General features: G+C 45.6%; 3 protein-coding genes across 3 annotated transcripts; 1 reads left to right on the forward strand and 2 right to left on the reverse strand.

The window, feature by feature from the left end:
• Positions 1-35,097: 35,097 nt before the first annotated feature.
• Positions 35,098-37,250, forward strand: LOC109743719 (BTB/POZ and MATH domain-containing protein 3-like). The gene has a single exon (XM_020302804.2). The coding sequence runs from the start codon at positions 35,098-35,100 to the stop codon at positions 36,175-36,177; it is 1,080 nt and encodes a 359-aa protein (XP_020158393.2). The 3' UTR covers positions 36,178-37,250.
• Positions 37,251-46,931: 9,681 nt separating this feature from the next.
• Positions 46,932-47,607, reverse strand: LOC109743718 (auxin-responsive protein SAUR71). The gene has a single exon (XM_020302803.3). The coding sequence runs from the start codon at positions 47,384-47,386 to the stop codon at positions 47,102-47,104; it is 285 nt and encodes a 94-aa protein (XP_020158392.1). The 5' UTR covers positions 47,387-47,607; the 3' UTR covers positions 46,932-47,101.
• A 9,777-nt stretch (positions 47,608-57,384) lies between these two features.
• LOC109743716 (auxin-responsive protein SAUR71) lies at positions 57,385-58,346 on the reverse strand. The gene has a single exon (XM_040394838.3). The coding sequence runs from the start codon at positions 58,214-58,216 to the stop codon at positions 57,932-57,934; it is 285 nt and encodes a 94-aa protein (XP_040250772.1). The 5' UTR covers positions 58,217-58,346; the 3' UTR covers positions 57,385-57,931.
• Positions 58,347-64,526: the final 6,180 nt, after the last annotated feature.

Here is a 64,526-nt window from a genome sequence, read left to right on the forward strand (position 1 = left end):
CCTCCGACCGCTGCAACAGCCGGCGAGCGCAGCCGCGACGCGCCCACCCCGCCAGCCCCTGCCGTCCTCCGCCCCGGTCTCCAGCAACAGCCGGCGAACCAACGGCAGACGCTGTCGTGACCCTCGCCGCCACCTCCGTCGTCTCTTCCTGCGCGTGGCCGGCCGCTGCTCTCCTTCGACGCGCTGCTCGTGGTGAGCCCCTCTTCAATCGTCCCTTATTTATTGATATGTAAGAACGCCAACTTGCAACTGAATATTTCGCTTGTATGTGCTACTATCTCATTGAAGTTGAGATTACGAGCTAGCTAATGTAGTTGGCAAGACCCTTTTACATGGTATAGTTATGCAAAATTAATCGTCCTCTGCAGTATTGGAAGTATCACAACTTTAAAACTGACTTCAGATCATTCTTCCAATAAATTTCATCAACGCAATCTAGGTAATGGATAGTTTATGCTCAACTTCTATCTCCTGATTTGGCCCGTACCGCTGAGACGCACATATCTTCATATACCCTGATTTGTATCAGCACGAAGATTGATACATTCGGTATGTTTTGTTGCAAATTCATACCAAATTGTTTTTCTTTTAATGGAAGACACAAATCTATTTCTGATTACAGATGCATCTCCATTTTCTTAAAAAACAAACGATTATATATTTTGTTTTCTGGCACATTCAGAATTTTTTTAGTTAAGTTGTGTAGACCGTTTTGGTGCTGGTAGTACTAAACATCTTGGATGTTAGGAGGACATTCTCTAAAATGGGGCTTATTAACATAGTACTAGTATGTTCTGAAGTTTGAACCATGGAGAATTTATTTATGTACACTGGTGTTCTCGGTTCTCCTGATTAATTTGCTTTCATATATTTTCATGGACCTGGCTTGGATGAATTACCAAGAAATACAGTTATTATTCAAAGTGGTAAATCTGCATGTTTCACCTTAACACCAGTGGAAGCAATCTTACTTCCAGTACCGAAACAACTTAATCCTTTTCATCGATCCCTGCCATCCAAGTATATGACTGGGAATATGTTCTATTAGAATGACATCAGTTATGTTCTAATAAGTTTCAGTATAATCAAAAAAATTGGTCTCTTGAATTCTAGACAAGATAATGTGAGCTAGCCTGAAGGTGATGCACTGATGCCCAACCAATAAAAGAAAGAAAATAACCCCGTGAACGCTTTTATCTTTTATTTAGGCAGAAAAGTGACACAAATCAAGGATAAGATTGCTGGAGTGGCCTCTCTTTCCTTGTTATTTGATTATGTGTCAATATTTTGAAAATATTATGGGGGAACAATGGCTGGTCTAACTAGTTTATCTTTGTTGCAACCTGCATTTATTGACCGATGCCATTCTTTTGGTATGCATTGATTATGGCATCTACTAAATCTTGAACTGGATAGTATTATCATGTTATATATTTCACCGTTTTGAAAAACGTTATATATATTCATCTTACACATGCATCCGCAGGAGTTATTCAGTGGATTGATTTGTCTGAGTTGTTTGTGCTCCCTGCATCTTTCAGCTCTCATTTTCAGTGGAGTTGTTGAATTATATGCTCTTATTAGACATGTTTTACGTGTTGATCCATCAATTGATCACATTGAGAAAGACTTGTAAAGATGATGATCATCTTTTACAGAAAATAATTTCTGTAAACATGTCAGTAACTTTGCTAGTTTGCTGGGTTTTGTCTCCAACCATCGTGTCGTGATGATTTTGTAGGTAACCTGAGAGGCCCTTGAGTTTGCCAGAATGTCGATTAACTTCCGTTCCAACAAATTCGGGTACTCCATATGTCCTATTTTCAGCAAAGGTCATGCTGAAATTTTTCGTGAATTTTAGCATGACTTTGCTAAAAATAGGACATATGGGGTACTTGCGACTAATGCATGGGCCGGGGTATCTTAGTACTTAATTAAGTAGGATCAACTGCCTCTTGTGTTATTGATCCTTACCATGGTTACATTCCGACAGTATGTAGTTCAACATCTAACGATGTAAACTTGGGTGTATTTTGGGTCTACTTTGCACTGCACTTCTGGATTCTGTACTTGAGCTCTTAAGCTACCGCAGCTTCGTTAGGTGAAGAAGATAGTTTTGCAGTTCTTTTTTCTGATGTGATTATGCAAACTAGCCATCATTTACCGTACTATTTGAGGTCGCGCATAGGACGTGGAAATGGATCATGGGTGCAATATTGTTCAGGTGTTTTACTGCAGTTAATGGTGCTGTTCACTATTCAGGGTTCGAGTTAAATATGTTCTGCCTACTGCTTACCTGAGGATGCATGCTCAAATTTTCATTGTGATGTTTACATGTATATTAAAATTAATTTAGGAAATTTATAGTTCTATCATAAATTTAGAGTACTAAGACAGTAGACTATTTCAGAGATGCACAATCAGGCTGTTGACTAATTTTAGTCTAAACCTAGGTTTAAGTATTGTTCAGGATATAGTCGAACACTATCTTTTATGTAATGCCAGATCATCAGGTCTGTGGAACTATGATTCTGGATTCCCCAAAAGAAATCAACTGGCTAGTTGTTGAAATGGTTCAAGCAAACAAAATTTATTCCTTAATGGAGCTCATGACCGCCACTTGTTTTTATTTAGTAGCACTTCGTCACCTGTCCCAGCAATATGAGCTAGGCATTAGTTTTGAGCATATCTGAGATCTCAATAGAAAACTGGCAATGATAAACCCTAAATATATCCATATAGAATATACCCATATATATGAGTCAACCTAGGGTGCCTCGGCATCGATAAACCCTAAATGATGAAAACATAACTTAGCATTTAGGGTGCCTCAGCGTTGACTAACCCTAAATGATAAACAACTTTTTGACCAAACTTTTTTCCTATTTAGAGCGAAACATGGCCCACAAGAATGAGGCCGGCGGTTCGGGCAAGGCATTCTAGGAGTTGTCCTAGGAGATGGAGGAAGAACCTCACCGCTATGAGGACACCACGGAAGACACCGATCCTGACTACACAACCCCTAGTGGCGTCGGGGATGACACCATTGATGGTGCCGCCGAGGATGCCACCACTGATGATGGCAGCGTACGCACAGATGGCAGCCAACCGAAGAGGCAATGGAAGGACCGGCGCCCGAACGTGCTCCGCACCGTCAAGGAGGAATTTACTGAAGTGTCCTCCAAGGGGCATCCAACGGTGCCCAAAGAATTAGTCAAGGGCATGATTATGAAGATGAAGATGCAGGAGCAGACGACGATGGACCATCGATGGGCTCGGTGTAGGACCCTCATATTCAAGAGCTGCTTCTCAAGCAGACGGATAACGCAAGAGCTGCCGCCTGAGAGAAAGCCAAGCTGGATCAACTGGAGATAGATGCGGTTACAACATTGTATGAACGAGACGGAGATAAGATGTCACTCGATACAAGAAGAGGAATAAAGCTCCTCTAAAAGTGGTGTGGTACTTTCCGATCACTCCTCGTCTGCAGCGGTATTTCGCGGACCCTAAGCTAGCAAAGCTCCTGCGTTGGCACGCGGATAGGGAGGAGAAGAAGCGAGAAGATGACGGAAATGATCCGGAGATAAATAAAAAAGACAAGATGCTGAGTCACCCTAAGGATGTGAGCTAGTGGCAAGCGTTGAACTTCGAACACCCAGAATTTGGGGACGATCCAAGGAACATCGTGCTGGGCGCGAGCACCGATGGAGTCAATCCGTTTGGCCGCCAGAGAAGCACACATAGCACCTAGCCTGTGTTTGTGTGGATGTACAACCTTCCCCCCTGGTTGTGCATGAAGAGGAAGTACATTCACATGAGTATGCTAATTGAAGGGACGAAACAACCAGGGAACGACATCAATCTGTATCTGGGGCTGCTGAAAGAGGAGCTAGACACGCTGTGGAAAACGCCAGCCAATACGTGGGACGCCGCAGAGAAAGAATATTTCCCTATGAGAGCCGCACTGCTAACTCATGAATATTTTCAGATAATATTGTTAATATTTTTAACTCACAAAAAGTATTGAATTTGTTAATATTTTTTGAACGCCAGCCAATTTGTTAATATTTTAACGCCAGCCAATTTCTAACTCACAAAAAGTATTGAATTTGTTAATATTTTTTGAACTCATGAATATTTTTAAATTTCATGGGCACGTTTTGAATTCATGAATATTTTTTCGAATGTGATGATATTTTTTCATATTCATAAATGTTTTACCAATTCACAAATGAATGCAATTAAAAATCCAAAAAAACAAATTTGAGTATATTTTTTTAAATATTTTCAAATAACAAATTTGATGATATTTTCAAATAACAAATTTGATGATATTTTTTCATATTCATAAATATTTTCAAATAAAAAATTTGATGATATTTTTCACATTCATAAATGTTTTCAAATTTGATCATCATTTTCTACAAAATTATTAGACGCAACTAAAAATAATTAAAAAAAGTTACTTATGGCGCACCCCTCGGTGGTGCGCCATTGCTATGGATGTACTTATGGCGCACCCCTAGGAGGTGCGCCATTGCTAACCTTCCCCCTCTATCCCTTTCCTCCTAGCCCCCCACGCCAGAGTCCCCCCTCGATCGCTATCCCCCCTCGCCAGATCCCCCTCGTTGCCACCGACCCCCCGCACCCTCCCCCGCTCCACCGCCGCCGACGACCCCCGCACCCTCCCCCGCTCCACCGCCGCCGACGACCCCCCGCACCCTCCCCTGTCTCCTCGCTCGGTTCCCCCGAACAGAATCGGCCGAGCGCGCTAGGGTTCCTCACCCCGCCGCCCGGTCCTCCACCTCCGACGAGCGAGGGCCTCCTCCGACCGCTGCAACAGCCGGCGAGCGCAGCCGCGACGCGCCCACGCCGCCAGCCCCTGCCGTCCTCCGCCCCGGTCTCCAGCAACAGCCGGCGAACCAACGGCAGACACTGTCGTGACCCTCGCCGCCACCTCCGTCGTCTCTTCCTGCGCGTGGCCGGCCGCTGCTCTCCTTCGACGCGCTGCTCGTGGTGAGCCCCTCTTCAATCGTCCCTTATTTATTGATATGTAAGAACGCCAACTTGCAACTGAATATTTCGCTTGTATGTGCTACTATCTCATTGAAGTTGAGATTACGAGCTAGCTAATGTAGTTGGCAAGACCCTTTTACATGGTATAGTTATGCAAAATTAATCGTCCTCTGCAGTATTGGAAGTATCACAACTTTAAAACTGACTTCAGATCATTCTTCCAATAAATTTCATCAACGCAATCTAGGTAATGGATAGTTTATGCTCAACTTCTATCTCCTGATTTGGCCCGTACCGCTGAGACGCACATATCTTCATATACCCTGATTTGTATCAGCACGAAGATTGATACATTCGGTATGTTTTGTTGCAAATTCATACCAAATTGTTTTTCTTTTAATGGAAGACACAAATCTATTTCTGATTACAGATGCATCTCCATTTTCTTAAAAAACAAACGATTATATATTTTGTTTTCTGGCACATTCAGAATTTTTTTAGTTAAGTTGTGTAGACCGTTTTGGTGCTGGTAGTACTAAACATCTTGGATGTTAGGAGGACATTCTCTAAAATGGGGCTTATTAACATAGTACTAGTATGTTCTGAAGTTTGAACCATGGAGAATTTATTTATGTACACTGGTGTTCTCGGTTCTCCTGATTAATTTGCTTTCATATATTTTCATGGACCTGGCTTGGATGAATTACCAAGAAATACAGTTATTATTCAAAGTGGTAAATCTGCATGTTTCACCTTAACACCAGTGGAAGCAATCTTACTTCCAGTACCGAAACAACTTAATCCTTTTCATCGATCCCTGCCATCCAAGTATATGACTGGGAATATGTTCTATTAGAATGACATCAGTTATGTTCTAAAAAGTTTCAGTATAATCAAAACAATTGGTCTCTTGAATTCTAGACAAGATAATGTGAGCTAGCCTGAAGGTGATGCACTGATGCCCAACCAATAAAAGAAAGAAAATAACCCCGTGAACGCTTTTATCTTTTATTTAGGCAGAAAAGTGACACAAATCAAGGATAAGATTGCTGGAGTGGCCTCTCTTTCCTTGTTATTTGATTATGTGTCAATATTTTGAAAATATTATGGGGGAACAATGGCTGGTCTAACTAGTTTATCTTTGTTGCAACCTGCATTTATTGACCGATGCCATTCTTTTGGTATGCATTGATTATGGCATCTACTAAATCTTGAACTGGATAGTATTATCATGTTATATATTTCACCGTTTTGAAAAACGTTATATATATTCATCTTACACATGCATCCGCAGGAGTTATTCAGTGGATTGATTTGTCTGAGTTGTTTGTGCTCCCTGCATCTTTCAGCTCTCATTTTCAGTGGAGTTGTTGAATTATATGCTCTTATTAGACATGTTTTACGTGTTGATCCATCAATTGATCACATTGAGAAAGACTTGTAAAGATGATGATCATCTTTTACAGAAAATAATTTCTGTAAACATGTCAGTAACTTTGCTAGTTTGCTGGGTTTTGTCTCCAACCATCGTGTCGTGATGATTTTGTAGGTAACCTGAGAGGCCCTTGAGTTTGCCAGAATGTCGATTAACTTCCGTTCCAACAAATTCGGGTACTCCATATGTCCTATTTTCAGCAAAGGTCATGCTGAAATTTTTCGTGAATTTTAGCATGACTTTGCTAAAAATAGGACATATGGGGTACTTGCGACTAATGCATGGGCCGGGGTATCTTAGTACTTAATTAAGTAGGATCAACTGCCTCTTGTGTTATTGATCCTTACCATGGTTACATTCCGACAGTATGTAGTTCATCATCTAACGATGTAAACTTGGGTGTATTTTGGGTCTACTTTGCACTGCACTTCTGGATTCTGTACTTGAGCTCTTAAGCTACCGCAGCTTCGTTAGGTGAAGAAGATAGTTTTGCAGTTCTTTTTTCTGATGTGATTATGCAAACTAGCCATCATTTACCGTACTATTTGAGGTCGCGCATAGGACGTGGAAATGGATCATGGGTGCAATATTGTTCAGGTGTTTTACTGCAGTTAATGGTGCTGTTCACTATTCAGGGTTCGAGTTAAATATGTTCTGCCTACTGCTTACCTGAGGATGCATGCTCAAATTTTCATTGTGATGTTTACATGTATATTAAAATTAATTTAGGAAATTTATAGTTCTATCATAAATTTAGAGTACTAAGACAGTAGACTATTTCAGAGATGCACAATCAGGCTGTTGACTAATTTTAGTCTAAACCTAGGTTTAAGTATTGTTCAGGATATAGTCGAACACTATCTTTTATGTAATGCCAGATCATCAGGTCTGTGGAACTATGATTCTGGATTCCCCAAAAGAAATCAACTGGCTAGTTGTTGAAATGGTTCAAGCAAACAAAATTTATTCCTTAATGGAGCTCATGACCGCCACTTGTTTTTATTTAGTAGCACTTCGTCACCTGTCCCAGCAATATGAGCTAGGCATTAGTTTTGAGCATATCTGAGATCTCAATAGAAAACTGGCAATGATAAACCCTAAATATATCCATATAGAATATACCCATATATATGAGTCAACCTAGGGTGCCTCGGCATCGATAAACCCTAAATGATGAAAACATAACTTAGCATTTAGGGTGCCTCAGCGTTGACTAACCCTAAATGATAAACAACTTTTTGACCAAACTTTTTTCCTATTTAGAGCGAAACATGGCCCACAAGAATGAGGCCGGCGGTTCGGGCAAGGCATTCTAGGAGTTGTCCTAGGAGATGGAGGAAGAACCTCACCGCTATGAGGACACCACGGAAGACACCGATCCTGACTACACAACCCCTAGTGGCGTCGGGGATGACACCATTGATGGTGCCGCCGAGGATGCCACCACTGATGATGGCAGCGTACGCACAGATGGCAGCCAACCGAAGAGGCAATGGAAGGACCGGCGCCCGAACGTGCTCCGCACCGTCAAGGAGGAATTTACTGAAGTGTCCTCCAAGGGGCATCCAACGGTGCCCAAAGAATTAGTCAAGGGCATGATTATGAAGATGAAGATGCAGGAGCAGACGACGATGGACCATCGATGGGCTCGGTGTAGGACCCTCATATTCAAGAGCTGCTTCTCAAGCAGACGGATAACGCAAGAGCTGCCGCCTGAGAGAAAGCCAAGCTGGATCAACTGGAGATAGATGCGGTTACAACATTGTATGAACGAGACGGAGATAAGATGTCACTCGATACAAGAAGAGGAATAAAGCTCCTCTAAAAGTGGTGTGGTACTTTCCGATCACTCCTCGTCTGCAGCGGTATTTCGCGGACCCTAAGCTAGCAAAGCTCCTGCGTTGGCACGCGGATAGGGAGGAGAAGAAGCGAGAAGATGACGGAAATGATCCGGAGATAAATAAAAAAGACAAGATGCTGAGTCACCCTAAGGATGTGAGCTAGTGGCAAGCGTTGAACTTCGAACACCCAGAATTTGGGGACGATCCAAGGAACATCGTGCTGGGCGCGAGCACCGATGGAGTCAATCCGTTTGGCCGCCAGAGAAGCACACATAGCACCTAGCCTGTGTTTGTGTGGATGTACAACCTTCCCCCCTGGTTGTGCATGAAGAGGAAGTACATTCACATGAGTATGCTAATTGAAGGGACGAAACAACCAGGGAACGACATCAATCTGTATCTGGGGCTGCTGAAAGAGGAGCTAGACACGCTGTGGAAAACGCCAGCCAATACGTGGGACGCCGCAGAGAAAGAATATTTCCCTATGAGAGCCGCACTGCTAACTCATGAATATTTTCAGATAATATTGTTAATATTTTTAACTCACAAAAAGTATTGAATTTGTTAATATTTTTTGAACGCCAGCCAATTTTTTAATATTTTAACGCCAGCCAATTTCTAACTCACAAAAAGTATTGAATTTGTTAATATTTTTTGAACTCATGAATATTTTTAAATTTCATGGGCACGTTTTGAATTCATGAATATTTTTTCGAATGTGATGATATTTTTTCATATTCATAAATGTTTTACCAATTCACAAATGAATGCAATTAAAAATCCAAAAAATCAAATTTGAGTATATTTTTTTAAATATTTTCAAATAACAAATTTGATGATATTTTCAAATAACAAATTTGATGATATTTTTTCATATTCATAAATATTTTCAAATAAAAAATTTGATGATATTTTTCACATTCATAAATGTTTTCAAATTTGATCATCATTTTCTACAAAATTATTAGACGCAACTAAAAATAATTAAAAAAAGTTACTTATGGCGCACCCCTCGGTGGTGCGCCATTGCTATGGATGTACTTATGGCGCACCCCTAGGAGGTGCGCCATTGCTAACCTTCCCCCTCTATCCCTTTCCTCCTAGCCCCCCACGCCAGAGTCCCCCCTCGATCGCTATCCCCCCTCGCCAGATCCCCCTCGTTGCCACCGACCCCCCGCACCCTCCCCCGCTCCACCGCCGCCGACGACCCCCGCACCCTCCCCCGCTCCACCGCCGCCGACGACCCCCCGCACCCTCTCCTGTCTCCTCGCTCGGTTCCCCCGAACAGAATCGGCCGAGCGCGCTAGGGTTCCTCACCCCGCCGCCCGGTCCTCCACCTCCGACGAGCGAGGGCCTCCTCCGACCGCTGCAACAGCCGGCGAGCGCAGCCGCGACGCGCCCACGCCGCCAGCCCCTGCCGTCCTCCGCCCCGGTCTCCAGCAACAGCCGGCGAACCAACGGCAGACACTGTCGTGACCCTCGCCGCCACCTCCGTCGTCTCTTCCTGCGCGTGGCCGGCCGCTGCTCTCCTTCGACGCGCTGCTCGTGGTGAGCCCCTCTTCAATCGTCCCTTATTTATTGATATGTAAGAACGCCAACTTGCAACTGAATATTTCGCTTGTATGTGCTACTATCTCATTGAAGTTGAGATTACGAGCTAGCTAATGTAGTTGGCAAGACCCTTTTACATGGTATAGTTATGCAAAATTAATCGTCCTCTGCAGTATTGGAAGTATCACAACTTTAAAACTGACTTCAGATCATTCTTCCAATAAATTTCATCAACGCAATCTAGGTAATGTATAGTTAATGCTCAACTTCTATCTCCTGATTTGGCCCGTACCGCTGAGACGCACATATCTTCATATACCCTGATTTGTATCAGCACGAAGATTGATACATTCGGTATGTTTTGTTGCAAATTCATACCAAATTGTTTTTCTTTTAATGGAAGACACAAATCTATTTCTGATTACAGATGCATCTCCATTTTCTTAAAAAACAAATGATTATATATTTTGTTTTCTGGCACATTCAGAATTTTTTTAGTTAAGTTGTGTAGACCGTTTTGGTGCTGGTAGTACTAAACATCTTGGATGTTAGGAGGACATTCTCTAAAATGGGGCTTATTAACATAGTACTAGTATGTTCTGAAGTTTGAACCATGGAGAATTTATTTATGTACACTGGTGTTCTCGGTTCTCCTGATTAATTTTCTTTCATATATTTTCATGGACCTGGCTTGGATGAATTACCAAGAAATATAGTTATTATTCAAAGTGGTAAATCTGCATGTTTCACCTTAACACCAGTGGAAGCAATCTTACTTCCAGTACCGAAACAACTTAATCCTTTTCATCGATCCCTGCCATCCAAGTATATGACTGGGAATATGTTCTATTAGAATGACATCAGTTATGTTCTAAAAAGTTTCAGTATAATCAAAAAATTTGGTCTCTTGAATTCTAGACAAGATAATGTGAGCTAGCCTCAAGGTGATGCACTGATGCCCAACCAATAAAAGAAAGAAAATAACCCCGTGAACGCTTTTATCTTTTATTTAGGCAGAAAAGTGACACAAATCAAGGATAAGATTGCTGGAGTGGCCTCTCTTTCCTTGTTATTTGATTATGTGTCAATATTTTGAAAATATTATGGGGGAACAATGGCTGGTCTAACTAGTTTATCTTTGTTGCAACCTGCATTTATTGACCGATGCCATTCTTTTGGTATGCATTGATTATGGCATCTACTAAATCTTGAACTGGATAGTATTATCATGTTATATATTTCACCGTTTTGAAAAACGTTATATATATTCATCTTACACATGCATCCGCAGGAGTTATTCAGTGGATTGATTTGTCTGAGTTGTTTGTGCTCCCTGCATCTTTCAGCTCTCATTTTCAGTGGAGTTGTTGAATTATATGCTCTTATTAGACATGTTTTACGTGTTGATCCATCAATTGATCACATTGAGAAAGACTTGTAAAGATGATGATCATCTTTTACAGAAAATAATTTCTGTAAACATGTCAGTAACTTTGCTAGTTTGCTGGGTTTTGTCTCCAACCATCGTGTCGTGATGATTTTGTAGGTAACCTGAGAGGCCCTTGAGTTTGCCAGAATGTCGATTAACTTCCGTTCCAACAAATTCGGGTACTCCATATGTCCTATTTTCAGCAAAGGTCATGCTGAAATTTTCGTGAATTTTAGCATGACTTTGCTAAAAATAGGACATATGGGGTACTTGCGACTAATGCATGGGCCGGGGTATCTTAGTACTTAATTAAGTAGGATCAACTGCCTCTTGTGTTATTGATCCTTACCATGGTTACATTCCGACAGTATGTAGTTCAACATCTAACGATGTAAACTTGGGTGTATTTTGGGTCTACTTTGCACTGCACTTCTGGATTCTGTACTTGAGCTCTTAAGCTACCGCAGCTTCGTTAGGTGAAGAAGATAGTTTTGCAGTTCTTTTTTCTAATGTGATTATGCAAACTAGCCATCATTTACCGTACTATTTGAGGTCGCGCATAGGACGTGGAAATGGATCATGGGTGCAATATTGTTCAGGTGTTTTACTGCAGTTAATGGTGCTGTTCACTATTCAGGGTTCGAGTTAAATATGTTCTGCCTACTGCTTACCTGAGGATGCATGCTCGAATTTTCATTGTGATGTTTACATGTATATTAAAATTAATTTAGGAAATTTATAGTTCTATCATAAATTTAGAGTACTAAGACAGTAGACTATTTCAGAGATGCACAATCAGGCTGTTGACTAATTTTAGTCTAAACCTAGGTTTAAGTATTGTTCAGGATATAGTCGAACACTATCTTTTATGTAATGCCAGATCATCAGGTCTGTGGAACTATGATTCTGGATTCCCCAAAAGAAATCAACTGGCTAGTTGTTGAAATGGTTCAAGCAAACAAAATTTATTCCTTAATGGAGCTCATGACCGCCACTTGTTTTTATTTAGTAGCACTTCGTCACCTGTCCCAGCAATATGAGCTAGGCATTAGTTTTGAGCATATCTGAGATCTCAATAGAAAACTGGCAATGATAAACCCTAAATATATCCATATAGAATATACCCATATATATGAGTCAACCTAGGGTGCCTCGGCATCGATAAACCCTAAATGATGAAAACATAACTTAGCATTTAGGGTGCCTCAGCATTGACTAACCCTAAATGATAAACAACTTTTTGACCAAACTTTTTTCCTATTTAGAGCGAAACATGGCCCACAAGAATGAGGCCGGCGGTTCGGGCAAGGCATTCTAGGAGTTGTCCTAGGAGATGGAGGAAGAACCTCACCGCTATGAGGACGCCGCGGAAGACACCGATCCTGACTACACAACCCCTAGTGGCGTCGGGGATGACACCACTAATGGTGCCGCCGAGGATGCCACCACTGATGATGGCAGCGTACGCACAGATGGTAGCCAACCGAAGAGGCAACGGAAGAACCGGCGCCCGAACGTGCTCCGCACCGTCAAGGAGGAATTTACTGAAGTGTCCTCCAAGGGGCATCCAACGGCGCCCAAAGAATTAGTCAAGGGGTACGCGGGACAGCTCGGGTGCATTCTCCGGAGCACCGTCTCGATCAACACCGAGGACCTAAGGCATCGTGACCGAGGGAATTTGCGCAACCTCCTCTTCACAAAGCTGCACGAACGATACAAGTTCCCCGGTGACTTTGCAAACACACGCCTCTCAGGGAATAAAGTGAACAGTGCCGCCCTCACGAAGATGAGCACGACCCTGGCTACTTGGAGAGCCGCGGTGAAGAAAATTATTCTAAGAGGTGATAGTTATGAGAAGATCAAGGAGAAAAATTATTCGATCAGCGAAGCTGACTACCTGGAGTTCAAGATCAAGTGCGAGAGCAACGCAGTCGTGGAATCAAGTCAGTGGGGGAATGATATGCGGGACGTGAACTTAGGGGTCCACAAACTCGGTCCCGACGGTTACAGATTGGCGGAACCTATATGGGACAAGAAGGACGCGGAGCATGCCGAGCAAGGCCTACCGCCCCTCTTCGAGAAATACCGTGACAAGCAGACCAGGAACTATGTCAGGGCCCGGTACAAGATTGACCCGGTAACCAAGGAGCTTACCACGGATCCGAAGACCAAGGCGCTTGAGCTTGTTCTAGTAAGGAATACACCCCCGCGTAATTAGCTCCATATGGTTGCATTCTAATTAATGAAGCCAAATTTCTAAATGGTTCACGTTCCTTTCGCAAGACACTGAAAGCAGTAGCGCGAGGTCGTCTCAGAGCTCCCCTTTCGACACCCCTTTAAATAGGGCGTTGAACGTAATGAAAAATAAGGATAAGATCAGTAAGCCATCGTCAGCTGGTCGTGTGGCCGGCAAAGGCTTGTCCACGAATTGGTCGGAATACTATACCGCTGGGCGAAAGGAGAGAAAGACCAGCTCATAAAGCTAGGAGCGCGAGGTTCAACAACTCAAGGCACAAGTGGCGCGGAGATGGTCAAAGAGCAAGTGCGAGACCAACTGGGAGCGACAATCACCGCCATTATACCTACCTTGGTTTCTGGGCTGCAGGCGTGGATTGCGGGCGGCCAACAGGGGCCGCCCCCGATTCCCAGCTTCACGGGCAGCAACTCGCGCAATGCGCCGGCGGCGCCATTGGTGTCTCCCGCGGCGGCGGCGGCATTGCATCTTAATGCACCCGGGTGTGGGAAGAATACGCCGGCCGACACCTCAGCAGCAAGCGGCCCCTCCGTCACTTGCACGCCCGCTGTTGGCGGTGCCTTGACATTAGCCGAGCTCGACGCCATCACGGTAACTAATTAAGCCTCTCGGCCGATGACTTCATCTCCTTGCCTTTGACTGGGCATCCCTGATGCCCTACATGTTTTCGCAGGGCGCCTCCGACGTTCCATGCACTCTCCTGCACTTCGTGGATGGCGAGTTGATCGATGTCGCCAAGGCCAGAATCGTTCAACCGGGCAACCGCCTGTTCCACGGTAATCCGATGCCACCCAACGTGTATAGGGTTCAACTGGTTCGGGTGCTTCGGGGCTGCGACGACTTGTTACCTCCGTTTCGACCCCTTGGGCCGATGAAGATGATGTGATGACCCTCAGCGCCTGCTTAAGCTGGCCCCTGCTTTGGCCGAAGGGCCAGATTCGTTTGGGGGCGGGGGACACCACTCCACAGACAACACCACCAGTCGTGTCGGCGCCAAGCCATGGCAAGACCGCCGCAACGCTACCGGACATGTCGGACATGCATATGGCACAGGATCTGGACATGCATATGGCACATGATCCGGACGACGACGACGGTACATTTACCAACGTGGATAAGTACTTCAACGAACATGGGTATGGTGACGAATTCTTGGGGCCTCCTTCTCAAGAACCCAACCCTGCAAAAGACGATCACGATCTAGCTGGTACCGCGGAGAAACCCAATTGCAACAGGCGTCGTCTGACGTTCAGTTCTCAGGAGACTCCTCCAGCTGCCGCCTTCACCGAGCCTCAGATAGCCGAGGTGCGAAATATTATCAGCCCCAACACACTCAAGAAGGCTGTCTCTGAGCAGAACTCGATCCCATTACAGCAGAAGAAGAAGGAACGGAAAAGAAAGAGTAACAAGGGTGCAAGCCAGCCGACACCGAATACGATCCGTGCTCAGGATGGGCCACCTTCACCTAAGGATATCTCGAGGAGGGTGCATGTGGCGGGTAGGTCGATGCTACCGAGTAATCTGCTCAATGTTGCAACCGGTGCTATGCGGAGTCTGCATGACAATGTTCTTTCTTTGGAGAAGCGGCGTCTCTCCGAGAATGATGTGGCATACCCGGTTTTCGTGGCCAAGGTGCCAGAGGGAAAGGGCTTTGTGGATAGCTCCATCGGGGGTATGATCGTCCCGCGGTTTGATGACATCTTCGCTATGTTTAACCTTCATCCGCTGCACTACACCTTCGTTCGGCTATTTTCGCTGAGTATGGAGATGCGGATCATTAGAGACAAGACCCCGGACATCGTGATAGTCGACCCCTTCTACATGCGTGCCAAGATCTTGGGCAGCGTTGGGGACCGGCAAGTCGCGAGTTCGTACCTCGTAGGCGTCATTCTGGCAAACCCAGATAAGGATAACTTCCTCGTGCCTTACTTTCCCGAGTAAGTCATCCCCTCACCGCCCCGTAACATATGATTTCTTAGATTTCGATCGTTCTTTTTTTTCTAACATTCCGTGTTTTGTGCAGTGACACACATTGCACACTCATCCTCTTAAGCCCGATACATTCCATGGCCACGTATTTCGACTCGGACCGTCAGTCGAAGAAAGACTACACAAATATCAAGAAAGTTCTTGATGATGTTCTCCCCGGCTACGCCAGATCTGGAGGCACCTTCAGCAGGCCAATTCGTAGGTACGGCAAGCACGTGTTCACCCACAATACGACGTTCCCCTGCGTCAAGCAGCCGCCTGGCGGTCCGAAGGATGCCTACTACGCCCCCATCACATGCGGGCGATCGTACGGGGCCATAATCACCTTCTGCTACCAAATAATCTCAAAGATTGGGACGCACGCTTGTCGGCAATCCAGGACGCGGACATCAGACAAGAATTCTTTTGCAGCCAGTCGGAGTTTGCGGAAATCATCCATCAAGATGTCCTTCGTACCTCGGGGCAGTTCTACCTCAGATATCACCCGTCCAACAGTGAGATAGAAACAATGCTAAAAATGCAGGCTGACAACGCCCGCGATTTCATGACCATCACGACAGACGGCGGCTTCATCCATGCTCCGGTCCCTGAGTCGAGTCGAAAGTAGTGATGCTATGTAGTTCTGAAATATCGATTAGCTCATGTTGTAATTAAACTTTAATGAACTTGTATGTCTCTTTGGTTTGGACAGTCGTTTAACTTATATGTAATCGATGCTATTTATTAGTAGGACCATGAATCGTGCTATTAATGTCTTGCTTTTCTCTTCCGATCCTTTTGTTGCATACTTATATATTGCTTATGTATTGTCTGTGAATTGCTACTAACGTTTTGTTTGTCTAGTGCATAGAGATGCCGTCGTATGTCGTGTACAAGGGTAAGGTTCCCGGAGTCTACAACGACTGGGAGGAGTGTCGGAGACAGGTTCACCGTTTCAGCGGTAATAGTTACAAAGGGTACATCACTAGGGCGGAGGCGGAAGCTAGATACACGCGCTATCTAGCGGGAGAGAGGAGGGAGCAGAGGAGGAACCGGATGAAGACTAGTTTCATCGCGATGATGCTAATCGTGATGACCGCAACTCTCTTTTATGTGATGGTAGTTTAGATGATCGATATCGACTTGTAATGTGAAGACAAACTCGCTACTCGCGGTCTCGAGACTTGTAATGTTCTTACTTTGTTCGGTCTTTTGAATTCGGAGACTAATATGATGAATTGTATTCAGAGACTAATCTTCTATTGTATTTGATAAATCTGTTGTTTATATGTTGTGCTCTCTATATTTTGTGCAGTAATATATTTTGTAACCTGTGCAAATATCAGAAAAGAAAAAAATCCTAATATTCATACTAGTGGCGCACCACCCTGCACTTTAGTGGCGCACTGCAATAAACACACTAGTGGCGAATTATCTAGAAGTGCGCCATTAGTAACCCAGAGCACAAGGTAAATATGGCCCCCTGGAAGGCATAGTAATGGCGCACCGTTTGACATACTAATGGCGCACTCCCTGGTGCGCCAATATTGTCTGGTATACTAATGGCGCACCGGGGGTGCGCCATTAGTATTAGTTACTAGTGGCGTGATGATAGTGGCGCACCTGTAGTGTGCCATTAATGGCCAAAATAGGTGCGCCACTAATTAGCCTTTTCCTAGTAGTGTGGAAGGAAGAATCTAAGACCTGGTTGAGGATTGCGAGAATTTGCGACATATAGAATCAAGGGACTCGCAATGATAATGACGAAGGAAACTATGAATATTGCTAATCATATGGAACGCATCCATAATGCAAGCAGACAAGTATTTGCAGAACAATAGCGGGTAGAGGATTAACGGAAGATCGGATAGTATTTCAATGTATCTTGTGAATCATATGAACAATGGGGGAAGAACGGATACTCGGTAAGTGCGAGGAATTATCCGTAGGGGTATTCATTAGGCAAGAACTGCAGGACAGTAAGCTCAAAGGATTCTCGGAACAACGGAGAGCAGTTCGGGGCATCTTGAAATAACAAGATCAATGGGATTCAAGGTAGGCAAGTGTATGCAGTTATCCATACGGATATAATAGTGGTAGGGAATTTGCAAAGGCGGTCGGCACAAGCGTCTCGGGAAAACAACGAATAGCATCTTCGGAACCTTCTGGTGCAGCAGGCGGTCATTTGTAATAAGGGGCTCTCTGGGAGGAAGTAGTTACGAGAACCTAGAGTCAGATTTAGTAAAATCATTTAACCCGAATAGAAGAGAGATCAGAGTCCCAGAGTATAGACGAGGAGTAAAAGATTCTAATACCACCCAATGGCGACGTGGGCCCGTAAGGCACACAACCATGTTAGTAAAAGTTTTGCAATGTCTAGACTCCACTTCGGCCAAGGAGTGTGAAAGATTTATTCCTACAGGCAGTCGGCTCTGATACCAACTTGTGACGCCCCCGATTTGACTGTACACTAATCATACACGCAAACGTGTACGATCAAGATCAGGGACTCACGGGAAGATATCACAACACAACTCTAAAAATAAAATAAGTCATACAAGCATCATAATACAAGCCAGGGGCCTCGAGGGCTCGAATACAAGTGCTCGATCATAGACGAGTCAGCGGAAGCAACAATATCTGAGTACAGAAATAAGTTAAACAAGTTTGCCTTAAGAAGGCTAGCACAAATTGGGGTACAGATCGAAAGAGGCGCAGGCCTCCTGCCTGGGATCCTCCTAAACTACTCCTGGTCGTCGTCAGCGGCCTGCACGTAGTAGTAGGCACCTCCGGTGTAGTAGGAGTCGTCGTCGACGGTGGCGTCTGGGTCCTGGGCTCCAGCATCTGGTTGCGACAATCAGGAAGAAAGGAAAGGGGGGAAAGGGGGAGAAAAGCAACTGTGAGTAATCATCCAAAGTACTCGCAAGCAAGGATCTACACTACTTATGCATGGGTATCCGTGTAAAGGGGCAATATCGGTGGACTGAACTGCAGAATGCCAGAATAAGAGGGGGATAGCTAATCTTGTCGAAAACTACGCTTCTGGCAGCCTCTATCTTGCAGCATGTAGAAGAGAGTAGAAGGTAAGTTCACCAAGTATAATCGCATAGCATAATCCTACCCGGCGATCCTCTCCTCGTCGCCCTGTTAGAGAGTGATCACCGGGTTGTATCTGGCACTTGGAAGAGTGTGTTTTATTAAGTATCCAGTTCTAGTTGTCATAAGGTCAAGGTACAACTCCAAGTCGTCATGTTACCGAAGATCACGGCTATTCGAATAAATAAACTTCCCTGCAGGGGTGCACCACATTACCCGACACGCTCGATCCCCTTTTGCCGGACACACTTTCCTGGGTCATGCCCGGCCTTGGAGGATCAACACGTCGCAGCCCTACCTAGGCACAACAAAGAGGTCAGCACGTCGGTCTAAATCCTATGGCGCAGGGGTCTGGGCCCATCGCCCATTGCACACCTGCACGTTGTGAGGGCGGCCGGAATCAGACCTAGCCCCCTTAATACAAGCGCAGGCTTACGGTCCAATCCGGCGCGCGCCGCTCAGTCGCTGACGTCACGAAGGCTTCGGCTGATACCACGACGCTGGTTGCCCATATCTTGTCCCACGTGGCGGTTAGTGTGTATAAGGTCAACGACCCAACTCAGATCAAATACCAAGATCTCGTTAAGCGTGTTATTATGAAGTAACCGTGGACGCCGACCAGGGCCAGGCCCACCTCTCTCCTAGGTGGTCTCAACCTGCCCTGTCGCTCCGCCACAAAGTAACAGTCGGGGGCCTTTGGGAACCCAGGCCCACCTCTACCGGAATAGAGCCACCTGTCCTTCCATCCCCCCACATCGGAATCACTTGCGGGGACTCTATGAGCCGACCCGACTTTAGTCACCACATGTATCATATAATATGTATGTAAGTATATACCCATGATCACCTCCCGAGTGATCACGGTCCAGTAGTATAGCATGGCAGACGGAAAAGAATGTAGGGCCACTGATGAAATACTAGCATCCTATACTAAGCATTTAGGATTGCAGGTAAGGGTAACAACTGTAGCAACAATGACAGGCTATGCAGCAGAATAGGATCAACCGAAAGCAGTAACATGCTACACTACTCTAATGCAAGCAGTAGAGAGAAGGAATAGGCGATATCTGGTGATCAGGGGGGCTTTCCTGGAAGCTTTGTTGTATAGGAAGAAGGGTCGTCGGTGACGTAGTCGTACTCGGTGGCATCAGCGTCGGTCTCGGGGTCTACCGGAGAAGAAGAGGGGGGAAGAAACAGTAAATACGGAGCAAACAAAGCATCACAAAACATAACAAGGCAATACGAGGTGCTAGGTATGCCCTAACGCGGTAGTAGGTAATACCGGCAAAGGGGGGAAACATCCGGGAAAGTATCCCTGGTGTTTCGTGTTTTCGGACAGATGGACTGGAGGGGGAAAGTTGCGTGTTCGCTATGCTAGGGATGTGTGGCGGACGAACGTGCTGCGTATCCAGATTCGTCTCGTCGTTCTGAGCAACTTTCATGTATAAAACATTTTCATCCGAGTTACGGATTATTTTATATGATTTTCTAAAGTTTTAATTATTTTTAGAACTTATTTAATTATTTTAAATCAACATTATCCAGAATGGTGTAAGCTGATGTCATCATGATGTCAGCATGACGTCAGCAGTCAACAGGGCATTGACTAGGTCAAACTAACGTGTGGGTCCCGTTCGTCATTGACTAGACTAACTAATCATGATTAATTAGTTTAATTAGTGATTAGGTTAATCGGGTCGCTCTTTTTTTTAACTTTACTTTAGTGGAATTTAACCGGACCTGTTCGTTTTGGCATTTGAGTGTTTTTCATGGTCGATAAAAAAAATCTTTTGAGTTCAATGTTTTGACAGAAGCGCGCAGTGTAATTCCATTGATTTTTGGATTTCGATCGTATCTAAGATCCTTTTTTTATCTGGGTTGCTAACTCAATGGTAGAGTAAGGATTAGTTAAGTTAATTAATTCCTTAATTAAATAAATAAATTTTTTATTTAATTCTTTTATTATTTACATATTTCTTGTTATTCCCCCTTTTTTAAAAAATCGTTCCAGGGGTGGGCCCCTACTGCCAGTGGCACAGGGCCATAGCGGGCGTGGGCTACGGGTACAGCGCGAACGGGCGAGGGGGATACGGGCGACGGGCGGGCGCCCTTTAACGACGAACGTGGGTGGTGGCTGCGGCGGCCGGCGACAGCGCGTAGCGAGCGAGGCGACGACGGGCACTGGTGGCTGCGGGGCGGAACAGGGCGATGGCGCGGGGAGCCGGGTCGGCCTGCGGGCGGCGGAGCAAGGCGGTTGTGGGGCGCAACATGGCGCGGGCATGCGTGTGCACGGTGGCCGTGGCTGCGGTCAGAGCAGCAGCGCCGCGGGGCAGCGCGGTGGAGCGGGACGAGCACCGGCGCCCAGCGGCGCGCGGGGCAAGGCGAGCTTGCAGGGGCGGTGAAGCGGAAGACAACGGGGTGAGGGCGCGGCCGGCATGCAGGTGACGCGGAGCGGGGCACGGCCTGGACGCAGCCGACGAGCAGAGGCGTGCGGGCCTGCGCGAGCGCGCTCGTGGAGGGGCAGCAGCAGAGAGCAGCGGCAGCGCGACCAGGGGCTCGTGCCGGGGCGCGTGAAGCGGATGGTGTGGTGGCGCGGGCGAGCGCCGGCGTGAGTGCACGGGGAGGAGGACCGGGGTCCTCACCGGAGTTCGTAGGGACGGGGCAGTGGGGCGCGGGGAGGAGGACGGAGACGACGGGCGACGTCGGGGAGGCAGGCCAGCGAGGGAGGCGTGGTCGAGGCGGCCTCCGTCGGCGTTAGGGGCGACGGGCGACGGCGTCGAGCCGCGGGCGGGGAGGACGGCGCGGTGGGATCGTGCCCCCGATCTCGATCCAGATCGGGGGGAAGGGAGAGAGCGAGTGGGGGGAGTGGGTGTCGATGGGGGTTAGGGTTTGGGGTAGTGGGGTGATAAGGGGAGTGGGGGTGGCCGGTTGGGCCTTTTGGGCTGGCCGGCCGGCAGCTGGGCCAATTGGCCCAGGGGTTAGGGGGTTTCTTCTTTTTCTTTTCTTTTTCTTTTTGTTAGTTTTGTTTTCTGTTTTTGTATTTTATTTTATTTTTATTTTTTTTCTTTCTGTTTTATTTATTTTAGTTAGCAAGCCATTTTACCAAAGTATAACCCCAGCTCCTAAATTAGCAAATTAACATAGGCCACTTCCTCAACAAACTTGGTGAACAAATGAATTAGTTCAATATATTTTAGTATTTAAAAGCATTTAATTAATTGTTTGGCCGCGGTTTTATCTACTATCGTGCATTTAAATATTTTATTTAAATATGGGTTCTTCATCATAACTACCTACGCAATATTAGTCACAACCCGAACATTTTAGTTTTAGTATTTGAAAACTTTTATTGTTTGCCTTGATTTTGAATTTGAATTTGAACCAGTTTCGAATCAACGCGAGTTTAACAATAGTAACTGAGGTGACGTGGCATCGTTAACGTGGGATTACTGTAGCTTAATTATCCGGGCGTCACAATAGCACCATCATGTTGTGGTAAAAAATTAGTCCAATTTGGGACAAGTTTTGGTACAAACTTCTTGCCTCGATTTATTTTACAGAGGCAACATGCAACTATAGTAGGGTCGTCCTAAAAATATGAAATTATTCACAGTTTGTTTTGCCTTTTAATACATTATTTGAGTTTTCTAGGCATTTTGGAACATATTTTGGTGTATGCAAAGGTCATGTGTGTACTAGCCACATATGTAATTGGATGTTCAATCTATGTATGAAATCAAGTCCTTATAAGTTATAAGTACATATGTCATTGTTCTGTGTGCAATGACATCGCACACGAAGCATACCGGGGAACCCGTCGGTGATGATTTCATCAATCGCTGATAATTGTATACCACCAAGCGTTTGCCCACAACACACATGACTTATTAGCAGCAATCGTCTGTGTTATTATCAGTCTTCGCACATATTTCTGATTACAGACCACTTTGCCGCGTATAACACACATCTTGTTATATTGAACCGTTTCTCTTCTCTTGGCTTAAAGCAAACAGTTTATCCGAATGAACCACATGCCGTATATTGCACACACCTTAATCTGGCTGACCGTTTCTTTTGTGTTGCCTAATAACAAACAGTTCATCAGAGTGAACCGTGTGCTATATATCGCACACACCTTCATCTGGCTGCCCGTTTCTTTTGTTGCTCATCATCGCAAATAGTTAATTGAACTGAACCATATACCCTGCATCGCACACGCAACCAAAATCTGAACCGTGTTTGATGCATTCTACATCGCAAACGTTTTGCACATTTTTTAACGTTTTTTTTACACCACCGTTTACGATTATTACATCGCACACAGTTTCGTCGAAGGGTCTTTGATTGTAGTGTTGCGTTAGCAACATCCTGCAATAGTGTCATGTTCTTCTACCAAACTGACCTGCTATTAACTCCGGCGAGCATGGGGCCGTGCAAAACAACTTCGAGCATCGACTATGCATACTGTATGGGGCCGCGCAACTTCGTGGACGGCACGGGATGGGTTGTGCGACCGCTGCAGCTGGCTCCCACGTGAATATTGCCTTGTGGTCATGTACGCACAATTTTTACAGACGAGATAGGGTGTCATGTCACGCTGGCAAGACAGGCATATCAACGACCTGTAGAACAACTCAACGATGCAGCGGGGCCAAACTTCCGCATGCCTGTGTCTTCGGAGGAATTAATCAACAAATAAATCAGCTATATAGCGTGGATAGCTTTGTACGTCCTTTGTACAGGAGGGATCAATCATCTTTGTTGTCTGCTATGTAAGTGCATGTTGAGCCCATTTCAATCCGTCGACCATGGCGCTGCAGGACTAGCAGGAAAGAAAGATGCTTGCCGGAGTTAATGGCACAGTTGTTAGTTTGGTAGAAGAGAAGATGATGAGAGGGTGAAAGGAAGAAGACAAGAGTATTTGTGTCTCAAATTAAACATAATGGCATATAGTGGAGAATGGAAGAGTTGTAATGGCATTTTTCCAATGTGCGGAATTGTAATGACATTTTTCCAACTCGTGAAAGTTGTGGTGGCATATATCCAATTAACCCTAAAAAACCGAAAAACACAATCAAACCAAAATGCTTCTACAATTGAGCATTGTGGAAGAAGCGCACCAGCAAGTAGGTAGAGAGAGCAGGAGCGAGAGGCATCTGTGGTGGTTCAGCTGGTCTTGGGGTGTCTAGCGCAATCCGTTCCTCAAGGTCCACATCCGCTCCCTGCACCACGCTTCCCTCTCCCGTTGCCTTCGCTGTCAGTTCCTTTAGGCAACGTTCTCCAACTTCTACAACGGAGCCAAGGACGGGAGACCCACGGACGATGCCGACACACCCTGTGTGGCGGCGGTGGCGACAGACGGGCTGCATGACACCTAGGGCGTCGGATGGGGGCCGGCGGCGGCGATGGGGAGCAAGGGTGCCCGACGGCAAGGGCTTGGACGCGGGAATTGGTGGAGGAAGGCGGGAGGAGGGCGATGAGTTTGGTGGATTCATGTGAGTGGGGTCGGACTGTCTAATCCGACGTGGCGGACGCACGCTCGGGCCTCCCGCTCCAGATTTGGGCTGGATATGGGGGGTGCCGGTCAGCCCGTGCGTTTAGGGCCGGTATGATCGAGGAGCCCATCTGAGTCGTCTTTCTTACCTGTCGGTGACCATGATCTTCCACCCACACGTTTGAGGGCGGTTTGAGACACCCGACCTTAGATGCTCTAAGGTTTGTTTATTTTTTAGTTGAAGGATACCCGTTTTTATACTTTTAAAGGAGTCAAGGCAAGGAAAATATACTTTTCCAAAGAACTAACAAAGTGGCCTGCTCGATGCGCGGGCTAGAACTTTAGACAATTTAGTAATGACATCATATTATTCAATTTTGTGTAAATAATTGCGGCATTTTTAAAGGATAGATGGCATAATACACTTTTGCATTATTTTTTATTGTATATTTTGATTCCAACAAAGCAATTGAATAAGGTCTGTAAGTCCCATAGATGAAAAATATAAACTTGAAATAAATATGCAATTTGGTGGCTGGTCGCAAGAGAATTATTTTATTTTCCCATGTTTGTATGAAATTTAATAATACATATGGGTGGTAAGTTGAGTAACAACACATATGTCAATTTGTAATTCTACGTGTCATGGGAAAGTGGATAGTCCCCATGTACTATTACTATCTACCTCTCCATTAGCACACCCTATCATTTATTTAACATTTCCACTGTCTGTCGTTCGAAGTATCCTGTTGTGCATGGCCACATCTTTGATTTATCTGGCAATGTAGCTGTACACATGCATAATCAGTGCATAATTCACCACGAACTTCTTTTTAGTCACTTGCACAATGTCACAACCCATCTAGAAATCGCCTGAAGGATGGAACCCGTAATTGGAAGCAAATGTCGAATTGTATACCAATGTTTGGGAGAGAAAAATAAACCAATTTTGTCTACGAAGGCATCCCTCTGTGTGATCATCGAGTAAATAAATTGGTCGTCTAAAAATATATACCATTTGGATCTTGTGAATTTCACTGTGCCGATTGTTTCCTCCTTATGCTAACATCATATCCTGTTATAATGAAGCACCGTAGCGTTCTTACTTATCATTTAGATAGTTATATGAATATGTGAGACAAATACATTTATAAGATAGCATGTAGTTCTACATGTACGTTTGGCTTAGAATGCTATGATTTGATTTATCTTGAGAATTATATATAACGTATATGTGCCATAGAGTGGGTTCCACTATTTAGCAGTAATGAAGGAACACATTTTTTTATTCGTGTCAAACTATTTTCATTCTTGTACTACATCACAAACTCATATACATACTTGAATGGTCTTAAGTTATCAGTGAAGAGAAGAAATATGATCAGAACCTTAACTTAAGTCATGCCACATTTGGTCTTCCAAGCATACATAAATGGAAAATTTAGTCTGAAATTTTAATCTATTATTGGCCTATCATATTTATGACACAAATAGATCATAGAACACATTTTTTCTCTAAATATCTAATGCAGGATTCAAATTTTCTATTCAACCAAAATGTCATATTTGTTTCTCCATACACTAACTGGTAATTAAGCGGCAAAAACAGAAAAACCTGAATCATCTTAGTGATAATATCACTTTGTAGAAAGCATATGGTGTGCATTTTCTAGATCAACACTAAGCCTCAATTTGGAAAATCAGGTTAATACTATTTTTCCAGTGGAAATATATTATTAAGGTACTTTTTCAAACAAATGCAAACATAGTTTCCATGTGATGCACAGGACTGAAAATCTGTTAGTTCTATGAGATTTTTACTTCACAGATGTTAATAAGGGCCACCTCATGGAGGAGGCGTGACTATAGTGATTATATAGACGGTGATGCTAATTACAAAAGGAGATATATGTTGTACACAGATATAACCCACAGGCAGAACGTTATAAAAACTTACATGCGGTAAACTAACATTGTCGTTCATCTTATGTTGCTTGTCTAGTCTCATGTGTGCAGTACCTGAAAAAAGAAGAGCTTCGATCCAGCGTGAACGTTGGCAGTCTGGACACACGACACATCATGTGACATCTCTTATCAACTGTACGGCTCGTCGAGACTTCATATAGCTCACTGTCCGATCAACCTCAAGCCCCCATATCGTCCAGCAAGATCCTCATCCACTGTACATGCTGCAGATTTTACAAAAAAGGAAAAGATTAATCATACAAGAAAATCTAGATATATGTTGTTATGTACAAAAGTAGATGATGCAGCCAGCCCTCTATCCAATGCGTTGTCCTACCAAACGGCTGGTGACATGATTCGCGGGAAGGTCTTCATCCACCGTAAGACTATAGATTTTCCTAAGAAGGATTAATTGAAAGACCTACATATCTTGATATTATATGGAAAAATAGATGGTGCAGCCAAAAGCAGATATGTGTTAGTTGTAATATGTATGTATGGATGCTTAGGTCGATCAGCTGGGATGTATACATGTACCTCGGCATGAGGCAAGTTGTCTTGCCTGATATTGTGGTGGATGTGCATGGATGAATAACAGGTATGATGCGTACATCTGTTTACACACCGATCAGCATCAGCCAATCTACACATATTAAGTTAATATGCGTGATGTAGCTAGTTACATCCATGCTCTCATTCATCCAGCTGAGTATAAAAGGAAGTTAAGGATGTGTGGGTGGGTGGAATCACGGGAACCTTGCCCTGACGCCGGCAAACCATACTTTTTGTATACACAGTCAATCTCACGTGGTGCCATGGGTCTTCACATCCTCTATGACGCTACATGCAGAACATCATGTAACCTGTTAATGTGGAGACATACGTCAGAGAATTGCCAGCGGGTTGTACATGTACAGGCAGAGTTGAGGTCGGAGCCCCTGATCCTCACCTAGACAACGTCAACATCATGGAATTTCTAGGGAATTCATTCAGCAAAGCACTTCTGATCGATCTCCTATTGGATGGAAGGAAAGGAGAAGTCGAGACGGGCAGAGCTTTCCATCTATTTCCTTTGCTGGATGGTCTAGATAGGTAGCTGCATGAGGTCAATTGCTTGGGAACTTATCCAACAAAGCACCTCAGATCGATCTTTCCTGCAAGATGGGAGGAAAAGAGAAGGCGAGAAGAGGAGAGCTTTCGATCTATGTTCTTCCCTGGATGCATACGTTAGGTCAAGAAAGGTACCGGCGTGAGGGGGATTGGTTTTTTTTTTTTTTTTTTTTGCGTGGAGGGGATTCTGTTATTTTCTATTTCCTTGATTCCTCGATGGATGTCAGGCCTATGTATTTCTTCCCTGGGTGGATACGTGAGGGGTCCAGCAGATTATGAAGATCTAACGGCCATGATTTGTTAACTAAAGCATGTCTTTTAAATTAATGGGTAGATGTTTCTACTTATTGTGATATTTTGATACGTGAAGGGTCCATCAGGTTACGAAGATCTAACGGGCATGATTTGTTAATTAAAGCTGGTCCATCAAATTAATGGTTAGATGTATTTCTAATTAGTGTGGGATTTTTTAGACAAATTTCTTTTTTCTGGTTAGCCCGTAAAGCACTTTTTATATAAAATAGATTTATCCATTTTTGAAAACTACTTTCTGAGAAGTCCATATGTCTAATAATGAATTTAGCCGTGATAGCATAGTTTTAAAAACCGGAGCAACCAGGCAGTCTGGACAAGAAACCGGGAACCAACGTCCTCCTTGGTTTTTGATGGTGTATTCGTCTTTTTTGTAAAAAAAAACTGAAATATTCAAAAAAATGGTGCGTAAAGTAGGGATTGAACACCTAAGTTGGGGCAAAGACCCATGCTAGAGGCTCAATAACCAATTGTGCTAACAGCAATTTGTAATTTATTAATGGTTTACATCAAATATTATGAGTATTCATTTGATGTGAGGTCAAGTTTTAAAAAATTACATTAAATATTCCGGTTTTTTGTCACAATTGAACCGGCTCCTGACCACTAAATCAAGAGTCACTAGTAGAAAACAGGGCATTGGTCCGGCCCTCGTAATACCATTAATCCCAGTTCGCTCACGAACCAGGACCAAAGGAGGCAACTGTCCCGGTTCGTGAGCCCAGGGGCCGGCCGGGCCATGTGGGCCATTGGTCCCGGTTCGTCTGGACCTTTTGGTCCCGGTTCCACGCACGAACCGAGACCAATGCGCCTCGCCCCTGGCCCATGACCATTAGTCCCGGTTTGTGCCACAAACCGGGACTAAAAGGTTGGTCCTCGTTGCGGTCAGAGTTTAGTCCCACCTCGCCAACCGAAGGGCGCTCACACCGGTTTATAAACCCGTCCCTCTCTGCCTTGTTGAGCTCCTCTCAAAGTGAAAATAGATGCCCTTATACAGGGAATTTGACCTAAATTCAGAGTAAATTTCTTTGAAATTCATAGAAATTTATTATGAATTTAGGTTGAATTCTCTCTATAGGCGCATCTATGCTCATTTTTTTATGTTGGGGTTGGCGATCTTTACAGACTTTTTGTGTGTTGAATATGCACCATTCAAAATCAAGACAAGAAAATGAAATCCCTTTGTAACACATGAGTTTTCGTCCGAAACCATGATACTTCGAAAGAGATTGTCCATTTTGTTCATGAAATGCATCCAGCTTTTCCCGTAACCCTCTCAACTTTTTAGCACATGCTATGTGGGTGAAATGATGATACCATGCCAACTTTCAACCTTTTCAGAGCTCATTTGCAGGGCTTTTCAATTTCAGGGTCATTTAGCTCAAAACAATCCGTCACTGCATGAAAAATAACAAATGAAGTCAGAAAGGGTTGAAAATTGATGATGTGGCTTTGAATGGTGCATTTTGAACACACAAAAAGTCTGGAGTTCAAATAAGTTCAAAAAAATGAAATCCCCTTGTAACAGATGAGTTTTTCTCCGAAACCCTGATACTTCGAAAGAGATTGTCCATTTTGTTCACGAAGTGCATCCAGCTTTTGCCGGGACCCTCTCAACTTTTTAGCACATGCTATGTGGGTGAAATGATGATACCATGTCAACTTTCAACCTTTTCAGAGTTCATTTGTAGGGTTTTTCAATTTCAGGTTCATTTGAAATGCTTTTCAATTTTAGGGTCTTATAGCTCAAAATAATTAGTAAATGCATGAAAAATAACAAATGAAGTCAGAAAGGATTGAAAAATGATGATGTGGCTTTGAATGGTGCATTTTGAACACACAAAAAGTCAGGAGTTCAAATAAGTTTTAAAAAATGAAATCCCTTTGTAACAGACGAGTTTCCGTATGAAATCATGATACTTTGAAAGAGATTGTCCGTTTTGTACACGAAGTGCATCCAGTTTTTGCCGTAACCCTCTCAACTTTCTTGCACACGCTATGTGGATGAAATGATGATACCATGCCAACTTTCAACCTTTTCAGAGTTTATTTGAAATGCTTTTCAATTTTAGGGTCTTAAAGCTCAAAATAATCAGTAAATGCATGAAAAATGGTGCATGAAAAATAACAAATAAAATAAATACGTAATTAGAAACAAAATAATATAAACTTTATTAAAATATATAAGTAGAGACAAAATAAAATAAACTTTAATAAAATTTATGAAACTAAAATTAACAAAGTATTTTCTGTTCAAAACATTATAAGAAACCTCTAGTATTATTGAAACTAAAATTATATAAAATTGATGCAACTAAAATTATCGAAGTATTTTCTGCTCAAAATCATTAAAAGCAAAAAGAATTTTCATAAAAAACTTTTTTTGTTAGAAACTTTAATAGCAAAAAGAATTATCATAAAGTAAAATAAATAAGTAATTAGAAACAAAATAAAATAAAATAAATAAGTTTTTTGTTGTAAGTAGAAACAAAGCAAAATAAATAAAGCAAAAAATAAAATAAAAAAAGGCAAAAAATAAAAAATATGCCACCTACTGGGCCACCACGGCCTGAATACGACTAGAAACCCATCGATGGGCCAGGATTCAGGCCCGCAAAAGGCCCAGTAAGCCCATCAGGCATAGCAGTGACAATTAGGCCCGTAAGCCTGCAATGGAGAGGGGCTCGAGAGGGGTGCGGCAGTGGGGCTTATAAACCACTGCGCGCCCCTCTCAACTAGCGAGGTGGGACTAAATTTTCGACGCGGGCGCAGCAGCACAAGGCCTTTGGTCCCGGTTGGTGGCACCAACCGAGACTAAAGGTGTGCATTGGTACCGGTTCGTGGCACTAACCGGTACCAATGCCCCCCCTTTAGTCCCGGTTGGTGCCACCAACCGGGACCAAAGGCCGCCGCTTCCCGCCCTTTGGTCTGCTGAAAAGAGGCCTTTGGTCCCGGTTGGTGGCACCAACCGGGACTAAAGGTCGCATTCGTCCCGGTTGCTGTCACGAACCGGGACCAATGCTTCGTCTATATAACTAGCACTTGTGAAATTTTTCATTCAGTTCGTCTTCCCCGCCCCGACGACGCCGCCAGGCTGCCCCTCTGCGCCTTGCCGTCGCCGTCGTCACCCTTGCCTCCGACGCCGTCCCGCGCCGCCCAGACACCGTCGCCGCCCCGCGCCCCCCTGCCTCCTCATCGCCCGTCGCCGCGCCCCTCACCTCTGCCCCCTGCCTCCTCGTCGCCCGTCGCCGCGCCCCTCACCGTCGCCGTCGCCGCCCCCTGCCTCCTCGTCGCCCGTGGTCGCGCCCCTCACCGTCGCCCCCGTGCCCTGCCTCCTCGTCGATCGGCGCCCCCTTAGTGAGCTCATATGAATTTTCCTAATTTAGATGTGTAGTTTAGATGTGTAGTTAATTGAGTTGTTGTAATTTGTTCATAAATGAATATGCAAAAGTTAGAATTTTTTTCTGTTCATAGATTTTTTTGTGATATTATTGTTGAATATGCAAATGTTTGTCTGTTCATATATATGCAAAGAATATGTCATTTTTTTCATAGAATTTTTATAATTTTTTTCTGTTGTAATTCTGTTCATAGAATTTTTATCTTGTTCATAGAATTTTTATGATTTTTTTCTGTTGTAATTTTGTTCATAGAATAAGAAGAGAAAGTGTTTAATAGAATTAGTTAGAAAAATAATAGAACTAGTTAAACTAGTTTATTTTTAGTAAGTACTACTTTATTCTATTTATAGTAAGTGCTTAGTAATTGAACTAGTTAATTTAATAAAACTAGTTTATTTTACTATAGAAGTAGTTTATTTTTAGCAAGAAAATTAATAGAACTAGTTTATTTTTTAGTTAAAGCAATTATTCCCGCATCGACGTCGACGATGCCAATCCCGCATCCTCGTCGTCGACTCGGCGGAGGAGGCCGGCTTGATCAGAGGGGCCATGTCCGGGACTGGGCTCCGCCGGGCTGGTTTTGGGAGGTGCTACCTTCCGGGGGGCGTAGGTTGGTGAGGAGCCAGCCCGTCATTGACCCGATCCTTGTTTGGTGGCGGTCGCGTGGGCCAGTGATGGTGCCGAGGCTTCCGGACACCGCGGAGGTGGTACGTCACCGTGTCAGCGAGGAGGACGAGCACGTCCGTCGCTACATGGTTGCGTTGGAGTGCAGGTTCGACAATACCTGGCAGGTTCTTCAGGGATCTCACTGGAGCTATGATCCTGTGATGGTTCCTTCTCTTTGGGTGTCCACCGCCCGCGCCGATACCCGTCGGGCGCTACGGTTCTAGCTGTACTAGCGATGCTATATGTATGGTAGTATTCGAGGTGTATAAGTGATAATATTCGATGATGTACGAACGCATGGAGATGATGTAGTTTTGCTTATAATTGAATGCATCCTAATTTAAATACTACTTTATTTTGTGAATTGATTTTTCTTATTGAATGCTCAAATTGGAAAACTACTCCTACTTTGAATGCTAAAATTGAAGAGCACTATGCAAGGCGTATGCATATGATTAGTTGATAGCTTATAGGGTTTTTGTTTTCGCAGAAATCTAGGGGCCCCCCTCCATCATCCCCGCCGTCGTCCCCGTCACCGACCCCCTCCGATCTCGAGGTGAGACCAGCCATGAACCGGTTTTAGAAAGATAATTAAATGATATTTCGGGTTGACTTTAAGTTTATTGAGTCTCCACCATATATGAGAGGACGAAGAATCCTGACTGTTGTCGTGGGGGTAGCTTCTCCTTCGTTCCCGTGTGCTAGCCAATTTGGTGTAATGCACTCGGGAACGAAAGGAAGGAGCTACCATCACCGACGGTCGCAAATGTCTGAGAGGAATTAGTGAGGGAGAGTTCCACCATATATATATGAGAGGACGAAGAATCCCGACTGTTGTCATGGGGGTCGCTTCTCCTTCATTCCCGTGTGCTAGACATTTTGGTGTAATGCACTCGGGGATGAAAGGAGGAGCGACCATCACCAACGGTCGAATGTATACACCACGTGAGCTGAGAGTTTTCAAGAAAAGACTCGACAAACCGATAGTCAACCCGTGATGAATAATAATGATCTAACTTAGGTAATTAGTACATATATTTAATTATAGACGTTTAATATTTGAATTATGAACATAGGAAATGTCGTACTCGGACGACGAAAGTCTCCCGTGGGAGTGCGACTGGTGCCACGACAACCGAGGTCTGTGCGACAGGCCTCACCTGGACGAAGATCGACGCTTCGGTATTAAGCTGGAGGAGACCTTCGATGTTGAAACGGTACGCAACGACGACAAGTGTTATTTTTTCGTAATTAAGCACGACTTCAACTATTTTAACGTGTACTTTTATCTTTTACAATTCGACTAGCTTATCTCATGCCATGCAAGACGCTACGTCTTGGAGAGGATGGGTTTTGAAGACCATGACAATATGGAAACAAAGAAAATTCACCTAAGGACCCATCATGATATAGATTTTGAAGTAAATCTGTATAATTCTGAGAGCGTAACCCATTTTGGTTGCAAAAATTGGGAAGCATTTTGCAAGATGTATGGTTTTAATGATGGTATGCTTGTCACCATGGATCTTGGTAATCCTGACATCGAGCAAGACAATATGGACATTTGGGTCCTTGTTGATACGCCTCCAATTCTACCGCTATGTGAGTTTCTCAAACATAGTTATTAGCTAATTTATATTGTTCATTTTAAAATAGTTGACAGCTTATTTTCATTGACAGCTTATTTTGATTGTTCAAACAATGTGCGGAACATGGTAGACAGAACCTACTACACCGATGGCTCTGAGTTAACTTATAAGGGGAAAACTCATCTGGTTGGATTTTGTACTGATCTTGAGAATTACAATATCTATTGTAAAAATCCTCCATATTATGGTCAATACGTGCCACTAGTGCACGTGTTGAACTACGGTAACTACTATGGAGATACCCTGGTAAGATTTCTTACTATTACGACATCCGTGCATCTTTTGCATACTTCTAAAACTAGTACATCATTGCTAACTATGAAGTTATTACTATGTTTTTCAACAGATAATCTCAGAGGATTGTGTGCCTCATTTGATGTATCAGAATGGTAGCCTTGATTTTTTTGAACATACAACCATGTCATCCTACGAATCTCAACTGTTCATACCGGATTTCTAAAAGAAGTGGAGACATGAAAATCAAAGAATGGAAAAATGTATGGACAGTCGCAAGGAGGTTCTTGGAAGCAAAAGGAAGCGAAGCGCAAAAATTGGAGACAGGATGATCTCCATTCTCCATAATGGAGAGTCGGGGTCTATATTGTTTTATGCTATTTTACCTTAAAGAGGGTATTTAGGTCCTACCCAATACTGATGATCATGTGCTAAAAACAATTAAGTAGGATTCGTTCGATGACTATGAGGATGATGATCGTATGACTTGTTATTAATAACGAGTAGAAGTTGTATGATGATGATTAGTAGGACTTGTTATTATGATGATGCATGATGCGGGCAGGAAGAGTTATTATATATCAGTTATTATATATCTTTGTTAGCTAGCTTACACCCCCTAAACCCTCCCCTTTTAAAAAAAAACCCCAGCCACTGAAATGCTGACGCGTGGATGCCTTTTGGTCCCGGTTGGTGTCACCAACCGTGACCAAAGGCCCTCCTGACTGGGCTGGCCGCAGCGGCCACGTGAAGGCCCATCTGTCCCGGTTCGTGTAAGAACCAGGACTAAAGGGCTAGGGCATTAGTAACGACCCTTTAGTCCCGGTTCAACAACCGGAACAAAAGGCCCTTACCAACCGGGACAGGTGACCCTTTTTCTACTAGTAAGTATCTATCACCCGCAAAATTATGTGTGATAGTCTTTCCCTACAAAAATGACCGAGACTGAATTGTAGCCCAAGTCAAGACTATCTATCACCTGCAAAAAAAAAAGACTATGTATATTCGGCCTGTGCATGTATCATGAAAGCTGAGATATTAGAACCTGAAGATCTGGTGCGTATCAATCAATTCCCAATTCAACACAATCCGTGTCTCTGCAAATACGGGCATCATCGTTGACACAGCTATATTCGTGGACGCGGATTTTTAGAGCTCGGGTTTCTGGACATCCATTATCCTTACCCTCCAACATTGCTTTGAGATCCGTGCTAGACAACTAACTTTGTACATCAGATTTTCTCTTTTTTGTTTTTTCAAAATAAAACAACATATGAACTTCAAACTTTGCAAGACACCAAAACGTTCTAACTAGAATGTGAGAAAAAACTTTCAGATTTTTTTGTCAAACATAAATATACGAAATTAGATTTTTTATTAAAAAATGTACTGTTTAGTATTTATATTGCACGAAAAATTCTGAAACTTTTTTCCCACATTCTAGTAAGAATGTTTTGTTGAGCCGCCAAGTTTGAAGTTCGTATGTTTTTTATATGGGAGAAACAAAAAAGACAAATATACTCGCACGAATCGTGATGCAAAAATGAGTGGCTAGATAAGGGGGTGTCCCGAAGCCTATGCTCTACCGAATATTTTCCCTATATTCGTATACCAGCTGCATTTTGCAAGACTGCTAGCCGCTGCCATCTTCTTCCCCAAGCCGCGCCGATCACGTCATGTCAATGTCGGCGCTCGTGTCCACACTGCGCGGCCCGGGTAGGCAGCAGCTCTTCTTTTCAACCACCGCCATGACCGTGAGGCAGGCGACGGGCTCCCACCTTCTCCGTATCCCTGAGTTCACGAAAGTCCGGAACATGGTGGCCATGGGGATGAAGATGAGATCAAGCAGGTTCGCCGTCTGCGGCCACAACTGGCGTATCAAGTGCTTTCCAAACGGCTTCACAGAGGAGCACGAGGCCTCCCACATCTCCCTGTCCATCGACAGTGCCAGCAGCAGCTCATGGACCAGCAGTCTATGGGCAAAGGCCCAGATGAGTGTACTTGACCACGCCGGAACGCCATGCTACACTCAAAGCTCGCAGCGTGACTTCTCCTTCACTTGGAGCTTGCTAGAGTTTGTCCGCCACGAGGATCTCGACAAGGAGAAGCATCTCAAAGACGACTGCCTGACCATCCTGTGCGACCTCACCGTCACCGTCAAGGTTGCGCCGATGCCGCCGTTCGCCTTGCGCGGTCAGCTCGCCGAAGCCATCTGGAGCAAGGAAAGACCGAACGTGAAGATCGAGGTCGGCCATCAGACCTTCGCCGCGCACCGGTGGATACTGGAGGCCCGATCCCCCGTCTTCAAGGCGGATCTCTCGATCGCCTCGAGAATCAACGACCACGAGGACACCGACCGAGTACTACGCGTGGACGACATGGACCCGCAGGTGTTCAAGGCTCTGCTCCAGTTCGTCTACACCGACTCGCCCCCCGAGACGAGCCTGCTCGAGGAGGCGTGGATGGCGGAGGGGCTGCTCGTCGCGGCAGACAGGTATGAGCTGGAGAAGCTGAAGCGCATCTGCGAGGAGGCACTGTGCCGGCGCATCAGCATGGGATCTGTGGCTGACACTCTGGAGTTGGCGGACCGACACCGTTTCCCCGTGCTGTGGGACGCGTGCATGCGGCTCCTCTCTTCTCCTGGCAATCTTGAAGCATTCATGGCGGCACATGGGTTTCGACACTACTACAAAACAGGGCTTTCGTCACAGAGCAGTTTTCACATTAGTCCCGGTTCAGTCACGAACCGGGACTAATATGAGCATTGGTCCCGGTTCGTGCGGCTAAAGCATTAGTCCCGGTTCACCTGCGAACCGGGACTAAAGGGTGCAATGCCCATTAGTACCGGTTCGTGGCACCAACCGGTACTAAAGGTTAGACCTTTAGTCCCGGTTCGAGCCACCAGCCGTTACTAATGGGGTTTGAGGCATTAGTACCGGTTCATGGCACGAACCGGTACTAAAGGTCTCATTTTCAAACTCTACCCCCCTGGTGGATCGCCTTTTCAGTTTTAGAAAAAACAAAAGAAAATGATGGAAATGTCAAAAAAATAAAATAAAATAAGTTTCCCATGTGATATGTGGTCTAGTTGTTGGGAAAATTAACAAATATGAATTTCGACTTTATTTGCAAAATCTCTCTGGAATTTCTTAAAATGGGCATAACTTTTGCATACGAACTCGGATGAAAAAGTTTTTTATATGAAAAATCATCTACTCGAAAAGTTACATCCGAATTTAACCTCGGAAACCTAACAGAAAAAAGATACGGGGCTTTTAAGATCTGGAGAGGCAAAAAAATTTCAAAAAATTTCAAACTGTGGTCAAACAATGGTCAAACTAATTATTCTAGAATATTAGTGTTACTAAATAATTATTTCAGTTTTTTTAAATTTTGGTCAAATCTAGTCAAAACTGTGGTCAAACCGTGGTCAAACAATGGTCAAACTAATTATTCCAGAAATATTAGTGTTACTAAATAATTATTGTTTGTTAAAACAATAGTTTCAAACTCAAACAGTGAAATGTGTCACTTCATGCTCAAGCTAAATTACTGAGGGTTAATAGAATTGACATCTTACTATTGTCAGGAAAACAACAAGTGCAGACTTGGAAACGAGGGAGAATAGAACCCGGAAGTTAAGCGTGCTCAGGCTGGAGTAGTGAGAGGATGGGTGACCGTCCGGGAAGTTAGATGATTTGGAATGATGAGGGGTGATTAGAGATTAGAGGATAAATGAGGGGTGGTGATTAGAGATTAGAGGTTAAAATAATTCAGAAATTTGAAAATCAAAAAAAAAATTAAAAAAAATTTGCAAAAAAAATTTCAAAATAAAAAATATCATAAAATTTCCTTTAGTCCCGGTTGGTAACCGGGACTAAAGGTGGAGCTCCAGGCTGCGTCCACGTGGACGGCCTTTAGTCCCAGTTCGTGTAAGAACCGGGACTAAAGAGGGGAGGCATTAGTAACGACCCTTTAGTCCCGGGACTAAAGGCCCTTACCAACCGGGACAAAAGCCCCCTTTTCTACTAGTGCGACAGCTAACAACGCATTGCCCCTCTGCTCTGTTGGATCTCGTCATCAAAAAGATGGCATGCCAAGAGAAGAAGAATAACGCCGGCGTCCATCGCTAGATATAGATAGTTGCAAGTTCTAACGAGCTTTGCACATTTTTCTTGATACAGCACTTTTTATATTATTATGGAAATCAAATTCGGCTCTTGGGAACATATGCTCCTGCATGGGAGCAAAAAATGGTATATGAAAATGTCAATTTTTTTAAAAATAAATAGATATGTTCATTGTTACACTCAAATGCTATCTGCAAACTTTTCGGTGAAAAGCTTAAGCATTTTGACATGCACAAAATAAAAACAAGTCGAACACCAACTCAAATGTAACACTTAATTATTATTTTTTGCACCCACGAAAATTGTCAAGGATGCTTGTTACACTAACATGAACATCTAATAAATAAAAATAATAATGTACTACTCATTGTTTTTTTAAATCAGAACTAAAAAACTAGAAGTCTATATAGGGTGCACCTAGGCACAGGAACCAAAGATCTGCTTCAGCATTTCCCTTGTCTATGTTTAAACCACTTAGATATTTACATACTTATTTGCTGTTGGTATATAAGTCGCGTAACCAATTAAAGGTCGAAAAAGTTATCAAATACATGTGAGGTTTAGACATTTGAATCTGAGAGAGTAATTAAAGTCTAGAGGAAGGGGTGTCAAATATGTGATCACCATGTTCCACCAAAGCCACACTGCAAGCTGCATCAACACATTAGTTGTGTGCATAAGGCTGTTTGGATTGTGCCCCAGCTAGCCCTACCAAATTATTGGTGTGACAAACTCAAGGGCATTACCAAAAAATTGGCAAGTTGTAGCTGTTTCGATTGTAGATTTGTAGCCCATAGTACTTGCCAATTTTTTTGGCCAAACCATTGGCTATCATTTGGTTTGAAGGCAAATAGTTGGCAACTTTGATTGACCTTTCTTTGATTTGTTTCGAATTTTTGGTATCAACTAAGCTCACATATATAACATGGCACGGATACAAAATTGTGAATTAACTAACACACAAAAATAAGCAAGCCTTCACAGAACTTCAGAATAACATTGTTCAGTTTATACATTAAGTAGCCATATGTTGTTCAGTACATAAGATTCATCGAAAAGACCAAATAAAGTTCACATATTAACATGCCATCCAAGACATAGACAGCCATGCACCATGTCTTCTTTATATAAACAAAATATGATGCATCCAAGTCTACTCCATATCGATAATGGATCAACATTGTTGGCCGCCCGGTGATTGTAGATCGGGAATGTGGTATTTTTTTTTCTTCCGTGTGTATAGGTGAGAAGAGAGAAGGGGAAAGTGCTGACATGTGAGAAAAGTTGTCGCATCCTTTATACCTCGGTGACCGGTTCACACCAGATTTGGCAACCAATTTTTTGGCGGATGATTTTCACGCACTGTTTTGCCCACGAGTTGGCAAAAATAAGATGTGGGCAGGCCGAAGTTGACGATGGCGAGCTAAAATAAGAGGCAGACCAAACGGTAGCCACAATCTGTGGGTGTGACTAATATTTTCGTAAGGTTATATTTGGTCCCAATCTAAATAGCCCATATAAATCGCTTCCCGCGTGTTAGGTGGGGTGCTCGCCCACATCGCAGGGGGGGGGGGGGGGGGGGGGGGGGGGGGGGGGTGGGACCGGCCCACTACACTATATGATAGATGTTGGTGTGGGCCACGTACGGTTTCTTATCCACGCAACAACTTATATGCCAAAATATTTTTATTTTTTTAAGTTTATTAAAATGTTTAACATGTATTAGAAAAATCACCAGCTGTTATTAAATGTTCAGCATGTATTCATAAATAATACATCACGTATTAAAAAAATTATCCATCTTCTATTTCAAACATTCATCTTGTAATTGAAATTTGTCCGTCATTGCGTTAAGAATTGTTGAACACGTATTTGAAAATATTCATCATGAATTCAAAAAGACTGTCATCTTCTAGTAAATAATCTTAACTAATCTTCATCACGTATTGAAATTATTTTTATCCTATATTTGCAAAATATTCACCAAATATTTTTAAAAGAATATACTGTACAACTTTGTACTAAATCAGCGACAAGTAATATGGAACGGAGGGAGTATTAAAAATTGTTCACATAAGAAGTTGAGTGTTCATTGTGTATTTCATGCAGTTCATAGGCATCCGAACCGTGCCCTTGCCCTGGTTTTTTCTGGAATTTTTTTCAAAGTTTTTTTTCTAAATGCCAAATCAGTTTTCCAATATTTTCAAAAACATAAAAATATTCAGTCATTGGGACAAAAATGGGTCCTTCCCCCTAGTTACGCACTGAGGGTGGAGTTGCAACTGGGAAAAAATTGGTCGGGCCCCCGTTGCATAATGAGGGTGGACTTAGAACAGGGATAAACAAAATGCGGGCCCTCAGTTACGTGCGGAGGGTGGACTTGCAACCGTGACAAGAAAAAAGGGCGGGGGCCCCGAATTGCAGCCCAAGTCATGAGTATATGGGTCGTACATGTACCAAAGCTGAGATGTCACGAGATCTCATTTTTGTTTCTACACATCGGTGTTAAATAGTAATTCAAACCTGATCTATATATCTCTGCACATATACCAGACCCGTTCTAGCCATATATACTCGAGCATGCACCTCCTGATTTTCAGCAAACCTCGCTTGGCTAGGACTAGAGGAAAACACGTCGACGAAAATAACAAGCACAATCAAATCCATCAGTAAACTGAGAGCCAACAAGGACAGACTGACTTTATCCTTAAAGATAATTAAGATAACTGGATTATCCCAACAAGAGAACTAAATTGTGGTATGCAAAATAGAAATACATTCCGCATTCAAAGTTTTATATTTAGATACTACTAAAGGTCCTACAAAAATTTATATGAAGTGCCCGCTTTCCAAAACGGTTCTTGTGTTGTTTACGGGCGAGTATATTTTAATACGTGGAGTATTATTAGAAAGAAAATACAGCCAAAGAGACTGCCTTTCTTCTTTTTCTTTTTTATAAAAGAAACCAAAGCATTTCTTTGCTCCTTTTTTGCGGCTATGGCATTTCTTTGCTGCATAGAAGAATGGCTACAATTTATACAAGAATCAAACCTGGGTTACTCGTCTCCGGGAGAGTGATAGCCACATTTTTCTGCTTTGTTTGTAATTTTTATTTTCATCAGGGGTGTTCTCGTAAGGCTGGGACTTGGCTAAAATATGGCTTCCCATGGAAATAACCCTTAAAACATTCCATGGGCATGGAAATGAACATGCAAAAAAATGTCTACTACTTAAAAAGTATGTAAGATTTCATCTTCGACTCAGTTTTCTCCCACCACCTTTACATCCAACCGTCCACTCCACCGATTTTTCCTCGTGTTTCATCCTCTTCTAGTTTTCATCAAACCAATCTTTGGTAATTTAATAAACCAGATCAATAAATAGTATAGCAAAAATTCATGATCCGTAAATAAATTGTTTCTTATGATAAAACCTCGTACCTATCTTTGGTAACTGAATAAATAGCAATAAATTGATGGCCAAGAAGTAAATAAATATCAATCAATCTCTTATATTTGGCAACCCAATCAAGCAGATTAATCATGTGCATATATCTATTTCATAAGTTTAAGAAATAGCTGAAAAATCTATGCTTTACAACCAAAACATAATCTTATTTTGTTTGTCCTCTTATATTGTGTTAAAAAATATTTGACCCCTGTGGCTGCGCACGGGCACATATCTAGTATATTAAAAATCTATGCTTTACAACCAAAACATAATCTTATTTTGTTTGTCCTCTTATATTGTGTTAAAAAACTGAAAAGTCTATGCTTTACAACCAAAACATAATCTTATTTTGTTTGTCATCTTATATTGTGTTAAAAAATATTTGACCCATGTGGCTGCGCACGGGCACATATCTAGTATATTAAAAAATAGAGGGACTTATATCGCAGCCTATGTATCATGAGAAGTAAACAAGCGTCAACTAAATTAATTTCTCAATCGCTGAAATAAAGCCCAAAAATGAACCAAAATTTTTTTGAAAGGAAAATTTAACCAGGATTAGAAAGGACAAATGCATACCGAATAATCAATTGTTTCACTTGTTATTATTTTTGGCAGGAAGTCCAACGGCAAATTACAATGCGCATTATAAAAGCGCACTATACATATGGCAACCTTCTCATATCATTCCCCAGCCTTAGAATCAAAATGGAAAGAGAAGAAAAGATGCGCAGGTGTAAAACGTAGGTTTTGAGGGAACTGGCTCAACCCTCAAAGGGGTGGCCTATCACATATATATAATAATGACATATACAAGTCCAATACCAATAAGGTATGGTTTACACAGTAGGGCTACAATACGAAGTCTAACACCCTCCCTCAATCTCAACTCACTCCTGAAGTATCTAGGAGGTTGAGATTGCGCCTACGGACCTCAAACATGGGAGAAGATAGAGGCTTGGTGAAGATGTCCGTAAGTTGATCTTTTGAAGAGATAAACCTGACTTGTAGTAGCTTCTGTGCAACTCGTTCACTCACAAAATGATAGTCAATCTCAATGTGTTTAGTCCGTGCATGGAACACCGGGTTTGACGACAGAAACGTAGCACCGATGTTGTCACACCAAAGGACCGAAGGATGTGGCTGAGCAACTCCTAGCTCTCGAAGTAGGGACTCAATCCATATAAGTTCAGCAGTTGCATTGGCAACCGACTTGTACTCAGCTTCTGTGCTGCTGCGGGAAACAGTGGATTGCTTGCGTGCACTCCAGGCGATCAGATTAGGACCCAAGAACACAGCATGTCCCCCCGTGGATCGCCTGTTATCTGGACACCCAGCCCAATCAGCATCAGAGAATGCAGAAAGAACTCCGGAGGAACTAGGGCGCAGGTGAATACCAAAGGAGACAGTGAGACACACATAACGCAGTATGCGCTTCACAGCAGACCAGTGTACATCAGTGGGAGCATGAAGATACTGGCACACCCTATTAACCGCAAAGGAGAGACCAAGACGCGTGATCGTCAGATACTGCAGGCCACCAACAATACTCCTGTACTCAGTAGCATCCTCAGGAGAGAGAAGAGCACCATCAGCAGCAGAAAGGGTGTCAATGGAGGACATGGGCGTAGGCGATGGCTTGCACTTGAGCATACCAGCACGGCGCAAGAGATCAAGATAGTACTTCTTTTGGGTGAGAGCCAAACTGCCACGAGACTGATGAGCGACCTCAATACCTAGGAAGAAATGAAGCTGTCCCAAATCCTTACCTGCAAAATCACGACCAAGTGCAGTCACAAGAGCATCAGCAGCCGTCGGAGATAAGCTCACCAGGACAATATCATCCACATACACAAGGAGGTACATGGTCACACTCGGTCACTGAAACAAGAACAGTGAAGTATCAGCCGTCGAAGGAATGAACCCATGAGTGCGTAGAGCTGAAGCCAGGCGAGCATGCCAGGCACGGGGAACCTGCTTATTCAGTCCATATATGGCCTTCGTCAGATGACAGAGATGATGAGGCTGAGTGTGATCAACAAATCCAGGTGGCTGCCGCATGTAAACCTCTTCTTCAAGCAATCCATGAAGAAAAGCGTTCTGCACATCAAGCTGGCGGAGAGACCAGCCGCGAGAAACTGCTAGAGACAGAAGAAGTCGAATAGTGGTAGGCTTGACAACTGGGCTGAATGTATCCTCATAGTCCAGGCCCTGACGCTATTCAAAGCCCTTAGCCACGAGGCGCGCTTTGTAGCGCTCAATGGAACCATCTGCATGTTTCTTCACCTTGAACACCCACTTCGAATCAATGATGTTGATGCGAGACGGAGGGGGAACAAGTGTCCAGGTCTTATTCTTCATAAGAGCATGATATTCTTGTTCCATAGCAGCCCTCTAGTGTGGAATACTCATAGCGGCTTGATAACTGAGTGGTTCGGCGGTTGGATCATCCACAGCATGAGCCAGGCAAGCAGCAAGATAGGTGACCGTGCCATCGATGCGCTCCTTGGGACGAACAATGCCACTGCGGCTGCGAGTGTGTGGACGCCGCGGGGGAGCAAACACCGGGGCCGGCGGGATGTCCGGAGCAGGTGAGGCTGGTCCAGGGGACTCCAGCGATGAAGGACTGGTTGACGTCGGGCCGGGCGACGGCGGACCAGGCGACAGCAGGCCAGGCGACGTAGGCCCCGGCGGCGTGTGAGCCGCTGCAGACGGGCGAAGTAGGCACCAAGGACGCCCGCGCGGATGGCGAGGGCGACGATGGAGGGGAGTCCGGGCGAGGAGGTGGCGACGGAGACTGCTCGGAGGATGCCGTCGCAGGCTCTGGCCCGGTCGCAGTAGCCAGCATGGGCTCCAGCCCAGGCGCGGTTGGAGACGGGGCGCCCGGTGCGGGGTCGAGGGCGGGAGGCGGTGCATGCACCGGCCGATCGATGTGCACCACAGGCGACGTAGCGGGTCCGTTAGGGAGGAGTTCCTGGCAAGCTCCATGTCCAATTCTTGCACCATGATTAGGTAACAACACAGGCGAATATGCAACATCTTCAAATTGGCCAGGCATAAGAGGAGATGAATGCATAGAAGGTGCTGTGGTGGATGACTGAGGCATGGCAAAAAAGGGAAAGACGGTCTCATCAAAAACAACATCCCGAGATATGTAGACTCGATTGGTTGGGATATGGAGACACTTGTAGCCTTTATGGAGAGAACTATACCCTAAGAACACACACTTTTTGGAGCGAAACTCAAGTTTGCGATCATTATAAGGACGAAGATGAGGCTAGCAGGCACACCAGAACACCTTAAAAAAGGTATAGTCTGGAATTTCACCTAAGAGAAGCTCAATCGGAGTTTTCATATAAAGAACACGCGTAGGTAATCTGTTAATGAGAAAACACGCGGTAGCAAAAGCATCACTCCAAAAACGAAAGGGTACAGAAGCATGGGCAAGAAGTGTGAGGCCGGTCTCAACTATATGTCGATGTTTGCGCTCAACAGCGTCATTCTGCTGATGTGTATGCGGGCATGATAAACGATGAGAGATCCCAAGCTTATTAAAGAAGGTGTTGAGGTTGCGATATTCGCCCCCCCCCCAATCTGATTGAACATGAATAATTTTATGCTAGAGTAGACGTTCAACATGCAATTGAAACTGTATGAATATATCAAACACATTAGATTTGCGCTTAAGAAGATAAAGCCAAGTGAAGCGACTATAGGCATCAACAAAACTGACATAATAGTTGTGACCACTAACAGATGTTTGTGCCGGACCCCACACATCAGAAAACCCAATTTCAAGAGGGTTCTTTACTTCTCTAGTAGATGAAACAAAAGGTAGCTGATGACTCTTGCCTTGCTGACAGGCATCACACACGGACATCTCTTTATTGCTAGACACTAATGGCAGCTCATGACGGTGGATTATGTGGCGAACGATGGGTGTGGCGGGGTGACCAAAGCGAGAGTGCCACTGGGAAGGCGACACACGAACACCGCTGAAGACGCACGGGGCGGATGGATCCTCCAAACGGTACAAGCCTTGGCTCAACTGGCCACTAAGCAGAACGTCCCGGGTTGCTCGATCCTTAACAAAAAAATTAAAAGGGTGAAATTCACATAGGACATGATTATCAAGGGTGAGCTTAGGGACAGATAAAAGATTACGAGTTACGGAGGGTACCCGTAAAACATTACGAAGATGGAGCTGCCTAGAGGGATGACTAGTTAAAAGAGATGCTTGGCCAATATGAGAGATGGGCATACCTACACCATTGGCGGTGTGAACCTGATCATACCCGCAGTAGGGCTGGTAGGTGGAGAGTTTGTTGAGCTCGTTCGTCATGTGATCCGTGGCGCCGGTGTCCATGTACCAGGCTGGATCAACAGGGTAGGATGGTGTGTATCCCTGCTCGACGCGTGGGTCCTTGCCCTTGGCGGCGATGTGGGCAGACGGGGTGGCAGCGATGTGGGCAGCCGGGGCGGCGGCGGGAGGACCAAAGTCTGCCATGGCAAACTGGCGCTCGTTGCCCTTGCCGTCGTTGCCGATGCTAAGGAAGCTCCTCTGAAAGCGGCGGTGACACTTGGAGGCGACATGGCGTTCACGACCACATAGCTGGCACACCACCCTAGTGTTTGGGCCCCCACCCAGGGTCGATGCAGGGGCGGGGCTGCCTTGCTAGGTGACAGGGCAGGTGGGCGCTGGCCACGAGAGGCCCAGATGGCCGCCGACTGGGCGGTGATGGTGGCGGTGGAGCGACGAGCCTCGACGCGTTGCTCGGTGAAGAGGAGGCGTGAGTAGAGCTCGTGAGGAGGCATCGTTGGCTTGGCGTTGTGGACGGCCTCGGCGAGATTGTCGTAGTCGGCGTCGAGGCCATTGATGACGAAGCCGGCGAACTCCTCGTCGCTAAGCGGCCGACCAATAGAGGTGAGCGTGTCCGCCAGCACCTTCATCTTGTTGAAGTAGGTCGTAGCGGAGGAGTCCGGCTTCTTGATGTCGGCGAGTTCGCTGCGAAGGGCTATCGAGCGAGAGGTAGAGACCTGGGCAAAGGCGTGCTCCAGGGTCGTCCAGGCGTCCATGGAGGTGGCGGCGAAGAGACAAAGGCCAGCGACCCCGTCGCCGAGGAAACCCTGGATGGCAGAGAGGATCGCCTGGTCCTGCTGCACCCACATACGGTGTTTCGGGTTGATGGTCGGGCCGTGGACGGTAGGGATGACCTGCGGAGGACACGGTAGCGAACCATCAACAAACCCGATGAGAGACCGGCTGCGTAGCAGCGGTAGGACCTTGGCGCGCGAGAACAAGTAGTTGTCCGGCGTGAGTCGGATGTCGATCAAGTTGTCAAAGTCGAACGGCCCGGTGGGCGTGATTGCGCCAGCAGCAGGGACGATTGGCGGCGGAGCCGTGACAGGATCCACGACCGCGACCGATGCCGCGGGTGGTGGCGCGGGGACGATCGGGATCACGGCCGCGGGTGGTGCCGTGAGCGAGGCCGCGGGTGGCTCCGCGGGCAGCGTCTCCCCCGAGGTCGCCGGGATGACGGCGAGTGTCAAGGAGGATCCAGAGGAGGCCATCGCGGGCGGCGGCGGCGCGACTGGTGCTGAGGCCGTCGCGGGCGGTGACAGTGGGATCGGCACTGAAAACAAGGAGCCGACGGCGGTGGTGCCGAAGAACTGAGGCACTGACGGAGCCGGGGGCGAGGTGGGAGGCTGAGGAGGGCGGCAAGCGACGCGGGGATAGACCCGGAGCTGGCGGCGCCCGAAGCGGAAGCGTCATGGCGTCGGCGGCGGCAGCCCTAGGGTTTAGGGTTTTGGTGCGGCGGCGGCGGGTGGGGTGAAGGTGGAGGACCTAGGTTAGACTCGATACCATGTAAAACGTAGGTTTTGAAGGAACTGGTTCAACCCTCAAAGGGGTGGCCTATCACATATATATATAATGATGACATATATAAGTCTAATATCAATAAGGTATGGTTTACACAATAAGGCTATAATACGAAGTCTAAGTCAACAGCACCAGAGAGTCGCTCCTCAAGTACCCAGAAAGTCAATCGATCGATAAGGTTCGATCTGCTTGATTGATCAGCTAAGAATTAAATACTAATCAGTAGTTCTTGGAGACGGCGGCGGTGGTGAGCGCCTGCCTGAATTGGTTAACGGCGCAGGGGACGCGGAGGATGCCCTCCTGCTTGTACCCGAACTCCTGCGCCGCCATCTCCAGCAGCGCCGCCAGCGACGGGTGCCGCAGCGCCTCCACTCGCACCACGAACCGCTCGCACTCCTCGTCGCCATCGCCCACAACCAGCACCGGCACGCACCCACGCGGCACGCCGTCGCTGCGGTCGCTCACCGGGTCCGAGAAGCTCAACCGCCGGATCAGCTCCCTCATCGTTGGTTGATCAATGACGAACGAACTGATCTTGTAGGAGATAGTATAGGTAATTAGGTATATAGCTAGCTGCTAGCTAGATCTTAGGCCTTGATCGATGTGAATGCATATGTGCCGTGTTTGTGATTCTTGGCATTGGCTTGGGGCTCTCCTTTTATAGCCGATGGAATGTTTGATTGGATCATGAGTACCCGAGCGTGTGGTGAGAGAGAGAGAGAGAGACGTGGCGGGTAGAAAGAGAGAGAGGAATTTTGTTAGCTTACTGTTCTGTGGTGGCGTTTGCAGTCGTAGTTTGGGTCAACCTCCATTGGGTTCAAACATGTTGGCTGTCGTATCATCAGCATCGTTGAAAGTTATGACCATGGAATTTGGTTAGCTACACGCATTATAATACAAATACTATTGTCCTCATTTACCCAGCTACTAGCTAATAAGACCCGGCTGGTCAGTGTGCTAGAATTTAAAAGTTGAAACAGCTCGTGTATGGGCAATGATTTTTTTTTTTCAAAGCTGGATTTGACAAGAAGAATTTATGCTTCGTCGAGATGCATGTATGTTCGTTAATTAGAGTGCGAATTAGACATGCACTAACGTTTTTTTTTCAGGAAATAAACACTATATTAATGCACATATATACAAAAAATGCGCATGCATCCTGTGACATGTACTGAGCTCACGCAGAGTTTCGTACAAACGCACGCGTGCAACTGAAATATGCGTGTGCATCCATGATCCAATTATATAGATCATGTATGCTAACTAACCACCGTTGAAGATTACGAAGAGTCCTTTCCTGAACGTTGACAAAACATGTTTGTCGTGAATATTAATCAGTTTGAAATTGAATCAAACCTAGCTACCGCGCGTGCCCCACATGCATGTTTTTATGGTACCCTGTACTGTTATAGAGGGAAGGGAGCAGTATACCATATCATCCACCCTTGATTTTGTGAGGGTACTCTAGTCATAATTTTGTTTTACAGTACAAAATAACGTCAGCCCATTAAGAATCGGCTGGTCTGTTCATTGCCCTGCCCCGAGCCGTAGCCGAACTCGATGCCGCGTCCCTATTTCCCGGTGCACTACCGCCAACGCCGACGGGCTCTCGTTGATCTCGCCGTCATCTGACCGTGTCCTCGCACCTCCAGGTTCCAGCCGCGCCTCCCGCTGGGGTGTGCATCGCCCTCACACACACGTTCACGTCCTGGTCAGTACAGGATCGCAAACTTTCCCACCTTCCATGGTGGTTCATTTAACTCTTGGTCGGTGGAGATGCTGTGTTTTGGTTGATCTATAGAGCCCGTCGATTGGTTTGCTTCTGAAATACGCACTGCATCTAATTTCCTTAGCTGCCGCTGAAGAAGAGGAGCTCGTCAGGCTCGCACAACTGTGCCATACTGCTGACCGCCCGGAAGGGGATGCGGATGAAAACGAGATGCAGCAGTTTCCAACGGAAGAGGAAGGGGAGGGGGGCTCGTCGAGGAAGACGACGCGGCTGCGTGTGGCAGGCACCTCGAGCATAGCTGGCGCGGAACCGGCTCCTCTACCGTGCCTTGTGGCACGGCAGGGTGCTAAGTGCTCTACCTTTGGGCCTTTATCAGCCATCAGATCTAGTATGAATGTCTCAGATCTCTTGCTACAGAGAGCAAAACAGTGCATGCGCTACAGTTCAGGAACAGTGACTTTTAGCACAATGTTCGAACAGTGAACTTGCTACAGTAGCCGTGCTGTGCCTTCCGTTCCTTCCGCTGCGCGAGCACTGTAGCACCCTGCCGTGCCAGAAGGCACGGTAGAGGAGCCGGTTCCGGCTGGCGTTTGGCGGCGTAGTAACGTCGATCCACGGGAATGGTCCACAATGGAGATGCTCGAAAAGCGGCTGCCGGAACCCGAGACGAGAGGCGCGTGCGGGAAAAGGGCACTAACTTTTTTCCACTCCCTAAATTACCCTCACAACACGTATACTGCTGCTCGTGGACCTGCCAGTTCCACCGCTACTGTTGACGATGGGACTGGCCCAAATTGAGCAGTATAGATCCATCACAACCCTCAGATTTCTTGAATAGACGGCCCATATTGATGACAGGGTACGGTAAAAGAGCTCATGTTTCTGTACTGGCCTACAAATTCTTCCTTTTTCTTGGTGTGAGGTGGACTTTGGGGTTCTAATTAACATGCATGTAAAGCGGTATTCTATGGTTGGCCAGGCTTTGACAGCGCTATCGATGGAGAAGGGAATGTGAATGATCTCTACGATATGATCAACCAGCGGAACTTCTCAATCTTTTTTCCTAGGATTTGCACTTGTCCATAACTCGATCGACCAGTAAATTGAACGAACGTGTGACTTTTTTTTCCTACATGGAAGAGGCGGGCGTGCATGAGCATCACATATATAGGCACGTAAGGACGCATGAGATTAATGAGAGAAGTTGGTCATGAATCCACTAATGAGTTTGTCATCGTTGTATCTTGTCGACCGTGAACAACATCGAGAAATACAACCGACCAAGCACTTTTTTTTTTTGCTAGAAACGACTGAAGTACATGCAAAGACTTGTAGAGGAACAAACTTCGTTGAATCGGCACAATAGTAGATTGTTGCGTGTGGCTGAGACAGCAATCTCGCCAAGAAAATTGACAGGGGGATCACCGTCGATCTAGGCAAGTTACCACACTAGTATTGCGAGACCAGGCTAAAGACCTTGCTTGCAATGATCGACATAATAGATCCAACGACGACGATACTTCATCGAAGATGTGCATGGAGTTATGCCGATAGACGACACAAATAACAAACATGTCGTCCATGAGAACGTGATTGAAACCAGAAGACATTTATACATCATATCCTATTTTCTTAAATGAAAGGTAGATCACATTCTACCTTATATATTTCAAGACAGGCTGGGGCCCAGAGACCAGACATTTATACATCATATCCTGACTGTTAAATAGTACTTCCTCCGTTTTTATTTACTCCGCATAGTAGTTTTGGTCAAAGTCAAGCTTTACAAACTTTGACAAAGTTTATAGACAAAAATATTAACATATACAATAACAAATCAATACCATTAGATTCGTTGTTGAATGTACTTCCACATCATATAGATTTGTTATGCTAGATATTTATATTCTTTTCTATAAATTTGGTCAAACTTTACAAAGTTTGACTTTAGTCAACTCTAATATGCAGAGTAAATAAAACGGAGGGAGTATTCGGTAATCCACTTCTGAGCCCAGGCTCAGCTGCACCCGCCTCGACGAAAAAATCAAAACAAATACTATTTTTTTAAAATTCCTATTTTCTTGTGTGGTAGATAATTTGATGCGTGAGGTCCGGTCCAATTTTTAAATCATTTGGACATTTGAGCAGCTCTCGGCAAAAAAGACAAATTCGGGGTCTGTAAAAATGTTTGTTGTTCATGCACTGTTTTGACCCGATTTGTCTTTTTTGCTTCTAAAATTTAGAGCGGACCTCACGTGATAAATTGTCTACCATGAAAAAAAAGATTGGAATTTTTTGAATTTTTTTATTTTTTTTGTGATTTTTTTCCTGGGCAGGTGTAAATGAGCCTGGGCACCGAAACGCCACATTCGGGAGTATTTCACCTTTTCCCAACTCTCTCTCTCTCTCTCAGATCAGTCGGTGATTGTTTTGTGAACAAACACTAATACATGCTTATAAGACGTACATGCCATAATTTTGTACCAGAAAAATGGCAGCCCATGCACATGCCAGTTCTCCGGTGCATGCAAGGCCCGTGTGCTTGCAACTTGCAAGTCGCAGCCGAAAAACTGGATCGGCTGATCCACCTGCATTAAAGAAAAATTGGATCTCCACCTGAATTAATTTAATACGGTTAATACTAACTAATCAAGCGGGGCGGCGGTGGGTCAGTCAGTGGTTCGTCCTGGGTCACCGGCTGAAGTGCTGGACGCGCGAGTCGATCGAGTCGATCGGCGACTTGACCCGAGCGCACGGCTCGATCATAGCACGGACCGCACCACACGCTCCCACCAACCCGTACAACTACCGGACAAACTGCTGGTCGGGCAGGACTACGTACGTACAGTACATCACATGTCCTGGTAATAGAAATTGCGTCGACAGTTGCTCCATCTCACCATGTGGATCGAACATAGATTGTGCGGTCCATGGTGTCTGTTCGTGTCGTACGTACGTAGGTCGTTGTCCCGGTCGCCCGGCGAAGCTGCCGCCGAGCTTCCGATCCATGAGAGCACAGAGAAACAGTTCATTTGGACGAGGTACGTACGGTCGTTTCATGCCGCCCTGAGATTCTCCTTTGGCTGGTTTTACTGGTCCTACTTTGCTTACGTCGCACACACGTGCTTAATTGCATTACTGATTGAGATGAAGATTGCACTTGCAAGTGAGACAAGGACTAAGTACGTCCAATGCATGTCATTCAACTCTTCAAACTGAAGCAGCAGCACTGACCAGAATCATCAGGCCAACTTTTACATCTACCTCGATCCTGGAAACTGGGGAGCCTTAGGGTACGGTACACTGTACATGATAGAAAGTTAGTGCTAAAAAAATTTGTCACGTTTCAAGTATTCACTCTAGACGCGCGTACAGAATTTGGATATTGTCGCAGCCTGACTACTGTGATTAGCGGATGTATCTCTCTGTCTCTCTCCTAAGAAGTATAGTACTCCATGAGAAGTAAAATTTGCATATTTTATATGCCAGTGGGAATTTGAGATTGACCATCTGTAAAGTTGCAACTCTAAAAGCTACTCCCTTCGTTTATAAATATAAGTTGTTCTAACTTTTTTTAAATTAGATGTATAGACATATTTTAGTGTGTTTTCACTCGTCTTAATTCGTATATAATTCTTCTTTTAGTTGGTTCAAAAGAATATTCAAAATATCTTATATTTGTGAATGGGAGATAGTATTTGTGCATACATCCGATTTTTATCTAGACATATTTTAGCGTTATATACATCCGTATCTAGATAAATATAAAATAAATAATTTGAGACGAAGGGAGTATATAGCAACTAAGTGATCTTACGAGAGTTTGAGATAAAAAATTAATATTGTCCTTTGTGTTGAGTAGTCGTTCGGAATGAAAATATATTCGACGGAAAGAACAGTTGACCGATCGACCAATCAAACGAGCAGACGCAATCTCATCACGTCACCGTCAGATAACCAATGCTCCGAGAATAGTCTGGACCAGCGGTTTCGCGTACTCCCTCCGTCCTTTAAAGAGTGTACTTCCAACTTTGTTGGAGGGTCAAACTATCTTAAAGTTTGATCAAGTTTGTACAAAAATATATCAACGTTTGTGAAATCAAATAGGTATACGATGGAAGTATATCTTATCACGAATCTAATGCTACTAATTTGATGGCATAAATATTGATGTATTATTATATAAACACGGTTAAATATAAAAAAGTTTGAATTTCCAAAAAAGTTGGAAGTACACTCTTTAAAGGACGGAGGGAGTACGTGAGAAGGACGCTGACTTTAACAATCCACCCAAAAGTTTTGACCAGGGCAATTGCGAAATGATTGCCGACGTCTCTTAGGCCGCTCCAGATCAAGCCTTCACCGGCCGGTCAGGTAAATTAAGGTGCAATAGCTTTTTGCGGAGAAAGGTAAATTGATTAGCTAGCGACGTCATTCTTCTCCAACCAGGTGAATCCGTCCAATTCACTGTTCTAGAAGCCATGTGAAGAGCAATAACGCTTAGTCGATTCTTTTGAGTAAGACCGGATGCATGCCAACAATATTGGCCGGGACCAGTGGATCATGATGCTATATCATTCATGCTAGATTCTGTGATATCTTGGTCGATTGACGACTCTACGCAGCAAGCATGGAAAATGTGTGAGGGAATATAACTGAGACCACATATAATGGCCGAAATGGATACTTCTAACCGAAATTGCTAATGAAAGTCGAGGTCCATCAAGCTCAAAATTTTAAAGATTTAAAATTTAATTTTTTAGGTTCCAAAAAAACTGAAAAAGGACACAAAACATATCTTATCTGTATCTGTTTGTTTTATCAATTTATACAAAGGTCTCTTCACCAAGAACTCTTCAGCAACGATCGATGAACTAGCCTCCCTGCAGCAGCGGGGAAGTTTTTTTTCTTTTAAACAATAACACTTGGACGATTACGAAAGTACCCTACTGAGCTCGAGCTCAAACGAGCTCTGATGAACAGTAAAATGAAAAAAAATGAAAAAAAAATAAAATTTTGAGTTTTTCTGTGGTAAGCTTTGGCAAATGTTTAAAGTGTTTGCAAAGTTCAACATGAGATCACATTCTTGGATCGCTTCGAGGATGGCGGTCTGCTTCGCCAAATCCGCCGTCCAAGCGACCTCGATCCTCCATGCATAAGCCCGCAGCCGTCTCCGCCGCATCGTCCGCTTCTGGATGCTCCTCTTCCTCCTCCTCCTCCTCCATGGGTTGGGTGTCCTGCTCCGCTTCTGGCTCCTCCTCCTCCTCCGACTCAGGCGAATACATAGACAGATTGCCAGGGAGACGAGCGGTGCGCCTGGCCCGGATCTCCTCCTCAATCTGCAACCGACGTTCCAGCGTCAACATTGCATTGGTGGTGATCCTGTTCCGGACCATCGTTACGGGGTGGTGGGAGGGAGAGGGAAGTTGGCGGCACGGCGGAAGGGAGAGGGAAGTTGGCGGCGTGGCGGAAGGGAGAGGGAAGGAATGAGACAGGCTAGGGTTGAACCCGCCCGCGAGCTAGGCTACGGTTCCTCCCCCCCGCAGCCGCCGGCCACACGCGCCCCGCCTCCCTCTCCCCCTCCCCCGTGTTCCCATCCGCTCGCTCCCCCCCCCGCGGGCGACGGGCGGGCCCCTGCCGCTCCCTCTCCTCCGGAACCCCTCCCCGTCCCTCTCCCTCTCCGTCGCCGCCAACTGGGTCCGCCGGGCCTTGCTCGCGTGGCGCTGGCGGCGGCGGGCCGTCCCTTCCCCGTACGATCATGGGGGCGCGGGGCCCTCCCGATGGCGGCGGTGCAGCTCGGCCGGCTGCGGTGTGGCTCTGCGGCGGGATTTCGGCGGGCTTCGAGGCCCTTAGTGCGGCGGCGCGGCCGTTGGCCGCAGGGCGGCGTGGCGTTTCTGGTGGCTGGCCGCGCCCGCGCGGCCTAGATCTGGGCCCTTTCGGGCTCCATCTGGGCTAGGGCGGGCCGGCGATTCGGTGCGCGGTGACGCTGCTCCCTGGTTGGTGGCGAGGACGCGGTGGTCTGCGGGCGGTGGCAGCTTGGTCACCGGCGAGCTGCAGCGTGACGGCAGGGGCTGTCCGGACCCTTTTGGGTCCGGCCGGGCCTCGGTGCCTGGCAGGCCCCTTGTCCGTGCGTCCGGTCGGCTCCGCAGCGGCGGTGGTGGTTGTCCCCTCACGCCGGCGATGTTGCGGATGCCCCTGAGGCTACTATCTCTTCTCCCGTCCTCCAGGTCACGTGTCGGTAACCTCAAGGAGACGGCAAAGTTGATTCGGTGACCGTGATGGCACATGTTGGTGGGCGGCGTGATGGGCGGTGCACTATGATTCGTCTGGGGTCGTAGTGGGGGTTTGGGTTGGGAGAAATCTCCGGCGGCTCGTCCGGCCCCGACGCGGCGACGCCTGTGGGTACCGCCGGACCTTCCTGAAGGGCGTCGGGTACACCCTCCCCCACTGCCCCCTGCGTACCGGGGGAAACCCTAGGACTAGTCCGGGAAACAGCGGCGTCGTCGTCGCCTCCTTCTTGAAGGTGTTGCTTGGTACACGGCGCTTCGGAGTGCTGGGAGCGTGGTGGTACTTCTCCGGAGGGTGCAACGGTCGCCGGTCATCTCCGTTTCGTTGATCCGTCGTTGTTGGCATTTGTTTCTCTTTCTTTTTTCTCTGTTTTTCTTTGGGCTTGTTTGTGCTGCGGCCCCAGCACCTATCGTTGGATGTATCGGTGGTTGCTTTGTAATACAAAGCGGGGGGAAACCCTTTTCGTAGACAGGCTAGGGTTCTGCTGCCGCTGTCTGGCTTAAATAGACGGGCTTGCTCCCCGGGCGGCACGCCTAAGCGACCCCATGCATCGCCGTGAATGCATCCACATCGAGAACCGGAGGAGGCATCCGTCGGACTGCCGATCTCTACGTGTGACCATGTGGGCCTTGGCGAACGTGTCTGGGTGCGTACGGGCCTCCTCATATCTGCCCTAGATATGAGTCGGATATGAGGAGTGCCCGTCAGTTCTGGCTTTTGGGCTGGCTATGGAAAGCTCGGTTGAGTGCTTTTTTTTCTGTCCGGGCACGGACCAGGAAGCCCGTCCGGACATATGGCAGGACCATCTCATGTAACAATCACTTCGCTGGAAAACGTACTCTGTTCACGCTGCCATCCTTGACATGCGGATGAACACGCGCACATCTCGGTCAGCGGGTCAAGTGTCAATTTCTTTCGGGGAAAAACAACACAAGGTTCAAACATGTTTAGATGTCCAAAAAAATCGGTTTTCTCTACGTCTATCTATATCAGTTATTTTGAAAGTTAATAATTTGGCAGCTGATGAATTGAATGACGCGCTGAGTTTTGCATGCATGTCTTGATGTTGTACATCCACTCTCCTGACAAAGTGTTCTAGGCTTGTTTCCTGCTATATTCTACTATGTTTCTTTTCAAATGGAGGCAAATGTAGTCTTATCAATTAATTACGCAGAAAAATAATCTCTCATTTTCGGTTTATAAGGCTTATCTCAAAATTTTAGTGTTTTCCATTTTATAAGGCTCAATTTGATTGTTCCCGATCACATGTTCAAATTCCAAGGTGCATTAAATCATTATATGCAAGTATTAAGAGAAAATTGACCAATGCATGTACTTTATGCATGCATGTATTGCAATTAATACATTGGTAAACATATTTTTTTAGAAAACAAAAGCATTAATTGGGTGTTTTTGCAAACTACAAAAAGTATTCCACCACTCACCATCTACCTTGGTTGGTGAGATCTTTGAATTGAGCCCTATAAACTGGAAAGTAGGGAGTATCACCTAATTAGTTAGTATAAATCGGACAAAATTAGTTACAAAATTGTTCTACGAAGGCAAACAAGCAAAACCCTATGAGTCATGTGGACTAATCCCAAACCATGATGCCGCACGGCCACAAAGGTATACCAAGAAACACTTCCATGTTCCAACGTGCTACTCTTTAAAACCCCAGGCAAATAGGGGTCTCAAACTTGCAGAGGTACCCCCATCGGTCGGCTAGGACCAGAGGAAAATACATCAACAAAGATAACATGCACAATCAAATCCACCAGTAAATTGAGAGCCAACAACAAGGATGGACTGCCTTTATCCACGAAGATAAGTGGATTTTCCCAGCAAGAAATAAGTTGTTGTATGCAAAATAAAAAATACATTCAGCGTTCAAAGTTTATATTTAGAGACTATTAAAGTAAAAAAATACTAAATGGCCATTTGGTGTTTTGATTTTCTTTTTGCATGGATAAATATTCCAAGTAAGGTCTTACAAAAAATGGTATGAAGTCCCCGCCTTCAGAAACGGCTCTTGTAAATGAACTTATTTAAAAAATAAATATGTCTAGATACATCCATTTATCTGACAAGTATTTTCGACTGGGGGGGTATGTTTTAAGAAAGCAAGATACATGGAGCATTATGAGCAAGAAAATTCAGCCAAAGAGACTTTTTTTCTTCTCCTTCTTTCTACAGGAAACCAAAGCATTTCTTCGCTGCATGGACATAATGGCTAAAATTTATAGAACAGCAAAAAAACCTGGGTTTACTTGTGTCCGGGATAGAGCTAGCCACTTTTTTTGCTTAAAAAACATGAATTTATGTTTGTATTTTTCGAAAAAAAGGTGTTCTCGTGAGGCTTCGACCTGGTTAACATATGCCTTCCCATGGAAATAACCCTCAAAAAAATCCATGGGCACAGAAATGAACAAGCAAAAAGAAATGAAAACAATAGATGGGCTTATATCTCAACCTCTGCATCATGAGAAGTAAACATGCGTCCACTGAATCAATTTCTCACTCGCTAAAAAAACAGCCCAAAAAGTGAGCCATATTTTTTTTTGGAAGGGAAGTTAACCAGTATTAGAAAGGAGACACATGCATACCGAATAACCAACGAGATAGGATTTTCAGCACCCGGGTGCCCCTACACCCTCTATGGACAGTAAATTAAAAACAAATAAGAAAATAAAAAATCTGAAACTTTGGGACATCGAACATGATAAAACTTTTGATGATCTTGTAAAGTTTTAGCTAAAAATAACTTTCGAATTGTTTCAGTTGTTATTTTTGACAGGAGGTCTAACTGTAAATGACAGTTCGCGTTATACAGCCCACATGCATACATATGGCAGGCAACCATCTCATGTCATTCCCCAACCAGAAGAAAACAAAATGGAAAGAGAATAAAAGATGGGGAGGAGACTCAACTAGTCAACAGCACAGAAGAATCGCTCCTCAAGTACCCAGAAAGCCAATCGATCGATAAGGTTCGGTCTGCTTGATTGATCAGCTAGAGAATTAATTAGTAATCAGTAGTTCTTGGAGACGGCGGCGGTGGTGAGCGCCTGTCTGAACTGGTTGACGGCGCAGGGGACGCGGAGGATGCCCTCCTGCTTGTACCCGAACTCCTGCGCTGCCATCTCCAGCAGCGCCGCCAGCGACGGGTGCCGCAGCGCCTCCACCCGCACCACGAACCGCTCGCATTCCTCGTCGCCGTCGCCCACCACCAGCACCGGCACACACCCGCGCGGCACGCCGCCGCTGCCGTCGCTCACCCGGTCCGAGAAGCTCAGCCTCCGGATCAGCTCCCTCATCGTCGGTTGATCGCTGGCGGACGAACTGATCACGTAGGAGATAGTATATGGTATATAGCTAGCTGCTAGCTAGACCTTAGATTTGGATCGGTGTGAATGCATATGTGCCGTGTTTGTGATTCTTGGCATTGGCTTGGGGCTCTCCTTTTATAGCCGACGGAATGTTTGATTGGATCATGAGTACCCGAGCGTGTGGTGACTGGTGAGAGAGAGAGAGAGAGGAATGGAAGGTTTACTGTTCTGTGGTGGCGCTTGCAGTCGTGGCTGGGGTCAACCTCCTCTGTGTTCAAACATGTTGGCTGTCGTATCATGAGCATCGTTGAAAGTTATGACCATGGAATTTGGTTAGCGACACGCATTATAATACAAAATACTACTGTCCTCAATTACCCAGCTAGCTAATAAGACTCGGCTAGCTCAGTGTCCTAGAATTGTAAAAGTTGAAACAGCTCGTGCATATGGGCATTGATTTATTTTTTTCAAGGGCAGGATTTGACAAGAAGAATTTATGCTTCTTCGAGATGCATGTATGTTCCTTATAGTGCAAATTAGACATGCACCAACTTTACCCCCTCTAAATGAACACTATATTAAGGCAAATATATACAAAAACATGCGCATACGTCCTGTGACATGTACTGAGCTCACGCGGAGTTTCATACAAACGCACGCGTACATTTGAAATATGCATGTTCCCTAAAAAAATGAAATATGCATGTGCATGCATGATTCAGTTATGTGAATTAGCGAAAACTGTGTTGTGTTTTATAAAAAGAATATATTTTTAGATCTGTGGTCGAATGAAGTTTCTGAACATATGTATATTATGGCATTTCATACATGTTTTGCTAGTAACGACATAAGCCTTCATGCCAGACTTTTTCTCATCCGAAGGGAGTATGTGCTAACTAACAATATCTCTAATAGATGACGCAGATACAAAAATACATAACTTTTGCATCTTTAGAGACCAAAAAACTGTCTTCAATAGATGATGTAGATGTAAAAAATTTTACATCTCTGTCTCCGGGAGATGTAAAATACAACACTTCGAGTTGCAAATTTACATCTCTCGGTCGAGGGGATGTAAATCCCGCAGTCGCGCGCCAACCGCCAACGCCCTTCATTCCACTTTCGCGCCCCCAATTGTCCTCCTCCCGCTCGGCCGCCGCCGCCCCGCCGCCGATTCCGCCCCTCAACGCCTGCCGCCTGCTGTCGTACGACTCGGATCGGGCCGCCGCCGCTCCGCTTCGCCCCCACCCTGTCCGGCCGCCGCCCCGCTCCACCCCGACCCTGCGCCGCCACCGCCGCCCAGACCCCGACCCCGTCCGCCCGCTGCCGCCCCGCTCCGCTCGCCGCCGCCATGCTCCGTCCCGACCACGACCCCGTCCGCCCGCCGCCGCCGCGTCTCTTCGGTGTTTTTGTCGTGGCGCCAAAGAAGACCCCGAAGGGCAAGTCCGGGTTCTTCGGCCTGAGGGTGAAGCCCTCCGGCAACTTGGGGATTGAGTTCTTCGACGCCGGCCACCGCTGGTGGCTCAGCACACTCCCCACCGCCCACGAGGCCGCACGTGCCTACGGCGTGGCGGTGTGGCGTGCCGGAAGGCCCAAGGAGCACCTCAACTTCCTAGAGATTACGACGAAGAAGGGGAAGAAGAAGCCGTCGGTCCCGGCGAGAGCGACGAGGCGGCGATGACGAGGTTTGCCCGGGAGCATCTAGAGTACGTCCAGGCCGAGTTGGAGAACTACTGAAAGCGCGACGTCGAAGCGAAGAAGAAGGGGGTGAAGAAGGACGACGAGGCTGGCCCCTCGACTGTGATCCCTATCGAGTCGGAGGAGGAGGACTAGGGTGACTCCGACGAGGAGGACGAGGGGTGCGACGACCCGGACAAGGACGAGTTCTGGGAGCAGTCCCGCAGTTCCGATGATGAGGAGTAGTTTCATCTAGTAGTTCGAAAAGGTAGTAGTTGAATTTATGTATGAAACTATGTTGAATTTCATGTTTGAACTATGGTGAAATGAAGTAGTAGTTGGTCGTTTTCAGATTTTTACATCTCCAAAATACATCATCTGTTGGAGTTGAGACTTTTTTGGAGATGCAAAAAGCACTTTTTGGAGATGAAATTTTTTACATCTCCTGTTTACATCTCCAAAATTTGCATCGTCTATTGGAGATGATCTAACCACCCTTAAAAATTAAGGTCAGCCCCTCTCAGACGGTGGCAAGACAAGTTTGTCGTGGATTACTCATGAAACTGAATCAAACCAAGCTACCACCAGACGCTACAAGACCGTGCCACATGCATTTATGTTTGTGTTCTGCCCTACAAATTCTTCTTCTTCTTGGTGTGAGGTAGACTTTGGGGTTCTAATTAACATGCATGCAAAGTGAGGTATTCTTTGATGGGCTAGGCTTTGAAGTTGTTGACAGCGCTATCGATGAAGAGGGGACCACGAATGATCTCTTGATGGAGAGGTTGACTGTGAATGACCTCTACTATATGATCAACCAGCGGAACTTCTAAAAATGTTCCAAGGATTTTACACTTCAAAATAACTCGATTGACCTCTTACCAGGAAGAGGCGGGCGTGCATGAGCATCACATAGGCACGTAACGGGAGAAGCCGGTCACGAATCCATTGATGAGTTTGTCATCGTTTTATCTTGTCGATAATGAACAACACTGAGAAATCCAACGAATGAAGTACTGGTTCTTTTGGCTAAAAATGATGGAAGTACATGCAAAGACTTGTAGAGGAACAAACCTCGTTGAATCGCTGCAATAGCAGACTGTCGCGTACGACTGAGATGGCAATTTCGCCAAGCAAATAGACACGGGGATCATTGTCTATCTAGGCAGGATATCATGCAAGTATGGCCAGACCAAGCTAACAACCTTGCTTGTAGATGATCGACATAAGAGATCGAAAGATGATGATACTGTCGTTGAAGATGTAAGTGCAGTCATGGTGACAGGAAACACAAATGGTGAACATGTCATTCATGAGGACGGGATTGAAGCGGGAAGACATTTATTCGAGATGACACCGTCATTCTTGGTAGATGACAACTCGTGACACCAAAACCTAGTTAGACAAGAATGAGATTCAGGAATCCCCTCACATCCGCCCCATGGCTTCATAGGCGAAGCCGAAAGGGAGAGGAGATTGATGGCTAGGGTTTCTTAATACTTCCTTTCATAGTATAAGCGATATCCTTGTGGTTAACTAGTATTGCATCTTCTCCCAACTCTCTTTCTCTTTAAGCGAAAAGTCCTAAGGTAAGATATTAAGAATCTGCAGACCAGGAGACACAAGCGGCCACGATCTGCGAAGCGAATCACTGTCCTAGAGAAGAGGACGTTGATAAGGGCCTGTAAAAATTCCGATGACCGCGAATGCTGGTCGAATCCAAGCGGACCTATCTGAAATCCCGGATCAGTGGAGACCAGCCGGCAGCCAGAATCATAGGTCCACACGCCCTTCGGTAGTGATAAGCACATCAAGGAACAGAGAAAGAGTAGGGAGAACATTATTTCTTCATTCGAACAACACCCCCACCTCACCGACTCAAACCAAACTCAAAGACTCGCTAAAGAAAACCTTAAAATTAACATTGCATGTTATTGCACGACATGTCCAAGTTGATGTTGAGCTCGCTGTCGTTTAGGACCACACACCGACTCCTTCTTCTCCAGTGACCTAGCCAGTCCAGGCAGCCGCTGAAGATATATCGCGACGCTGAATCACAACATCGTTGTAGAGCACTGCCCGACGAAGACCGTCACTCAAGCACACATCTCCTTCACCGTCCCGTGCGGTCCTCCAAAGCCTCAATAAGTAAGCAGCCTCCGAACAGGACCTCCTCGCCACCATCTGCACCGCATGGGCTTTGTGTGGCGACACTCCCTCGCGGCGGCTGGATGGGGATTAGATGGCACGACGACTAGGGTCCAGTCGCCCGCTTGGCGCCTCTCCCCATTCCCAACTCTCTCTTTTTTGCACTAAATGATCGGTCAGCTAATATTTTGTGACAAATACAAATACGGAGTACATGCGTACAAGACGTACTTCCCATAATTTTGAACCAGAAAAATGGCAGCCCATGCACATGCCAACTCTCCGGTGCATGCAAAGCCCGTGTGCTTGCAAGTTGCAGCCGAAGAACTGGACTGGCTAATCCACCTGAATTAAAAACAAATGGATCTCCACCTGAATTAATTTAATCGAGTCGACGGTTCGTTGGAAACTTGCACGGTTGGAGTCACCGGCTGTAGTGCTGGATGAGTCGAGTCGATCGACGACTTGACCCGAGCGCGCGGCTCGATCACTGCACGCACCGCGCCACACGTTGCCACCAACCGTACATACTACTGGACAAACGGCCAGTCGGGTGAAAACAAAACCGGACAAACGGCCAGTCGGGTGAAAACAAAACCGGACAAACGGCCGGTCGAGCAGGACCCGTACGCACAGGACATGTCCCAGTGTTGAAATTTGGTCGAGAGTTACTCCATCTCCCCATCTGGATCGATTGTACGGTGCATGCTGTCGTCATTGTGCCGTGCCGTGCCGTGTTGTACGTACGTCGTCCTCCCTGTCGCCCGGAGAAGCTGCCGCCGAGCTTCCCATCGATGAGAGTACAGAGAAACAGTTCATTTGGACGAGGTACGTACGGTCGTTTCCTGCCCCTGCCCTGAGATTCTCCTTTGGCAGGTTTTACTGGTCCTACTTGCTTACGTCGCACACACGTGCTTAGTTGCGTTACTGATTGAGATAGAGATTGCACGTGAGACAAGGACCATTCTCTTGGTATAATTAGAGCATGTAGCCCGATCTCTTATACGTAACTTTTTATATGCCTTTGTAAACTTAATTCCTTATAACTTGAAGAGAAATTGAGCCCTAAAATTTAACTTAAACGAACTGACCTCACATGAAAGTCTCTCTTCATCTTTTCTTCTCCTTTCTTATTTCTTTCGGACTAGCCTGGATGATGACAACGGCGGGCCGAGATAGGTCATTGGAAAGGTGAGGGAAGGCTGGACGCATACACGCAGCAGCAGGTGCAGCACAACACGCACGCACGCAGAAGCAACACACACAAGCACGCACACGCACGAGCAGAGAATCGCCCAAAAAAACTCCAAATTTGTTGCCGCCAGCGAGAATCCAACGCCGGCAAGGGTCGCCGGAGTTGAGGGGGCGTTGGGGTACCATTTTTCTGGTAATCAGGGTGGTGGATGGCAGGCGACGGCGGACGAGAGAAGAAGAAGAGCAAAATATATCAGAAGTGGCGCCGAAGGAGTAAAAATAAGAGACTTGGACTGCCTTTTGGAAATAACTTCTGAAATTTTACTCTAACTTTTAATCGTTTGGCTAGGTGCGGCTACCTCTCAAATTTATTTCTCTAAAGATTTTTAGGGATCGTCTAGAGGTGATCTTAAATACATACAGTAAATCTCAACTCTTCAAACTAAAGCAGCAGCACTGACCAGAATCATTCAACCAACTCTTACATCTCCCTTGACCATAAAAACCGGGAAGCCTAGTCTAGCTTTAGTCGTCCGGTACATCCATGCATGATAGCATCCAGCGGGAGGCTAGGCTGCTTCAAATTTCGTTGCTGCTGGTGTGTGAAAGGCCGAGCTGCTTTAAATATTTCACATGGCGTGATGAAGAAGCTGAAACTTACCTCCCGCGCCAACGGTTGGGTTTGGAGGGAACTCCATACTAGCCCTTCGCAGCCATGGCTGCGAGCTTGTTTGTGGAGCAAGCTTGATAAATTATGACGATCGAGAGCCGTGTGACGATTTTGTTAGTGTGTCATTTTAGTTTAATCATTATATTAATAACTATAATGGCATTCGGGTATATATGACGACTCTACTAGAGTTACTCTAAAGTTGTAAGGACTAGTGGCAGTGGAGCGGGAGTTGTTGGTAGTAGTACGAGGAGTAGCCCGACCCGCTCCCAACCCGCACCCTCCCGCTAGGGTTTCCGCCGCCGGCGCCGGCGCCCTAGCCCCCTCCCGCCGCCGCCGGCGCGCGCGCCCCGGCCCATCCCGCCCCCTCTTCCCTCCCCCCTCTCGTTCCCGCCCCTGCGTCGCCTCCCCGGGAGGTGGCCGGGGCGGTGCGCCCCTCCCCTTCCTCTCGGCCCCCACCTCAGTGGGATCTCCCCCACCGCCGCCAGCGGGTGCCCCCGGCGCTGGCCCGGGTGGTGCCGGCGGCGGCGGGCCCTTCTGTCCCCGCGCGCTCGTCTCCTTCCCGGGGCAGGTGACGGCGGCGGTGCTGCTCGGCCGGGCGGCGGCCCG

This window comes from Aegilops tauschii, chromosome 7 (genome assembly GCF_002575655.3).
Source record: "Aegilops tauschii subsp. strangulata cultivar AL8/78 chromosome 7, Aet v6.0, whole genome shotgun sequence".
NCBI lineage: Eukaryota > Viridiplantae > Streptophyta > Magnoliopsida > Poales > Poaceae > Aegilops > Aegilops tauschii.

Bases quoted from the DNA above. Each gene is read 5' to 3' on its own strand.
- LOC109743719 (XM_020302804.2), top strand. From the start codon at position 35,098: ATGTCAATGTCGGCGCTCGTGTCCACACTGCGCGGCCCGGGTAGGCAG.
- LOC109743718 (XM_020302803.3), bottom strand. From the start codon at position 47,386: ATGAGGGAGCTGATCCGGCGGTTGAGCTTCTCGGACCCGGTGAGCGAC.
- LOC109743716 (XM_040394838.3), bottom strand. From the start codon at position 58,216: ATGAGGGAGCTGATCCGGAGGCTGAGCTTCTCGGACCGGGTGAGCGAC.